We start from the raw sequence: 72,089 nt of genomic DNA, 5'->3' as shown, positions 1-72,089 counted from the left end.
TATAGGAGAGTTTTTATACTAGAGACTGAGCTATGGTTTTTACCTATGTTAACTCTAATATTTACATGGCAGTTAAACTATCATAGTATGTAAGTCGTGAGGATGAGGAGAAATTAAAAAAAAAACTTATACAAGAGGTAACATGTGTTTATACCATTAACTATGGCATTGGTATTGTTAAAATGAATTTCTAGGCTCAGGATGGAGCTCCTCCTGTCCAAGGTGTCACGTCAGCAACCTGGAACTTACATAACTTTAGTGTGTCTGTAAATAATGCTCTGCACTGAGCCTCCCACATATATGACAGCTATTCAATGAGGCAATAGGCTTTCTTTCAGTTTCTCTCTCTCTCTTTTTTCTTTTCCTCTCTCTCTTTCTTTCCCCTGTGTCTCTCCCTATCCCTCTCTTTCCCCCTTTCCCTCTCACTGTGTACTTCTCTTTTTCTCTCTTTCTCCCTCTCCTTTCTCTCCCTCTCTCTCTTCTCTCTCTCTCTCCCTTCCTCTCTCTTATCTCTCTCTCTCTCTCTCTCTCTCTCTCTCTCTCTCTCTCTCTCTCTTCCCTTTCCCTTTCCCTCTCTTCCTCTCTTTCATTCTCTCAGTTTGGACCATTAGTCTCTTTACAGGAAGATAAGTTTTCCCTAATCACTCCAAATAAAGAAGCTGAGTCAGTTAGGAAAAACACAACAAAACAAAAACAATCAAAACTTTCCAAAGGATGAATTGTATTTCAGGTGGTATCAGTTAAACTGGATTTGAAAACTTCTGGCCATGTTTGACTCGGACTCTCCATTACCTACCATGATGCTTAGCATGTAGTGGTTTCCCCATAAATGGTGATTAAATTATTTGATTAATTTATTGACTATTTAATCATTTGTTAGTGTTATATTGCTGGTAACAAATTACCACAAACAGTGAATTAAACAACACTCATTTATCATCTTATGATTTCTTCAGATTAGGAGTTCAGCAGGTACAGGTTTACTGGTTACTCTGCTCAAGGGTATCATCACGCTGAAATCAGGATGTTGGTCAGGGATTTAATTCTCATTTGAAACTCAGGATCCTTTTCCAAGCTCACAGATTATTGACAAAATTCACTGTTTTGTAGCTATATTACTGAGATCCCATTTTCTTGCTAGCTGTCAACCAGGGATAACCCTCATTTCCGAGAAAATGATCTCAATTCCTTGTCTCATGGCTCCAAAGGCAGTTTACAACAAGGCTATTTGCTTTCTTCCAGGCAATAGGATTACATATCTCTGGCTTCTTAATTCTTCTTTAGTCTGCTGTGAAGTGGTCTAATATAATGTAACATAATGGAATGACTATCTTATCACCATTTGCCATGTAGCACATAATTTCATCAAGGGAGTCCATCGTACTCATGGGCTCTGTTTCAGGAGAGAAAAGGACTATACAAAATGTTGGGAAACTTGGGACATCTAAGAATTCTACCTACCACAAGTGGGGGTATTCATCATCTCCATAATGAGGAACTTCATACATGAATTTCATGCGTCTTGTTTAAGATATTGTTGCATCAACCATCATGGTTAGTCTATTTCCCATATTTTTAAAAATCTATTTTTGTTATTAGTATGAAAAGTAAAAATTATCACTTCACCTGAAGGCATAGGAGTTGCAGGAAAACTTACCCAAATTTGCACAGGTAGTTTGGTTTCTCAAATAGTCCCATTCTTGGTCAGAAGGGAGGCCCCTTTACTCAAAGGGTTCTCCTAATATTACCTACTGAATTTTGGTGATCCCTTGATAGAGAAAGAAATTGTTCACATTATATACTTGCACACACACACACAAAATTGGATTTTCCATCTATGGTTATCCAGTGTGACCACAAACCTTTTTCACTATTCACTGGACAATGACTGGTAACCAGAACCAAGATGAGCCAAGGTTCATTTGGAAATCAAACATAATGACTATACTTTGTAGAAAGGTCACTATGTGCTCAGGCATGTACCAGCCACCATGAAAAACACACACTTAGATGAAAATAGCCCTTTCTGCAGATACAGGTGTAAAATACCTCCTTTCCTAGGGAGAGATACACAGGTCTTCATCAGTAGTAAGATGTAATTGCCATTCTCAGGGCCTTTTTAAGCATAGATTTTGATCATAATAAGGAATTATTGTTCTATTACAGAAAGTAAGGGCCTCTGGAAAAATACAAAAAAAAAAAAAAAAAGGAATAACATCTTCTGCCACAGTATCATACCACCTAGCCCAGACCCCCAAAGATGTGATTTCCTGGAGCTGCCAAGTCTAGGCCATGCTCTTCATCTGGTTTGTTCACTTGGACCTGAGAATCACTTGGAAACCTTCAAGATCATCCCTTTAATTTTCTCCATAGTGGCAATATTGTCTAACATTTCCAGGGTAACGATGAGTGACTGTTTCCTCATGTAGTAAGGTCAGATTAATTCAGGTCCTACCTACCATGTCCTATTGTTCTGCTCAGATCTGGTTGTCCAAGGGCAATGATTTTCCTCCTGGGATGTAAGCTTGACCATAACATTTTGGCAAAGTGTGAGGTGTTACAACATCTATTTTCATAGCCTCCAACTTACTAAGACTCAAGGATACCAGAGTGCTTCAGCTTCCCCACAATGAGTTGATAAACAAATCAACTGTAGGATGCTGAGTACCTATTGCAAAGGGCACAAAATAAGTCAAAGCCATTATGTATTCCATTAAGAGTTTTTACATTTATGCAAAGTTTTACATTTATGCAAAGTTTACATTTATGCAAAGTTAATTATGGTACCTTAAAAAGTAGAAATTGCAGTGTTTATCAAGTGAAAAAATAAATTAAAACACCCACAGCTCTACTGCAACTATAATTGGGTCACAGTCTGAGTAGACAAGGGATGGATACCTGGATACAGCTGGGTCAGTAAGAGTCTCTTTCCCACAATATTTGAATTATGGGAGTTTTTACTGGACACTTATTTATAATATTTACCCCCCAAAACACATAAAAGATGAAAAAAAAGATAAGGAAGAGAGGGAGGGAAAGAGGGAGAGAAAGAAAAGAAGAGGTAGCTTTAAAGCTTTGGTTCTTGAAGGCTTTCTGCTGTTGGTTCCAGTCCCTCATAAGATCCACATTCATGATGTCTCTTGGGTTGTAAAAGATACACTTGTGTTGTTCTAAGTCTTCTACCTGCTTACGCTAGTTTCACTAACATCTATTACTTTTAACTAAAGGTATCTCACAAAGAGAGGCAGTAATCTCAATCTTCCAATGACACTTGCAATAGGAACTCAGAGAAAGGAGAGGTTTAGATAGACTGGAAATGTCAACATGGGATTTAAGTTAGTCCTGAAAGAATAAGGGTTAATTGAGAAGCCCAAAGGGATAAATGGTATTACAGGTAGTGTGAATAGTATGACCAAAGGCAAAGAGATAGTAATTGACATTTTGTGTATGGATACCATGAACCAATCTGGTCTCCACAGAGGGTTCACAGCATATACCTATGACACATTTAGGCTGGAATATCAGAAATGCTAATTTTGTGGGAGATCAAAATGTTTGCCTGTTTTATTTAAGTTCAAACTGTTAGGTTTGCAACAATGAATCCTCATTTCTAATCAATGGTCAGTTACCCTTTTGCAAAATATTGTCACAAAAATCAGGAAGTCTTATGTGATTAAAAATCTCATGTTCTTTGGAAGGCAGTTAGACCAGGGCTCTACACCAAGCTCCATCACTTAGTAGCTGTATGATGCTGAGCAAGTTACTTAGTCTTTCTGAGTTTCAATTTTCTCATTTATGCAATAGGGGTAATAACACCTAGTATATAGAATGTAATAAAACAATGCATATATAATGATATTAGGGTCACTAAGATATATGATGTGACTTCCTTCTTGACTCATTCATTGTATACCTGCACTGTTGCTAACTCAGCACTAATCCAAAATGACGATGATAGTTATTGTCATGACAAAATGTGACCCAAGAATTTTGCTAAATGCCTATGTGTCTTATGAATTTAATTCTCACAACAATCTCAAAAAAGATAAAGAGATCCAGCACAGAGTTATTGTTACAAAAATTTTTTGTTGTGCTTACCTCTGGAATTTCTTCCAGCTTATTATCGATTCAGGGTAAGTGAGGATCTCCGGACTCTGAAATGGAGTTTGATTCTGCCACAAAAACAAATTCCCCTCCAACTTGGGCCATTTGGGTGGGCTTAATGAAAGTAAAATGTCACCTTCAGAACAACATGTATTTATTCTTAGGGCAAGTGTTGTATGTATGTTGGCACGGGGTATTCAGAAAGCATGAATAAGGATGCTTGTACTTGATAATTTGAGAAGAAAGAAAGAGATAAGGAAAGGAAGGAAGGAAGGAGTTGGCCTCCAGGTAGAGCTTTACTACAATTAGATTCATCTGTGACTCTTGGGCAAGTCACTTCACTTTCCTGAATTAGCCTTTCTTATTTGTAATAGGTAATTACTTTCATAATGCACAATGTAATGAAGTTCATTGGTTTGAAACCATGATTTTAATGTCCAGGCCCCCACCTCAGATCAATTAAATTGATTTTCCAGAAAGTAAAACCCATAAATAGATATTTTAACAGTATGCAAGTGATTTAAATGTGCAACCAGACTTGAGATCACTGAATAGATACTTTTTAATGTATAGTTTGTGTCTAAAATTCTAGGTACCATATAGTCATTACATTCTAGAAACAATGAGTAGGGGCAGTATTGTTGGAATTGAAAGGGGATAATGAAAATGATGTCTTTCAAATAGAAGTTATAATAGCCTAATTAGTTTGGGGAACTATTGTTTCAAGACTGAGTAAAACCTAGTGAAAATAATTTTGAGATACAAGCTGGTAATGATAATCAATTTGGAGATGATTCTTCACACAGATTAGTTTAATTCATTTATTCGGTAGAAGTTTTCGACCACCTATCTTGGGCAAACCCCTACTGGGCATCATAGTAGGAACAGAGATAAATTAGACATGAATCCTACCTACATAGAATTTAACATTTGGTGGAAATTCATTATTAGCTCACAAGACATGCTAACATTTCTTTCCATGGGCATTTGAAAATATTTCAGAGAGGGAGGAGGTGATATTTGAGTTGAGCCTGAGCCTGTAAGAACAGATAAAGACACACATATATGTGGTTTGGGAAATGGGTGAGTGGAAGACCATTCAAAACAGAATTGTGTAATTCATGCTTTTCACTTTTTTTTCTCAGCAGTACTGATTTTTGCATTTTGCCTCATGGGTCTTATAATTCCATATCATTAATCAAGCTATTTATTGATCTGTAAAGCCCTTTGCTTCTTTTTCAGCTGCCTCCTCCAGGAAACCTTCCTCTTACACCAGATTTGGTCCATCTACGCACATCCCTGTGCTTGTCTCCACCATTATATTCACAATGTAATATCTTACCTGGGTTGAGTTCTTCCAAGTAGGAACTTTGTTCCAAACTGTCACTTATAGGTTTCTTTTACGTGACCTGGCTCAAAATAGGCCATAAATAAGTTAGATTGAACTGTAAAAACTAAATAATTTTTTAATGTGATAAACTATAATGATTCAATCCCTAGCTGGTTTATCTAATATGATTTTTTTTTTTTATGGCTGTACTTAACACACCACCAAATTTTAATTTCTTTACAGGTAGGATCCTTTTCCTTGCCTTAACCTACAAAGACCCATGTGATATGCCTTCTGAATATTGGCCTACTATTGTTTAATACCCTTGTCCTTGTTTTTCACCCTGTGCTCTCCACACTGTTCTCTTTTATCCTTCTGTAGCTTCATCTCTTAGCTTTTATCCTTCTTAGCTTCATCTCTTCTTAGCATCATGGCAGTTATTTCTATTTCCTAAGACACTCTCCCTTGTCACATGGCTTACTCTTTCCCATTATTCTATTTTTTTCAATATTTTATTTGTACATGTTTTCCAGCTTTACTGAGGTATGATTGACAAATAAAATTATATATATTTCAGTCATACACTGTGACTTTTTTTAAGATGCACAATATGATGATAATGTACCAATACATCCTGGGTTGATTACCACTATCAAGTTGGTTAACACCTCCATCACCTCACATAGTCACCATTTTTTGTGTGTGTGGTGAGAATACCTGAGGTCTACTCACAGAGAAAATCTCAAGTATACAATACCACTATGCAGAGCATCAGATCCCCAGAACTTACTCATCTCATAATTGCAAGTTTGTAGCCTTTGGCCAACATCTCCCGATTTCCCCCACTCTCCATCCATTTTTATAAATAACAGGTAATACATAATACAATAAATAAATTAGTAAATAAATGACATGTACAATAATAAATAAAATAAATACAAATATTATTGTTTGCTTTTTTGAACTCTTCTTTCTAAAAATGAAATAGATTTTTGAGAATCTGTGTTTGGCATCTCTGTTTTTTTTGATAAATACCTGTGTCTGAGACATTTAGGGGATGAATAGCATCTGGGTAAGGATAAAAATGGGAGGAGGAGGAGGGAGTAGATATGGCTGATAACCTTTAGAATTGCCTCCTGCCATTGAAAGCGCTATGGAATGTTTCCAGTCAGGGTTCATACTACATTGTTTTAGAATCTTTTAAAATTACCATTGTGTCCCGAATTTCTAAAACATTTTAAACTCTTCAGTGTTATTCAAATATTAATATTTTTCAGTCTACACACATTCTGTAGGAATGTAGGGCAGTCACTTTAAGTAGAAGGCAATGAGGTTCAGAGAAGGTAACAACTTGCCAAAGGTCATATTACAAGTAAATGGATAGAAGCAGGAATTCATATTTCACTCAGACATTAATACCCTTAGATAATTTTGTAGTACTGCATCCCGTCTATATTAAAAATCACCCACACCAGTAGTTCATTACATGGTCCTATGAAATGCGTAATGCATTCTACACAACACAACAAAAGTATGGCAGAGTTAAGACTTCAAAAAAAGGATTACACTGAAAGGCAGAAAATCTTCATTCATTATGCTGAATTGCCGTTGCAAAATTACTCCAAATCATTACAAAAGGTTTTAAAAATTACACTCACAGCTGATGCCGCCTTGAAAATCTGGCATTTGTCCATGAACAGACTTGCTATTAGCTGAGCTCTGGCTCATTAAGCATCCTGAATTTGAGGCAAATTGTTTAAGATGCAACATGTGTGAAACCAGTATATTGATTAAGCATGACTTATGGCATAGTCAAAATGCAACTTTATTTTATCTCTCATTATTCCTTTACAATATTGAGGAGCAGATCTTTTTCTGGCCCTGAGTAAAAATCCTCCAGGTTCATGACTTTTATGTTCATTTTTTGGGAAGAGAAAATCTCACTTTAAGTCACAAAGCAAATTTCAATCAAAAATTAGAATATCCAATCCAAGTTGAGTCAAAAGTTTGAATTTAATTTACCATTGAAATCTCTCCTCTCCTCCAGTTGAAGACTACGTCAACTCAAAATCTACTGTGAGAAAGGGACTTTACTTCTCTGCCACTGCAAAGGCCACTACTCAATTTATACAAATATATTCTGTTGGAACAGTAGGCCCCTAAATCTAGTGAATTGGCTTCAATTAACCTCATTCATCTTTGGATAAGCTCTTTGAAACTAGATGAAAAGAACGAATGTCTTCTCCTGACATGGCCTGTCACTATTCCTTAGGGAAACATTTGGAAAAATGTCCACCTCTCTTGCTGCCCTTCTTCTAGCTAATGATCCCAAAGAAATTATAATGAACAATTTGGGCTCTCCAATTAGTTCTTTCCATTTATGCTTTACAGAGTTGGCTTTGTGAATTTGATACATCATGTTTTTTTGTTTTGTTTTGTTTTGTTTTGTTTTGTTTTGTTTTGTTTAATTTGGGTTAGTATGTTAGAGAACTACAGGGTTTGCTTGGGGATGGTTCATTTCAAGACTAATGTATGAAATGGAACAACAAAAATAAAATATGCTAGGCGATTTCAAGATTATTTTGATTTAATAGTGTGTTTTAAGCCATGCCATAATAAATATTTTGGAAAATCTAATAAGGTTATGTTTCTTGGATATGTAGATTGAAATTTTCAAACAAATTTGGAAAGCTTTCTATCATTATTTCTTTAAATATTTTATCTGCTCCTTTCTATGACTCCTCTCCTTCTGGTACTCTCATTGTAACATGCTGGGGAGCTTAATAGTGTCCCACATTTATCAGAAACTTTGTTTATTTTTCTTTATTCCTCTTTTTCTCTGTGTTCTTTGGATTGTGTAATCTCTGTCCATCTATCTAATGTCATCAAATGCTTTCTTCTGCCAGAAGAAATCTACCGGTGAGCACTCCAATGAATTTATTTTTGATTGTATGTAATTTTCAACTCCAGAATTTACATCTGGTTCTTTTTTATAATTTCTGTCTCTGTTTTTGATATTACTTATTTGACATATCATCATCATACTTTTTTAACTGTAATCAGTGTTTCTTTTAGTGTTTTTGAGCATATTTATAATGACTTTTTTGAGAGAGAGAGAGAGAAAGAGAGAGAGAGAGAGCGCTCATGCACATGAGCAGAGGAAGGTCTGAGGGAGAGGGAGAGAGAGATTCTTAAGCAGACTCCATGCCCACTGCAGAGGCTGACAGGGGGCTGCATCCAACACGACCATGAGATCATGACCTGAGCTGAAATCAAGAGTTAGATGCTTAACCAACTGAGCCACCCAGGCCTCCCTAATGAGTACTTTTAGTGAGTAATAAGTACTCTAATGAGTCCTTTTTTAAGTCTGTTAAATTTGACATTCGATAAATCAGACAGAGAAAGACAAATGATTTCACTTACATGTGGAATTGAAAAACAAAACAAATAAACAAAAACAGACTCGTTAATACAGAGATCAAATTGATATTTTCCAGAGGGGAGAAATGGGGGGGGCAGATAGTTGATATAGATAAAGGGGATTAAGAGGTACAAACTTCCAGTTATAAATAAGTCATGGAGATGAAAAGTGCAGCATAGGGAATATAATCAATAATACTATAATAGCATTGTTTGGTGATAGATAGTGATTATATTTATTGTGATGATTATATTTATTTTGTATAGAATTATTGAATCACTATGTTATACATGGGAAACTAATACCATATTGTATGTTAATTAGACTTCAATTAAAAAGAAATATGGCACACTTGAATGTTCTCACGGGCGCTTTCCATAATCTGGTTTTTTTTCTCCCTAGTATATGGGTTATTCTTTTCCACATTTTTGCTGGGCTCCAGTATTTGTGTGTGTGTGTGTGTGTGTGTGTGTGTGTGTGTGTGTGTGTGTGACATTTTGAATAATACATTGGAACAATTCTAGCACTTTCTTTCTCTTCCCAGGCCTTAATATTACTATCTTGCTTGCTTGTCTCTTTGTTAACTGTCCGAATTATTTTCCTAAATCTATCTTCCCCGCAACCCCAGGGCCCCACCACACACCCAATGTGAAGCCTCGGATTTGCTCTTCAGGGTACACCGACTTGTCCACAGTTACCCTAGGGTGATGGTGCTTATGGTGGAGCACTCTCTTTTCCTAATCACACACAGTTGTTAGCTCCACTAAATTGCTAACTAGTTGCTCTGTTGTTTTCAATAGTTCCTTGAGAGGTAACTTCCTTTACAGACTAATCCAATCAAATTTAGACTCCTTTCAAGGGATAGTTCCTGAGGTCTGTGACTGATATTTGACTCAAGAGAGTTCTTCCCAGCTGGCACTGTCCTCATTTGTCTCCACCAAAATGAGGACAACTCCCTGGTAGCCTTTGTCACCAATGAATCTATAGGTCTCCTCCCAATTGCCTTTCACCGTGACTTTTACTGCTTTTCAGAGCGCTCTTAGGCTTGAACTTCTCTGTACTTCATTGAAATTGCAATCAATTTCTTGGGGATCAGAGATGAGATTAGAGCTCTGTTCTCTGGGCTGCCTCGCCCTGTGGGCAAAATATCTGACCCACTGGTCTGGTCTTGGAGGTAGGGACAATGACCGGCTTCTTTATGAGTGAAACTCCACATTGAGTTACTGCGTGTTCACTTGATACAAGGTGGGCAACGGTCCCAGGTTGCCTCTTCCTGCCACTCTCACCGAGGAATGCCCACCTTAAGATCCCACTCTTTGAATATCCTTGTAATTCTTCGGTAAATCCACAACAGCTCTGCAAAATACAGTTAAAATTTTTAAATAGACATCAAAAAATGCCCATCTTCAGTAAATTTCCATAAATGAATTTTTGGACCACATCTGTAAGTGAATTGTCCTAGAAAGTGTATTTGGGAGGTTGGGGAAAGTAACATTTATATGGAGGAAAACCCAAACCAAAACAAAACAAAGCATGTGTATCTTTACCAATTTTCTCTGGGAACTATTTCAGTCTGGATATGCATTTTTGCTTTTATGCTAGGCAGATAATCAATAATCTCTGACTAGAATATTAAAAACATTGTTTCAGAATCAACATTAGTTCTTATCTTTCCAATGTATTTATTCTCTCTCTTTTTTCATTTGCTTTATGGGTAAAACAAAGTTCCATATTTGTATAGGGACCTACTTGCAATCTTGTTTCCCAGCTGTGAAATAATTTTCACACATTTATCATGCCTAGAGAGGAGGTAGGAAGGCTTTTAGAAAGGACACTAAACAAACGCATCTGCGAATTTCTAAAACCATTGTGAGAAAAGAGAGAAACAGGTTTTCTGGGTTTTCACAAATAGTAGTTGTGGCTCAGGGAGGGAGAAGGACCACAGGCATGTTGCTTTATTAGCAGGGCACAGGTCTGTTTTCCAAGGATAAGCTCTTATTCATGAGTAGTATGGGTATTTTTGGGAAGAATATTCCAGGCTCCTTTAATGATTGAACTAATCTACCATTTATGACACTTTCTTGTTCATAGAAACACTGAAATTTAATGGCTGAGATGGCTGTTTTGCTTACATTTGCTCATATTAGATTAATCTAAAGAGTAAATCTGAAGATTCTTCCAGGGACACCTGGGTGGCTTACTGGATTAAGCATCTGACTTCGGTTCAGGTCATGATGTCCTCCTGGTTTATGGGTTCCACCTCCAGCTGGGGCTCTGTGCTGACAGCTCAGAACCTGGAGCTTGCTTTGGATTCAGGGTCTTGCTCTCTCTCTGCCCCTCCCCCACGTATGCTCTTTCTCTCTCAAAAATAAATAAACATTAAAAAAAAAGATTCTTCCAAAAACACATCTTACAGAAGTCAAAAAAAGGTTTGATTATTAAGTAATGGTTCCCCTGTTTTCTTTAAAGTGGTCCCATCGTATTTTTCAATGAAGTTACCGCAAAGGAAACAAAGTACATATTTAAAAGATGTTTTTACTATTTTATTTTTGTGGCTATTGCCTTTCTGACACTTATTTTTTGAATATTAGGTGCTTACATGTGCATACAGGAGTGTTATTACTTTTGTGAAGGCTGTGCAGGAATCTGAAGGCATTTCACCCTTCTAAAAATAAACTGTCAATTTGAAAAGTTTTAGAATTTAAAAAATACTTTGCAATTTCCGAAGTCATTTTTCCTCCCTAAAATCTCCATTTGAACTTTATAACAGCAGCAGCATGAGAACTGGTTTGGAAGATATTATATTATACTCCCACAGTCGAAGAATTCTGGTCTCCAAAAGGTTTTAAAGGTCATTTAATCTAATCATTTCGTCATATTTTTTAAGGCCATTTTTTCCACTTTCATTTGAAAATAGTACCAGACTACAAGAAGTGGCAAAAGTAAAATTATTGTATACTTTTTATTCAGCTTCCACAAATAAAAAACATACAACCATAGTACAATTTCAATACTGGGAAATTAAATGTGATTTAATACTGTCAAGTGATTTGTAGACCTGATTCAAATTTTGCCAGTTGATTCACTAATGTCCTTTTCCTGGTCTAGGAACCAATCCAGGATCCTGCCATTTGTTTTCTTGTCTCCTAAATTTCCTTTAACTGGGGGCAGTTCTTCAATTTCTTTGTCCTTCCGGATGATGACATTTTTAATTCTACTGGTTCTTTACTTTGTGGAATGTTCTCCATTTGCAACCCTTTCATTTTCAAGTTTAAGCAACCAAGCTGATGATTCCTGAGATATCACAGCAAATTAGTGGCAGATTTATAAACAAATATAAGGCTGCAAATTGTATGAAAATTTATCCCAAGATTTCAGAAGGCTTGTCTCTTACTAGAAGGGTAAAGACTGATACAAGGAACCGGTGAACCTACTCAACTATTATAACAGGTGCAATCAATACATGTCTCTAGTATATTCCTGATTTCCTATTAAATCTTGGATTTTGTGCTAAGCCACGGGACTGTAATAGTTTGCAAAAGCCAAAATGTTCCCACGCCCACAGTCTGAGCTCCTTTTTTTGTTTCACCCAGGACTTTGTCTTGTCCTAAAGAAGGTGGAAGGGTATGTTCACAAAACATTTAGAACATGGCTAGTAGCAAAGTGCTCTTTCAAATGAGTTATGCAAAAAGACTGGGTTTAGAATGAATGTTATAGAAGATCACGAAAAGGGAGCAAAGCATGGCGAGTGATGGAGAAACCTCTAGATACACATACCATCATTGGAGAGATAGATGATGGAATATCTATCTATCTATCGTCACACATACAACCGCACACCATTCCCTCTACTGTCCCTCTGGCGACCGTCCCAGGCCAAGATACATTGCCTGTGCTCTGGGTTAGATCAAGGTTCCAAATGACAGAGACTAAAGGGAAAGACAAGGAATCCCTCAATCCCTCTCCAGCCAAAGACGCTGGCAAGAGTCCTGGCTGCAGAGGAAATCTGGACTCCAGGAGGAGAGGACACAAGGGGAACAAAGGGAAGGGCGGAGAGCAGGAGGGGAGGGTCCTAGGCGCTCCCAGCCGGCTCCCAGCCGTGGGGAGAGCAGGGCGCGGACTTGGAGTCCCCGCCACTCAGAGACCGCGCCTGCCGGGGTCGCCAGACTCAGGCTCCCGCCCATGTGGCGCGTGGGATTCAACGCGCGACGCCGCCTCCGCCCCGCCTGCCCCCTCCTCGGCCCAACTCGGACGCAGTCGGGGTCCTGAGCGCCCGACCCGCCCCCCGGCCGGCCAGCGGAGAGCCCCGCCCCGCGCCGCCTCCGCCCGCTCTCTCCGCGGCCCAACTCGGACCCAGTTGGGGTCCTGAGCGCCCGCCCCCCACGGCCGGCCGGCGGAGGGCCCCGCGCCGCCGCCTCCGCTCCGGCCCCCTCTCCGCTGCTCTCCGCTCCCGCGACGGGAAAAGTGGGCGCCGGCGGCGGCTGCCCCGCCCGGGGAGCGCGCTCCTCGCCGGCGCGGGGCTGTGGGTCCTCGGGGCCCAGGGCTCCTGCGGCGGCGGCGCCGGAGGTGTCCCGCGGTCCCAGGGCCCCGCCCGGGAGACGCCCTCGCCCGAAGCCGCGAGGCCGGGCTGCGGCCACTCCCTCCCCTCCCGGAGAGTGGCGGGCTTTGCGCGGGGAGCCGGAGTCGAGCTGCCGAGAAAGCCCCGGAGGACTTTGCTCAGCGGGACCCTGGAACTCTTCTGCTAGAGTAACCGAGAGCTATGGGCTGCGGGGCTGGAGGAGCTGAGCTGACGATCCGCACGTTGGCGGTGACCGGGTCTCCGCACACAAAGGCCACTCCACCTGGGTGACCACCACCGCGTCTTGAGTCCCGAAGTGGCGGCGAGGCGCGATCGGAGAGGTAAGGGGTGAGGGGGGGAAGCGGTAAAGTGTGTTGGTGCGTCGGGTGGGGAGGGGCCTATTAGGGTTCTGACTTGGGAACTGTGCAGAAAGAAGCCACTGCCGGTCTCCTGCCAGGAGCTGTATCACCTCCAAAATGCTTCCATTTCCCCGGGCCCTCCATCTTCTCCAAGCCCCAACCCTGCAAGAAACTTCTGAGTTAGCAGGTAAATCCTACACTCTGTCACCATGGTCTGAAGCCCAGACAAAGAGTGGATTTGTCATTAAGTACCTGGGATGTGGGGGTGAGAGGGTTAAGTTTTAGGGCAGTCTGACATTCTCAGGAAGGATTTCCCTTGTACTTGCTGCAAACTTACTCATGGCTCCAGTTAAGTCCAAGATGAATTATTAGTAAGGGAATTGAAAGTGGAGAACTGCAATGACAGACATTGTCCTTTGGTGCAGTCCCTCCCTCTGGGCATTCAGGAGATAGATGTAAGTTACAGAGAGAGTCTGCACGACCTTCTAAGAGCGTGTGTGTGTGTGTGTGTGTGTGTGTGTGTGTGTGTGTTTAGAGCTGGGTCTTTTGCAGCTGGAGAATGGTTGATTGTTTTCCAGTGTGATCCAGTCCTAGAAACATCAGTACACCAGTGACAGCAGCCCCCTGTCCTCCCCCACTGTGTGCCCTCCTTTGGTGAAGAGCATACATAAAGGATTGACTCTTCTTTATGAGGTGAAGGGATCCATAGATCACAGGAGGCTGACACTGGGGACAGTATGTGTGGTGGGCTTGGGATGAAAGCCAGTGACTTTTGGCCATGTCAGAGGACGTTTTAGAATTTGGGGAATAAATCTGCCGCTCCTCAGTGTCAGAGCTGTCGATTTAAAGTGAACCTGGAAACTCGTGGGCAGAGAAAACAACAGCTTGGTGTTTACAATTAGAGACCATTTACAAAGTGTGTAAAAGTTTTCTAGGCTACCATCAAGCAGACGTTGAGAACATTAGGAACAAGGGCACACCAAAAATAAACATAAGTGAGTGGTGGATTTAATCAGGAAACAGAGAGATTGCTCTTTGAAATATGCATAGATTATCCTGGTTAGCACCTACTACTGTGTTTTCATTTGTAAAATAATTGCCAGAAGCCTTCCCAGAGACGCGGTACTTTAGTTAGGCACATTGTGGGCTTCTGAAATGGAAGTTTCGAGTATTGTAAGATAAAATCTGTTCATTAGGAATTCTGTGGGACATGGGTTTAGAATGTACTGATGCAGGGGCCTCTGGGTGGCTCAGTTGGTTAAGCGTCCCACTCTTGATTTCCGCTCAGATTATGATCTCATGGCTCGTGAGTTCAAGCCCCACATTGGGTTCTGTGCTGGCAGCATGGAGCCTGCTTGGGATTCTCTCTCTCTCTCTGCCCCTCTCTGGCTCACACCCTCTTCTCTTTCAAAAAATAAACGTTAAACATTTTTTAAAAATGTATTGATGCAGATCACAGTAACAACATTTAGTATTTCATAGTTCTGTCGTGAGAGCATCCAGAATACCCTAGTGTGTAGCCTTGAGGACACAGGTTCCGGTTCATATGTTGTTCATATACACATTTACTTCAACAGTTGCAGCAGAGATAATTTCCATGGAGCTCCTGGAGACCTTTGCTCTCCCTGCCTTCTTTAACAATCACACATCCTTAGTATCATTACCACTAAAATTATTCATTCTGCTTAAATTTGAAATTGTTAAAACTTTCTTCCTTCTTCAAGTAGTTAACTCAGAATTTCTGGCTGTAAACGGAAGTTTCAAACACATCCAGTACGAAGTAAAGAACTTTGGTCTAGAAATACATATTGTTATCCAAGCTGCAAATTATCCCTTACCTCGTCCTGAAAGATTTCAAACAGAATGAGAGAGGGGGAAAAAGCATCTTTGGCAAACCAGATACTTGTGTATTTAAGGACTTACTGAGATGTATTGCCTGTGTGTGTGTGTGTGTGTGTGTGTGTGTGTGTGTGTGTGTGTGTTGCAAGCATGGTCAGATGCTGATGATTACAAGTCATATAGGGACAATGTTTTTCAAATCTTGGGTGGGTTATGTGCAGGAAGGAAGTCTACTAAGGTTACTTATTGTAGTAAGTAATAGGTATGGTGGCTGTCAGTGTTTGAGCACTCAAAGTCTGCTAACTCGTGAGCTTTCTCTTGATTGAAGTCTGTCATTTCTTAAGCTTAACCCCCCCACACCCCATACCTTCGCGCGCTCTCTCTCTCTCTCTCTCTCTCTCTCTCTCTGTGTCCTCAGGAGCAGAGGTAATAATCAGTTTCATCTAGCCAGATATATCTGTTTCAGCATCTTGGGGGAGATAAACATTATTTTTGTGAATTGGAGTGTGTAGAATCGGAAGTAACCTCTCAAATGGAGGCAACTTGGTGAAATGAAAAACAGGGGAGATTTGAATTCTAACCCTATTTATTTGTCACGTACCTTGGGCAAATTGACACAATCTGACTTTCGATTTCTCATCTGTAAAGCAAGGTCAGTGCCAATCAGGATTAATCGACAGAATGACACATCTTGACACACGTGAAAGGACGTTGTTGTTAAGTCCTAAACACGTGTGTCGCTGCTACTTCCAACACTTTTCTTTCTCTCAGATCATTAAAGGGAACAACGGTTCATCAACCCCAAATATGAAAACAAAATCAGAAGGTCATGATTTGCCACTTTGATTTCCTCCCCCCAGAAAGAAGTGGGTCATAGGTGTCACACATCCTCTGGATCTGTCTCTTCGATCTTTAGCTAAAAGCCGTAGAAAGACTAATGGTTATACTAACACCTGAATCAAAGGTATGGTGATTATAGACTGCCCACATAACTTTCCAAAAATTCTGAATGGTTTTCTTAACTCCTTTTCCTCTTCTTCCTGTCTACTTTCTGTGCATTTTGCTGATGCTCTTGGGACAGCCATTTGAGGATGTACCTTTTGCCTTGCACGTGATCAGTCCTTTCTTTATTATGTATATGTGTGTGTCTGTGTGTGTGCGCACATATGAGACAGAGAGAGGGGGACTGAGAGAGTGAGTTCAGAGGAATTTTCAAGATTTTGAGCCATTATTTAAATTCAGGTATTGACATTTGCAGCCTTGGCATACAGGCAAGACTTTTTTGATGAGAACCATGGCAAGATTTGGACCAAATGAGGGAATACTGTAGCATGCAAGATGCCGAACAGATCATTTGTCAGGAGCAGGAACGTGTTGCTTCTACACAACTTATTTTATACATAATCTAACTTTATATGATTCTGTTCACTGCCTGGTGGGGTGTGTTGTGTGTATTATTCTTTGTTCCACTGAGTTTCAAAATGCTAACTAGCACTAGTTTATTAATCCCGATGAAATTCTTGGTAAGTATGTGGTAAGCATTACTATCTTTTCCTCACATTTTTATGCTGAATATAATTGTATGTTTCAGTCTCTTACCCCCATCTCTTTCTCACTGGCAACATTGCTCAGACAGTCCTCTGCATACATAACTTATGCCATTATGATGATATTAATGTTGCATTTATCAAATTGCATGACCATCTGGTTTTTTGACATGTATGTCTTCTCCTTCAGCTGTTTTTAGACCTGACATGTATCAACACAGCCTTGGCAATTAAACCAGGACAGTATTTTTTTTGAAAATGCATTATATTCATCATTTAAAAAAATTCGCAAATTTTGTGAGGCTTAAATGATCACTTATGTTACACCAACTAGGAAACCATGGTTCAGAAAGAATAAGTCACATGTTCAGGCTCTTACGTGAGTGTCAGGGACAGAGCACAATTTGGAAACTTTTTTGATCTGACTCCCAAATTAATGCCTGCCTTGTGGATTTTAATGTAGGCCATAGAAATCCGAGGCTGTTAAGATCTGTTTGTAAAATTATGCGTCATGAGTTAACTTCAGAGGAGTTCAGGAAGAGGCACATCCTGGTTATGGATCCATCTTGAGAAAAAGGAATGCTTTTAATACATACCTGGCAAATTTCATTCCTTAGTTCCAATAGTGATTACATTGTTCTCATACTGTCCTCTTCATCTTTAAAGTTTATTTTTTTGATTTATTTTGAGAGACAAACCAAGCAAGGAGGGGTGAGGCAGAGATAAAGGGAAATAAGAGAATCCCAAACAGGCTGACATGGGGCTCAAACCAACAAACCCTGAGATCGTGACCTGAGCCGAAACCAAGAGGCGAACACTAAACAGACTAAACCACCCAGGCGCCCTTTCTCTTCATCTTCAGAGAGCCTTAAAACTCAACACTTGAGTGATTCACTGAGCACAAGTTCATAGGAAAATTTTGAGTTCTAGTCTTAGTTCATTCATTTCTGAATCAACAAGAAATCTGATTTTAGCTGGACATTGGCTGTGAAAACCAGGTTTGGTGATCATTTGTATAAGATTTTTTTTTCAGTTGACATTTTAAATTTTAGTAGAATTGACTTTCTTTAACAAAGTTGTAGTTTTTCTTTTCTGATCAGGGCTCTGGCCCTAATTATGAAGGCTAGTGCATTGTGACATGGAAAGCAAGACGCTGTAGAGGAAGAAAGTATAAGATGTGGAGGCAGATGGACCAGTTTGAATCTCCTCTCTAGGAATCTAGACTATGTGCTTTCTGCTTTCTGATGACACATAGTCAGCTTTTTCTCTGGAGCTCCACCCAGGTCAGAGGCAATGTTTTAGTGTCTTCCACTTGAGGGTATTGAGCTCTTTGTACTTGTGAGTAAAGTTTTGGGGAAACAAGGATGATAGATTGATCTGTGTCCTTGACAGTGAGCAAACCTTCTATTTCACATGATAGGAAATACCTATCTCCCTTTTATTCACGTACACATATGTGTACAGAAATTCCTGAAATTTGAAACCCACTATTTAAATCAGGTACTGGTTTTCCTAGTAAGACATAAAGACATACTAGTTTGTTTTATATCGCTTTTGTGTTGGCAAGCATGCAATCTTTAGCTACAAGATGCGTAATCTGAGAATAGGAATTAAGCTTCTTTTTGGAATTTGCTTGTACCTTCTATATCATTAAATATTGACTATAGGGGAGGTGGGTTGGAGGATGTGTTAAATGGGTGATGGGGATTAAGGATGAGCACCACGTGTTGTATGGAAGTGATGAATCACTATATTGTATACCTGAAACTAACATTACATTGTTAACTAACTGGAATTTAAATAAAAGCTTTTTTAAAAATTGACCCTGGGGATGATTCACATCTTTATCTTAAAAAATTTATATGAATAGAATAGAATAGAATTGGACACAAAACCGTAGAATTAGGCACAAAAGTATTTAGAATGTTTTCTTATTTGTATGAGTAATGGCTAACATGTAAGGAATACTATGGGCCAGGGACAACACTAACAACATTATGCAAATAGTCTTACTAACTTTTCATTCTACAGGTATTTGCTGAGCACCTGGTATGTTCAGGATACCGATAAAGAAGTGTGTGTGAGATGGTGTAGAAAGTCATGAACCTTTATACGAGACTGTAGAAGTAGCAGGTCATCTGATGGCAGGACTGCTAGGGAAGTAAAGGTGAGACGGGGGCCTTCTGGCTGGGGTGGTTATGATGGCTTGTGACAAGGGTGATACTTAAATTGGATCATGAGTAGTAGTGAGAACTTTAAAACGGGAGTTGTGAGAGAGCCATAGCTCGGGATAGGCAAAAGAACTGAAGAGCAAATATGGAGAGGACAGATTAAAATTCCTTAATCTACAATACCAGTTTTGAATGAATATGGGTATGTCGCATGCCTAATGAGAAATTGAAAATCGGTCTCCCCCAAAACAAAAATAAAAACAGAAACAAACCCGTGCCATCCCTTAGAGATACAGTTGCCCTTATTTGCACATTTACATCTCATCTTGAATATCCTTGCTTTTTTTTTATCCCGACTTTTTCCTCAAAGACAGTTTTCAAAACAGAGACTGTCATATTTAGTAAACTCTGTCAGAGACATCCTGAGCCAGGCTACCCAACTGCCACTTTGCTTTATGTCTTTAAATGTATATGCAAATTCCATGACTTTCCTCTCTGTGTATGTTGACTATTGTCCCATACCTCTCAAAAGTATGAAGAATGCACGTGTGTCTCCAAAGGCAAACTGGCCACATGTCATCCCTGCGATGGCCAGAGGTGATGGCCTGGAAGAGCTGTGGCCAGTGAGGAGGGACCAGACTCCTTGGAAGATGATGGCCACTGCAGAGTGCACACTCTACTCAGATCAGGTGCGTGTGTAGGAGAGGAAGAAGTTTCCTTCTTTCCTCCAACGTGCTTCCAATTGGTTTAGGAATTAAATTGACATGAGGCAGATTAACAGGATAAAAAAAATAACACAGTGCACACAGAGGCACAGTAATGATATTGAGACTTCAAGAAATGACCAGGGCAGTTTTTATACTTTCTCAGCAAAGTGACAATAAATCTGTGAGGAAGTGCCAGGAAAAGAAAATGTAACTATGGGAGCTGCAGTTAGTAAAGAATTCTAAACACAATTTGGGCTGGGATGGTAAAATAGTAAAAAAGTAACAAGGGTTGTGTTTCAAACCTCCTTGGCTCAAATTTCCTATCTCTGGTGATAGAGATTCTCTTTACCTCCCATTCACATTGGAGATTTCTTGCTTTCTGGAGACTAATGCAGGTGTTGGGGCGGGGGTGGTGGCAATCAGAGTGCTCTTTTAACCCTGGTTGTCTCTCAGATAACTTTTATTTAAAATAATCAATATGTCAATGTAGCACATTTGGGAGCAGCTGGCTGTCGGCCCCTACAGATGCAATAGTTGAAGCTTGGCAAGAAACAAAGGTGAAATCTTACTACGTGAGGTTATACTGAAAGAATAGGGCTTACTCTAAAATCCGGGTAGGAATAAAAGGACCTGAATACTCTTGTAGGAAATCCTACCTGTACTTTTACATGTACATCAAAGCTGTCATTGTCTCTGTTTCTGCTGAGATCTACTGAGTATGTTTATACTACCTTATATCAGTAATGTGCCTTTTGCTGTTCAAAATGCTTCGCTCTGGAAGAATTTTGTCATATACTTCAGTTTATTATCATCATAGTCCTCAGAGATGAGAAGGACAGGTATTATTGTCTACACGTTGTGGGAAATGAAGCTGAGGGATGGCTGGTTGAGCAGAGAGATTTACATGCCAGGTGTTGGAAGAAGGGGGGCTAGAATGTAGGACACAGAATTCCGTGGCTACCTGGGCTTGCTCAGGCTTTTTTGCCATAGGTTAAGGAGTGAGTTATGTTTTGCCTGAAGCCTGCATTCCTGCCCATTGGGGACCACCAGTGGGCATAGGGTTCCTGGAGTCCAGGAGAACCGATAAAAGTGATAGGTGCTGGGCTTTAGAGCAAATTAGGTGGTTGAGGGTGATTGAGGGGTCATCATTAGCCTTTAGAAAGTGACCATACAAGGTGCCAATAAGATTTACGTCAAGTCAGGTGCAATTGCCTAATGATACAAGTGTTATTTTTTATGCTGACAATTGTACATCAGACATCAATGGCTTCTTTTGCTCTTCTTGTATCTGATTGAGGCTGGCTGTTGGAGACAAGGCCGAGGGGAGGTTGTTGAACATGAGAGCAACTCTGTTCCACCCAGATACGCTGTTTACATGACATAACAGAAGCTGACTTTTAACAATGGTAGTAAAAGTCACCATGTCTTTTGAGCACATTGCAGAACATCACTGTTATTTAATTTAATCCTTACAACAACCCTGTGAAATAGGTATTATCCCTGTTCTACCATCGTGGAAAGTGAGGCTCAGAGTGTTACTAACTGGGCTCCTTGGGAGTTACTACAGAACTACTGAACTCCTTGTAGTGTAGTACAGAACAAATGGGAGTTCCAGACAAGGCTTTTATTGGGAACTGTGCTCAAGCACAAGGGTGACAGAGCAAAGGAGAGGATCCTTCAGGCTGGCTCTCAGAGCAGAGGCTAAGGAAAGTTGCTAGAGGCTGGTGGGAAAGAAGTGACATCCAAGCATGTAGAGTGGGGAGAGATACAGGAGGTCGGCATACAGGTGCAGTGGGCAGGACATGCTTCATCATGCACTGCATGTCTTATTAAATCTTGTTAAATCTCCACCTTTGGGTGTGATTTTTTAGTGTTATAATGAGGGAGAAAGTTGGTGAAAGGTCAAGTCAGCACTGGGGTCCACCTTGGAACAGACTGGTTTGGTTCAGTCTTCACCAGTCTTCCTGGTTGAGTTCCTTCTTTGGTAAGCATCCTTCTTCCATATTTCTACAAAATATACTTCTCAGGAGGCATAGGGTTTCAGCTACCAACAAATGCTGAATTTCAAGGTCAGAGTTGAGAGGACCCAAGTCCAGTCCCTGCTGGGTCTTCAAGAGAAAGCTGCCACAAATTACCTAGCTGAAAGGTGGTAAACCAGGGATTCGAGTTTTGTTCTGACTTTGACTCCAGAGTTCTTTCCTCTGTCACACTGCCCTTTTGTATGGGCTCATTTTGAAGTTTCTTAGAAAGGGAATTCATGAGTCAGTTCAAGTGATGGTAGGGAGGACCCTTGGCATGAAGAGAAAAATCTAATTGTGTTCCTTTCCACATTACTCTGTTCTCAGGTTGTTGACCTCTTTTTCTTCTTTTCATGATGTCCACCCATTCCTATGCATGCCACATGTAGCGTCACCAACATACCATCTCCGGCTTGCTCTCCAGGAAGAATGAATACGTGGAAGATGACGTTTGATTCTTCCTGCTGGCCGCTGACCCTAGAGAGACATCATGGACAACATGGACACTCACTTCAACATGAGGCTACTGAGACGTGTTATCAGGTAATTGGCTAGTCATGCTGTGCCCAATAGCTGAAGGCTTCCCAATAGCTGAAGGCTTGATGGTTCTAGGCATCTTCCCTAATTAGGATGAGAGAGGACACGGGAACCCAAACTCATGGGTCATCTGACCCAGGGCTTGCCTGTTTGAAAGGTCAAAGGTCTTCTGTTTAACTCTTCACTTCCCACACTCTCTAGATTAGAATCAAGGCACTTTTGTCACTCTGGTTTGGAAACGCTGCTCTACTCTGTACTCGTCCTGCCCTTCATGTTGCTGGGTAGGTGGAGGGATATTGAACTGGGCAGCCTTGGGTTCTCCAACTGGCAACCAAAACTACATTCAGGGATGGTCCTCAGGCCCCACATTTAAATAATCTGGGGTGTTTTAAGTAAATTTTGCCTGTAGAATTAGTGTTCATTCTGTTGATGGGTATAGGGGAGTGAGCAAGGATATTTATGTCTTAATAACCTCCAAATGATTCTTATTAACACTAACGTTTGACAAACATTTCCCTAGAGGATTCTTCTGTAGGCTTCCATGAACTTTCTGAGCTTGCCTACACATTGTGTGTACTTTTTTTTTTTTTCTGGAAAGAATTGAGGTCCACAGCTTTCAATAACTTCTCAAAGGAATCTGAGTACAGTGGGGTAAGACCCTCTGAAACAGGCTGGTGGACAGATGATAATGTACACAAAAGGTGTCAGAAAGAGGAAAGACTATTTTTCCCTGGGAAGCAGTTTTTCTACTGTTGAAACAAATACTTCATTTTGTAGTTTTGTAATTTTGTAATTACATTCCCATTTTGTAGTGGGACCGTCTTGGTACCATCTTTCTTGGTTATCCACATAAACAAGATTTGTGTTCTAAGGATAAAATACGGTGCACTCTTTTAACTATAACATATTGATCAGTAGCAAAGACTTTGGAAAAGGCTTCTTGGGTTTGAAATACTGCTTTATCATTTATTAGCTCTGTGACTTCATGAAAATAACTTACTCTATGCCTCTATTTCCTCATATGTAAAAATATTCTTCTTAAAGGGTTCTTCTTAACCCCTCTTAAAGGGTTGTTACAGTTGTAAATGGGTTGGTGAACATATAGCCCTTAACACAGTACCTGGCCCATAGTAATAAACATGAGATCTATTATTATTATTATTATTATTATTTATTGTTGTTACTGTCATTCAATTAATAACACTCATCATAGTATATCTAATGTCCACAATGTCCACTTAGCAGATATGTAATATATATTATCTCTCATCTGTAATTATGCTGTCTCCTTTGTCCATTTTCAGGTCTTAGAGCACTGAGGTCATCTCTCTTTTTTTTTTTTTTTAAGAAAGAGTGCCCACATGCATGCCAGCAAGGGAGAGACAGAGGGAGGGAGGGAGGGAGAGAGAGAGAGAGAGAGAGAGAGAGAGAGAGAGGATCTTAAGCAGGCTCCATACCTAGTGTGGAGCTTGACATGGGGCTCGAGCTCACAACCATGAGATCATAACCTAACCCCAAATTAAGTGTCATCCACTTAGTTGACTGAGCCACCCATGTGTCTCCCCTTTCTTATCTTTAAAAAGGGTTTTTGTTCTTTTTTCTATATATCCCTCACAGCATTTATACCTATTCACTGAGAGCAAATACTTGCTAAATTCTTGCTGGGTGATTTTGGATTTTGTTTTTTTGTTTTTGTTTTTTTTTTTGGACTTTTCTTGGTCCTCAAAAGCAAGAATACCCATGACCTTGTGCATGAATGTAATAAAATATTATACAGCCATTAAATGTATTGTAGACCTGTATTTAATGTCTTAGCAAATTTACACAGCAAAGCAAAAGTTAAAAACATAAAATTTTAAAACAGTAGGATTTTAAGTTCCATGAAGGTAGAAATCTTTGTTGTGTATATAGCTTAAATATCTAACAGGGCATCTGGTACATAATAGGGGCTCAGCATACTTTGTTGAATACAATTCTATTTTTGTAAAAGAAATAAAATGTAGACAAATTTGGAAAAATAGGACTAAAATATTATCATTGATTACGGCTTTTTAACTATCATTTAAATTGTGGGGTTTTTGGTGTTTCTTCTATGAATATATGCTATTTCTGTTACTTAAAATATTTTATTTTTTTTAATTAATTTTTAAGTTTATTTATTTATTTTGAGACAGAGAGAGAAAGCATGAGTGGGGTAGGGGCAGAGAGAGCGGGAGAGAGAATTCTTAGAAGGCTCTGTGCTATCAGTGTGGAGCCTAACAGGTGACTCAGACTCACAAACTGAGATCATGACCCAGGCCAAAATCAGGAGTCAGACGTTTAACCAACTGAGTCACCCAAGCACCCCCCAAAATATTGTAAACTTAACAAAAAAGATTATGAACCTTATAAGCTTCATTATGCTTCATTCAAGGAACCTAAATGTGACCCTAGAAAAATCTCTCTCCAATAACTAGTGTTCGTAGATAGTTTTGATGAAAGAGGTCGCAGGATCACTTTGTGTTTTTTCTTCTTGATTGTGTGATAGCAGACATTCTGGGCCTTTCCTCATCAGTTTCTTTAATTAGAAAAGAGACAGAATTACTTGCACCAAGACTGTATACAATACACTAGACATTCTGGTGACCTGTAATCCCAACAAAGAAAAAATGTATCTCAATTTAAATCTCAGACATTCCCTTGATCTTGATATTCATCTATGTGTTTACCTACACGTACATATTCGTATACATACACACACTTACACTGCACACCGTTAACCGTATGTATACATTGTGAGTCAGGCATTCATATTCTACCTGAAACTCCTTACCCATGAACGTGAGTCATTAGAAGGTGTCACGTGGCTGTGGAAAAGAACGTGGCTGATTGAATTGTTTAAATCAAAGGCAACCTCAGACAAAGGGAGAGAGAAAGAGAAGGTAGAGAGGGGTGAGGTAGAGAAAGAGAAAGAGAAAGACCAAAAGACTATGATAGAACCAAAGTGAGAGAGAGGGAGAAGCAGGAGGGAGGGAGAGGGAGCGGGGCAAAGAGGCTATGTCAGAAGCATGGAGAACCAAAGAGAGAATCAGAGGCAGAGTGAGAAACTGAGCAAATCCAATGACAAGGTAGAACTTGTAATTCATCAGTGTTTTGACAAGTTTCAGAGTAGAACTTGATCTTACACTGACTAGAAATTTTCCTACTCATGAGTTTGTTTTTTTTTTAAGTGTTGGTATAAGTTCTAGTTTTCTTTTCATAGGTACCATGTCTTACTACTGAAAGTCCCGACACATATGCCAGATTGTGGGGCTCAGGGTAACCAGTAGCCACCACAGTCCCCTTTTGAAGGTGTGTGCATGTGACTTCTGACTTTACAAAGAGAAAGGTATTTCGATTTTTTTTCCTTTGTCTTGGAATGGATTTTACTTTTGAAACAGTATTCACCCTAGTGGTTAGATTCTGGCAGCCCACGAAAGCCTAGACTGTGTTCGAGCTTATGTTGTAATTTAGATGTCCAGAGGGTTAATTTTATAGGCACATCTGGGCATACAACTAGAATTAGTAATTTCATTCCTGGTGAAAACTGTACATTTGAGGAGATGTGGGGGCACCAAAGACTTGTATGTATTTGTTTTCTTTTTTGACTCTGTAGATGCTCAACAAAGGTAGTTGGTAGCTTACCTAACCACATACACTTGTTCTTCTTTATGGCGAAAAACAAAGTGACTTAGGATTTTTTTTTCCTCTTTGAAGAAACTAGCACAGGTCAATCACTGTGTATTTTTGCTGTCTTTAAAAGGTGCATTTTGTTTAGCAGGGCTGCATAAAGGGTATACTCAACTAACAATACATTTTATAAGAAACTTTTAACAGTTGTTAATTTGGGACATGAGACCATTGCGCACTACAGGGGCGGGCAGCCTATGTCCCCTGGAACAAATTTGGTTTGCTGCCTGTTTTCCAAAGTAAAGTTTGATTGGAACACAACCACATTCATTCGTTTTTGCATATCATCTTTAGCTGTTTTTTGATGCACCGGCAGATTTGAGTAGCTAGGACAGTGACTGTATGTCATTGCAACACCTAAAATACTTCCGATCTGGCCCTTTGCAAGAAAAGTTTTCTGACTATGGGCCTAGATCATGGGGAGGAATTGTTTATCCATTCCTTTTATATTTGTCTGTGCTGTTTTGATTTTTTCCCCCATGTGTATGTATTCCTTTTGTAATAAAATTATTAAAGCATCTTAAATGATTGTGCTATTGTTAAGATGTAGCCTTTGCCCCCGAGGTTACATAATTACATAGTAGAGGAAGTAGACAGCTATGCAGACACCAAAAATGCAATTTGTAGAGTGATAAGTGCATAATAAGTATAATGAAGATTGTGCAAAGTCCTGGGAGAACAAAAATGGGTGAGAAGTCAACTATCGTCTGTGGGAGAGGGAAGGAGTGATGGTATAAGGAATTGATATTTGAGTTAGCCTTTAAACAAGATTAGGGATTTGCCAAGCTGGGGACTGTTGGGAGAGGAAAGGGTATCTAGAGCCATTTTTCCCTCCCTTTTATGAGACCTAAGTCCACCTTGTGGTTCTTAGTGCATTTAACAGGATGTGATGAGTCATTCTTCCTTTTTAGTCTCCTCCATGTCCATGCCATTTGGGACTCAGTCTTTAAATGCCATGTTTGATTTCCTTTTTCCTTTAGAGTATCACGTCTCTGACTAGACCAAAGAATCTGACTTCCCAAACAGACTTGCCTTAAATCTTAAACATTTGCTCTCTCATCAATTCACGGTAGAATTTCACTAGCATGTTGTGAGGGAGTTGTGATATTTGTTATGTTGCTCCTTTTATACAAGATGGGAATGGATGATTTGTCATTTTCTTGGCATGTGTCCTGAACAATGCACTGTTGGGATCCATTATGACAAGTCCGTTATCATTTTCTCTTAGTGCACTATTGTTACCCTGGGAAATATGATGGTATTCGAAACAGGGAATGACATCATTATTATCTACAGCCAACCTGTTAAATACATATAAATGTAAGAGTACCTAAGTTAGGTACTCTTATCTCTTGATTTTTAACCTTACCAGCTTTACCAGAGCTGCTCCCAAAGAAGAAAGTTAACTCTTACCAGACTTTGTAAAAATTATTTTTTTCTCCAATGACTCCTATCCATCTCTTCTTTCCACCAAAGAATTTTTTTAAGTGTACATTGAAAAGTGTCCATATTGTTACTGTGCTGCTTGTAGGATTTTCATAAATGAACACACCTGTGTAGCCAGCATTCTAGTCAAGAAAAGAACATTAGCAGCTCCCCATAGGCTTGACTCGTAGCCGCCCCACCATAGTCAGTAGTCAGTTCCTTCCCTTAGGATAACCTGTTTTGACTTTAAATAGCATACGTTAATTTTACTTGCTTTAAACCTCATATAAAGTTTGTATAAATGGAATCTAATTCTACGTCCTTTTTTTATACCCATCTTTTTTCAGTATTATGTTTTTGAGTTTCTTTCATATTGTATTTGTGAATTATTTGAAGTTATATAATTTGAGATTAGTATGAGTTATCCTTCCATAAGTCTTCTCTTCTTTGTCAGTTGGTCAACATGAGGACCCATCTCCAATGCTGAGGGCAATTGTGCCCAGCTTTAGTAGATACTACTAAATATTTTTACAAAGTAATTCTACCAATTTATACTCTCTTCAGCAGTAAATAAGAGTTTTGGTTACTACACATATACCAACACTTGATATTTTCCATTTTTTCATTTTATCTATCTTGATTATGGAATATGATTACATACTGATTTTAGTGTTTCCATGATTACTACTAAAGTTTGTTGTTCATTTGGATGTCCGTATCTCTTTTTTGCAAATTATTTATTCAAATCTTTTGTATTTTATTCTGTTTCCTGTCTTTTTCTTACTGATTTTTGGAAGTTTTTGTTTTTTGTTATATTTGTTGTTGTATATCAAATCTGGCTGAGTCATTTGTCATATATACATATATTTTCCTATATGTGATTTGACTTTTCACGATCCTAGGGATGCCTTTTAATGTATAGAGTCTCTTGACTGTAATTTATTCCTGTATAGTTACTGCTGCTCAGAACTCTTGAGGGACTGGTTTAAGAAAACCAGACTACATCAAAGTCACCAAAAATGTTTTCCTATATTTTCTTATAAATTTTTTAATACTTTATCTTCCGCATTTCGATGTATAATGCATCTTGAATAGATTTTTGTGTGTGATATAACATAAAAGTAAAGATACATATACCCATGACTTTTCTCTGTGGCCATGCAGTTGACACAGGATTACTCATTGGTAAGATCAGTTTCCCTTTTTCTTTATTGAGTGACCTTTGCCATAAATGTGTTGACTTATATTTATCAGTGTCTTTCTGGTGTCTCCATTCTGATCCATTAGTTGGTTTTTCCTTATGTTAATGTCATATTATTTTAATTATATGGCTTCATCATAGGTCTTTGTATTGGCCATCTTCACATGTTTAGCAATCTTCTATTATATGCTAAACAACATAGAAAATAATTCAGAGAATACAAATGATTGTTTCCAAAAGAGAAGTTTCCCTTTTCTTCTGTTAGGATCATAGGATGGGGAGCAGACCACGTTAGTCTTGTCAGGGACTGATCTGGGTTTTGTCTGGGTTTTAGCGTTGGTAAGATTCAGTCTCTTTTGGCTAGCCCCTGCTGCCATGGTGTGATTCTCCATGGCTTTCTACTGAAATCCTGGTGTCTCTGGTTTCTTCACCCCCAGAAAACAGTTAAAAATTAAATTTTATTTTTTTTTCGCAGATGTTCATCTTAGCTTTGATCTTTTTAAAAAATTTTTTTTACATTTATTTATTTTTGAGAGACAGAGTGTGAGTGGGGGAGGGGCAGAGAGAGAGGAAGACACAGAATCTGAAGCAGGCTCCAGGTTCTGAGCTGTCAGCACAGAGCCCAGTGCAGGGCTCAAACCCACAAACTATGAGATCATGACCTGAGCCGAAGTCAGACGCCCAACGCATTAAGCCATCCAGGCGCCCCATAACTTTGATCTTCTACTCTAAGTGATACACTTCTCTTCTTTCCTTTCCTTCCTTCCTTCCTCCCTTCCTTCCTTCCTTCCTTCCTTCCTTCCTTCCTTCCTTCCTTCCTCCCCTCTTTCCTTCCTTCCTTCCCTCCTTCCTTCCCTCCTTCCCTCCCTCCTTTTCTTCCTTTTTTTCTTTCCTTTTTTGGTAGAAAATGGTTATGGTTTGGTGTCCACCAAACCCCCAACCTTGTCACTCCAGCAGTGTAAAAAAGCAGAAATGGCTGCTAGTCTATCTGCCAACTATGGAATTGTAGCTTTCTGCCAACGGTCCAGACTGGTCCTCAGACTCTAGCTTTTACCAATATTGGAATGTGCTCCCAGGTGAAATATGATTTAGATTCTCAGTATCAATTCACCATGCCTCCTAAGGCCTTCATGAGTTCCCTGCTCTGGGCCTCTGCCTCCTCCTCCTGGTGGGTTGCTTTTTTCCTTTCTTTCCTTTCCTTTTCTTTTTTTTTTTTTTTCTATTTTAGTGTTGTTTTATTTTTGAGAGAGAGAGAGAGAAAGAGCATGAGCAGGAAAGGAACAGAGAGAGAGGGAGCCACAGAATCCAGGCTCTGAGCTATCAGCACAGAGCCCAACATGGGGCTCTAACTCACTGACCACGAGATCATGACATGAGTCTAAGTCAGAAGCTTAACCGACTGAGCCATCCAGGCACCTGTGGTGGATCGTTTTCTAACTACAGCAAGACTGCAGGTTTGTCTCTTTGTGTTCCTATGCATCCTCAGAATTCAGCAAAAGTCTTGTGGAGCAAACTAGACATACAAATCTCTTAGAATAGAGGCAAGGCGAATAGTCAGAAGGCTAATTTAGGTAGGAAGTTATGGTGGCCAGAAGTAGCAGGTTACTTATAAAGATGGATGGATGTAGGATAAAGTGGAAAAATTTGATACAGATTTTAGGATTTATAACCAGTAACCACGGGGGATCTAGGAAGGAAGGTGGGAAAAGGAAGAGTCAAGGCAGGTAATGCACATATTTCCATGTATGGCAATTGTGTGGCCAATGGCAATATGTGTTGTGATAGGGGACGAATTAGGGGTGCTGGATTTGGGGTTGCCTGTAAGGCGGTAGAAAGGCTGCTCTAGCCTGCTGTACTCTGCCTGTATTTGTACCTTGCAAGGCAGGTGAAGCCCCAATACCACTGAGGGCAACTGTGTGTGTGTGTGTGTGTGTGTGTGTGTGTGTGTGTGTTTACATATGTTCATGTGCATTCATGACTTCAGCTTGTTTAACTTGATCACAAGAGTGCAGTCTCCTCTGGCTTCTGTCCTCACTGCAATATTTTGAATCAGTGGTGACCATACAGAGGCTTTTGATATGGGGGATTTTCTGTTGCTTGATTGAGTCTTGTGTGCTGAATAAACATGTGGTTTACCTATAAAGTCCATTTTGGACATCAAATACAAATCACAAGTGTTTTCCTACAAGTGCTTTCTGGACAAAATTAAGGTGTAGGTCAGAGACTCAACCAGTATTGTCATGAGCAAAGCAATCCCCAAATTTAGTGACCCCACAGTGGTTCATTTTAAACTCATCAACTCTTCATGGTGGCACAGAGATGAGCTGCCACTCTTGATTCCTTGTATCATCTGACCATCTCTCTGAAGCTTCCTGAATGAGGTATACATGATTAGTTCAAATTATCAAGGAAAATATGTGAATCATGCTGCGGTAATCCTTAAATAAGTTCTGTCAAGAGAATTGGCGAATAACCTGAGCTCTAGCTACAACTGCTCAGCCAGTTATATACTGAGGCTACTACTAATGGAATCATTTGTGCTTTTCCACCCTTTCTTGAAATATCTTAATGTCTCAATTCTCATAAAAGTCTGTAAGATGCACATGCTAATTCTATAGCCAAGATAACTTTTTATGTTAGAAAGTTAATAAAGAAACCCTTCAAAATCTTTTGCCCCACCCCATAGACTATTAGTCCCTTAAATTAACAAGTGTCCTGGAATCTTACAAGTGAGAGGTTCATTTATTCAATCTGCAGTGAATTAGTAAGTGAATGAGAAATGAAAGCTGCCCCTTCATTGCTGATTTTCTTCTCTCACATCTTGCTTTCTCAAAGTTCTCCTTTATTTAAGCATCTCAGGAGAGAACTGAAGATGAGGATTGGGTCTCGATGTGGGAGACTGAGAGGGTGCAAAGTGGTGTATAAGGAACATAGAGAATGTGTGCCTGATCATCAGTGATTTGGCTGGTGCCTCACCGTAATGACCTTTAATGCTCCATTCCCTCTGGAGGTTATGAATGTGACTGGTGGAAAAACCTAAGAAATAAGCTAAACTGTCTTTGTAAAAGCATGCCTTTTGATTGAATTGAGGAGCTTCCGTTAATAGTAATAGTCAACAAAAAGTATCAGGGCTATTTAGGTAAAGCAGGGACTTTCTCTCACTGATGAACTTTTAACAGAATCCCACAAGGTCTTATTTTCTATCTCAGGCTGTATGGTGAGGTCACCCCAAGGCTCGGCATCTCTGAATATCCAGGTGTCTGCCATTGAATCTCTTGCCATTCTAGCATGAGTAGGTGGCTTCCGGTCAAGTCCAATTCTTCTGAAAACAGACTGCTGTTTTACACTGTCTTGACATCACAGAATTGCTTGTGCTGCTGACTGACTTCAGAACTTTACTGAAACTATCCCTGTGACATTGGTAGTTCCTTAAGTGCCAAGGACTGGCCGAGTTCATTCCTACCATAGCAACAGCTACTTGTGTGATCCATATCTTTCTTTCTTTTTTCCTTCCTTCCTTCCTTCCTTCCTTCCTTCCTTCCTTCCTTCCTTCCTTCCTTCCTTCCTATTATCTATCTAATCTATCTATCTATCTCCAGAGGCTCATTTTGATTAAAAAAATGAATCTTTCTATTCCTTTTGAAAAGGCTTGCCTCCGCCAATTTTACTTAGTCTCTGGATTTTGGGTTCCTCAGTGTCTATGAGAAGGTAACATGGAAACCATACCTTAGAGAAACCAACTTGCTTCCTTGAGAAGAAGGACATTGTTTTCATGAAAAGTGATGGCAAGCATCAGTAAAATTATATGAGGGAGAGTAAAGCATCTCATTATTGTAGAGTCAGGCTTATCCCATTTATGAGCTCCATTTAATTAATTTTTAAAGGCTAGGACATTTCAAAAAATTTTATCAGCCTCTGTTAAGGTCAAAGTGTTAAGACTCACGTTTAAATGCTTTAGAAATTGTGTTGTTTCAAGAACTCTCTTTTCCATTGCAAGAGGTAAATTGAAATGTGAAGTGGAGGGACCTGGGCTGATTCAGGAGAGCTGATTCATCTTTCTCTACTGTTAACTAGCTCTGTGACCTCAAATATGGTGCTTCCTTTCCATGAGTAAGGACATAAACATACCGTTTCCCAAGTTGATTGAGAGTGATCCATAATTTAGGACAATGGCTGATGCAGTGAGGGCCTGACTCACTGTAGATGTCCAGTAAATGTTTGGCTCATCATCTACATCAATTTTTCCTAAGACATTTTGTTCAAGAAGCTTCACGAAATGCTAATGGTTGTGATTTGTGAGCACTGGTCCAGGATATTCTTTTTAGGCCAGGGGACAATTGTCCAACCTCATCCTAGAATACAAGAGTTTTAAGCTCAATTTCATTCATGTGTAACTTTGGGCAAGTTACATAACCTTTCTTGAGCATTTAATTCCCTTATCTGGGCTATTAGCACAATACTGCAGTCCAGTGTAACTTGGGCTCTGAGTGAGACCACTCGAGTTTGAATCTCCGCTCTACTATTTAATCAATAGTAAATTTAGTCTAAAACCTGGGACTGGCTGAGGAACCTTCTTTGTGTCTGTTTCCTCATCTGTAAAATAAGCATAATGATAATAAAAACCATCTCATATGATCTTCAAGAGGCTGATGTGAACCAACATGTGGAAAATGTTCTAGAGAGTACCTGTCACATGCTACATGCTCAATAAATGTTAATCAAATGATTTTTATTTCTTCTTAGACTTCACTTGAATGAAATCACCAATCATGGAAAATCAGAATTCTCAGTACACTATTTTTTTTAATGTTTGTTTATTTCTTTTGAGGGAGAGATACAGAGAGAGTGAGCAGGGCAGGGGCAGAAAGACAAGGAGAGAGAGAATCCCAAGCAGGCTCAGTGCAGAGTCTGATAAGGGGCTTGATCTCCGCAACCGTGGCATCGTGACCTGAGCTGAAACCAAGAGTCAGACTCTTAACAGACTGAACCACCCAGGCTGAGCCCACAGCTAATACAGTGTTAAAGCCATGGAAGTTCTCTGAAGAAAAAGAAATCTATCTGGTGCTCCCGGATTTATTTTATCTGATTTTGTTTTCCTCTCTCTCCACCACCTTTGCCCTGATTCCTCTTGTTGGCAGAGCAGCAGCAAAAAAAAAAAACAATAACAACAACTACAGTCTGGGGCCAAACTGCCAGAAACCCAAGAATGAAGGTGACCACCCCTCCTCTCTAGTCTTCTCCTCTGCTCCTGGGCTTGTTTTTTTTTTTTTTTTTTTTTTTTTTTTTTTTTGTTGTTGTTGTTGTTGTTGTTTTTGGTCAGGAATGCTTCATAAATTTTCTAAGGAGCCTCATAGCTGTGAGCAGCCTTTTTTTCTGGAAGCAGAGGCAGTAGGTTCCTACTTCCCTTATGGCAGGCTCATGTTCTCACTCGGGGCATCAAGCTTTTCTTCATCCAACTGGAAACACATGGTCTGCCCCTTCTTGTTTCAGCAGCTCCCACCCCCAACCTCAGACCAAGTGAAGACAAGTAGGGCTGCCTCCTGGAGGAGTCTCCCTGAGCCCTCTGGGGGAGTTCAGAGTGCCTCTCAGAAAACAGAACTTCGGATTGGACTGTGGCTTCAGCTGCGACTCTTTTTTCCTGGCAAACTGTGTGTCAGATGACACAAGAGAAAGCTCCCTGCGGAGTGTAATCCAGTCACAGATGCCAAAGGTTGAGGGGAAGTCGCCATTTTTCCTTCCTGTTTACCCCTCAAGGGTCTGTCTCCCTGGATCTTTGAGTTATTGGCATCCTGGCTGTGTACATTGGCCTTGGTATTTGAGTGCACGGAGCCGGTGCTCCCAGCACTGACGGTGTGTGGTTCTGCCACTCCAGCTGTGTGACTTTGGGCCTTCAGTAAATGTCTCTGAGCTTCAGATTGCTCATCCGGATGATGGGAGTAGTCATGCCTGTCCTGTTTGCTTGATCAAATAAAATCTCAACTTTGTGAATCTGAAAGCACAGGGTCCCAGAGCTTACATGCTACCCAACGCCGCATTTGTCTGCTGCAGGCAGCCACCAGCTTACTGGCATCCTGGGCAAATGATCCTGCAGCATCAGCCTGAGCTCTGGCTGGGGAGCTGCCCTCCTCAGAAGCTTTGATAGAAAATTCTTCCGTAGACTGGGCCAGGCCCAAATATGAACCCTGCAGTAACTTTTACCTGCTGGTCTCTGTCTCCGTCTCTTCTCTGGACTCAACAATACATTTTATCCCAAAGGTATTCTCTATATTGAAAACTACTGTAAAAAATGCCACCACAATTTTTTTTAACTGGTTATTAAGTCATCTTTTTAGCTTCTTTGCCTGTCCTGCCTTTGGGGTTCTGATCTGGATCGACCGCATGGTGCGGGGTGTTCCTGAACTTTCTTAGGGGTCCTTGTGTCATTGGTTATAAAACTTTTCTTGAAGTTCCTTGGGAGCAGTGTTATTAATAGTTACTAATGACTTCACTCATATGAGGAATTTAAGATACAAAACATGAACATAAAGGAAGGGGAGCAAAAATAATATAAAAACAGGGAGAGAACAAAAACATAAGAGACTCTTAAATATAGAGAACAAACAGGGTTACTGGAGGGGTTGTGGGAGGGGGGATAGGCTAAATGGGTAAGAGGCATTAAGGAACCTATTGAAATCATTGTTGCACTATATGCTAACTTGGATGTAAATTTAAAAATAATTAATTTTTAAAATGCCATAGATATGTTTAAAAAAATAAGTGAAAGGAGCTGAAGCAAATATATACATCTTTATGTATACATACATATGTAAGAAATGTATACATGTATGTGTTCTTATATATATATATGAAATAATGTATATATTAGGAAAACTGGTTACTTACATAGCATCATCAACTTAGGAGTTCTTGTTACCTAATATAGGCTGTAATTCTGAATATCATAAATGCTGACTCCTAAAAGTTACATTTATGACTGGGATTATAAAGTATAATCAGACATTCTATTCAGTATTATAGCTGTGCAAAGGTACTATGTTTTCCTTTAGAAATAAAAATTTATAGGGAAAAAAAGAGCCCAAGAGAAGAAAAGATCTAAGGAATAAAATAGAAGTCATTTGTAACCCATCTCTTTGTAAAAAAGTAAAATTATATTTTTATACCTATACCTTTATCATGTGTCTGCATATATGATTATGTGTTTATGTGTAACTGTTGAAATTATGCAACATGTGGTTCTGTAGTCCTATATTTTGCTCTCTTACCGAATATTATATTGTCTTTTCCTGTGCCATTACCGATTATTTATAAGTATTATCATTATAAGGATTGCATCATAATATTGAATGAATACACTAAAATTTATTTAATGAATTACCCCTTATTGTAATCCTTAATTTGCAGCCAGTTTTTAGGAGTTTCTCTTTGAGAAATGGAAATTGGGAAAAGGCAACACTTGTAGATTCCTGCTGGAGGATTTTCTTTCCCAGGTGTTGGGGTAATCTCTTCACCCCATTCTTCATTTCCTAATTGGGCAGAGTTAACAAGACATAGATCAAGTCCTGTTAGAGCTGGAAAGCTGAAAAACATGGGTTGATTTGTGTGTGTGTGCAGTTCACATATTCAAATTTAAAATGCTATGCTGGTGATGTATCTGATTAACAAGAGGTTTGGGTTTCTTTCATTTACTTATACACATTGGATCCAGCAAGGGCTTGAGTGACCCCTTTCCTCAATAGGAAGACTTTCCCTTGATCTAGGAAATCAAGGAAATTCAAGTATCAAGAAATTGCTGTCCTTCAGTGTCAGAAAGAAAACTTTCAATGCACTTGAATCCCCAGGTGGAAATCAAGGAATCCCAGATATGTTTTCCAGTGACAAAATCTGAGGCTCCCTTGCTTGTTAGAGCATAGCCCTGGCAGCACAAAGGATTCACTCCCATATAATCAGATCGGTCTTCTGGGGAAATCGAAAAGGGGGCAATACCCCACTTCTCTGCAGACTTAGACCAATCACCAAGGTAGGGGACTTCAAATCTGTTTTTTAAAAGTCTCCAGTGAATTTTGTCAGGTAAATTTAAGAAATGGATCTTGTACAATAAAATCACAAAATTACACAAAAAAATCATACACAATAAAAGATTTCTAGGCCATCAACTTAGCCTGAAAGACAATCGCTTTACCTTGCTCCACACCTATATTTCCAAGGAGTATTAGTGTCTTAGATACTGGGCTTTGCTTAAAGAATTGTTTCATCTTTGGTAACTATCAAAATCACATGACTGGAAAGGCGTAGCTTCATAAACTTGTAGCAAGACTGATGGAAGGGGTTTTCTCCAATATAGAAGTGATCATTTTTGAAAGAAGTCACCCACATCTCCCCAAAGGCACTGCCACTCATAGAGAACCAGCTGCTGCCTCCATCATGGGCCAATACTACCCTTGTGGAATGGATAAAAACTATGTGTTATCACCTATGGGGCCTGGCTGATTTGAGGCAATAGCATATGGTGAACTGTTAAATCAAAATAAAACCAAGCAGAAACTTGTAGTTGCTTAGTCTCAGTAGAATTCTCAAAAGCCACTACGAATGGCTAAGCCCAGACACAGCCTTACTCCATATGTGTTTTATCTCCAGCCCAGAGGAACAACCTTATTGGGCCTGGTGTGCTGGGATGCTTCCAACCATTGTCCAGACTTTTCTGAGGACACAGATTTCTGTTTGTGCAGATGAGAAACTGCTCATGGTGTATCTCTTGTGCCTATTAGGAAAGATGAAAAGTCACCTCCCACAACGACCTGGTCCCAGTAGTGAGGATGCCTGTATCTGGGGACAGGTGTCCTCATAGTGGTAGGCTGTGGTAGAGAGGAATAAAAGTTCTAGGTTCTTACCTTTTCCTATGGTATGATTTCAACAACCAGAGAGGCCAGATCCTTTAACCCTCTAACTTTGGTCCTAATGCAGACAAAAATAATAGATAAGAATTATCTTATAAAAACAAGGAAGAGAGAAAGCTTGAGAAGGAGGAGTGGGAGAGAGATAGGGAAAGCCGCCTCTCTTCTCCACATTTAAAGACATTCAGAAGTGTGGGCTGCTTGAAAATAAGAATAGCTTCTCTTTTCTTTGTTGTGCTGCCTGCAAGAGGAATGGATGTTTTCTGTCCCCTCAGTATTGTGGGGTTGTTAGATTTTGTGGGTGGCAGGTAGAGGTACTTGGCCTCCAGCAGAAGAGGAGACACAGCAAAGTGGGGCCCCCCTCCTTTGAAGTGTTGTCCCTTGCAAGAAATGCAGGTGGGCCTCGGGGCTCTTTGCTCACTGCCCGTGTTTCCTGGAACATTCGGGAAATAAGAGGCAGGTTTCATGAGCATGTGCCCAGTTCTCCCAAGGGAGAGGGACACAGCCAGTGTAGGTAGAGTTGACACCCAGCAGAAAAACTGGGCCCCAAACAGGAGAACAGGAACCAGAGGGACAAAAATTCCAGGGGTCTCCCACCCTGCCCCAACTTGAAGAGAAAACTCAGGTGTTGCCTTAAACACCTGTATTTGATTGTAATCCTTGTTTGCTTTTCTTATCATTCCACTTTTTTTCTGACTACAAAAGCAACACATACTTGATAATAGTATCTAGCAATATAAATCATAATATCTAATGTGACAATCACCCATTATTAAGTTACCACTTATAGATACCCACCATTAACTAGTTTTTTTTCTTTTGATGTTTTCAGGAGCTTACAAAATGATTGTGTATGTATTTATAAAAATATTTCAACAGAGACACCCAGCCAGAAAAATCAGTTCATACATTGAATAGTAAGCAACTTGCTTACTTTTACCCTGACAATAGATTTCTTTTTTTTTGTTTGTTTAGACCTATGTTGCAAATCTACCTCATTCTTTTTTTTTCTTAAGTAATAGATTTTATTTTTAGAGCGGTTTTAGAGTCACAAAAAAAATTGAGCAGAATGAGAGTACCCACATAACCTCTCCTCGTCACAATGCAGGCTCCTTCACATTCGATATCCCACAACATGGTGTGCATTTGCTACAGTCCATGAACCAATGTTAGCACATGATTATCAATCATAGTTCACATTAGGAATTATTCAAAACGTTGTACACTTTATGGCTTTTGATAAATGGATAGTGACATGTGCTTACTATTACAGCATTATACAGAGTAGTTTCTCTCCTAAAGATTCTCCATGCTCCACCTATACATTCCTTCTCCCCCTGAACTCTTGGCAACCACTGATCATTTTATTGTCTGCACAGTTAGGTCCTTTCCAGAATGTCATAGAGTTGAAATCATATAGGATTAGGCTTTCCAGATTGACATCTTTCATGTGGCCATATACATTTAAGGATGCTCCTTGCCTTAATATAGCTTGGTAGCTCATTTCCATTTCGAGCCAATATTCTATTGTGTAAATGCACCACAGCTTATTCACCTTTTGAAGGACATCTCTGTTGATGCAAGTTTTGATAATTCTGAATAGGTGGCTATAAACATTTGTGTACCGGTTTTTGAGTAGACCTAAGTTTTCAACTCACTTGGGTTGATACCAAGGAATGTTATAGCTGAATTGTATGATAATAATATGTTTAGTTTTGTGAAAAGCACCCCGTCTTACAGTCTTTCAAAGTGGATTGTGCCTTTCATGGATCATTCCTTTGCTGCTATATTTAAAAGGTCATTGCAAAATGTAATCATTAAGATTTTCTTTTGTTAATCTCTGGGGAGTTTATAGTTTTGTATTTTAAATCTGTGTGTCTGATCTATTTTGAGTTAATGTTTGTTAATTAATTAATTTGCATGTGGTTGTCCAGTTGTCCCAGTGTCACTTTTGAGAAGACAACCCTTCCTCCACAGAATTGCCTTTTGCTTCTTTGTCAAAGGTCATTTGACTATATTTCTGTGGGTCTATTTCTGGGCTCTGTGTTCTTTGCCAGTATGGTACTGGAACAAAAACAGACACATAGACCAGAGGAATAGAATAGAGAACCTAGAATTGGACCCACAAATATATGGCCAACTAATCTTTGACAAAGCAGGAGAAAGTATCCAATGGAAAAGAGACAGTCTCTTTAGCAAATGGTGCTGGGAGAACTAGACACCCACGTGTAGAAGAATGAAACTGGACCACTTTCTTACACCATACACAAAAATAAACTCAAAATGGGTGAAAGACCTAAATGTGAGACACGAAACTATTAAAACCATAGAGAAGAAAATAGGCAACAACCTCGACCTCAGCTGCAGCAGTATCTTGCTTGACATGTCTCCAAAGGCAAGGGAAATAAAAGCAAAAATGAACTATTGGGACCTCATCAAGATAAAAAGCTTCTTCACAGCAAAGGAAACAATGAACAAAACTAAAAAGCAACCAACAGAATGGGAGAAGATATTTGTAAATTACATATTGGATAAAGGGTTAGTATCCAAAATCTATAAACAACTTACCAAACTCAACACCTGAAAAACAAATAATCCAATGAAGAAATGGGCAGAAGGCATGAATAGACACTTTTCCAAAGAAGACATTTAGATAGCCAACAGACACATGAAAAGATGCTCAACATTGCTCATCATCAGAAAAATACAAATTGAAACGACATTGAGATACCACCTCACACTGGTCAGAGTGGCTAAAATTAACAACTCAGGAAACAACAGATGTTGGTGAGGATGTGGAGAAATGGAAACCCTCTTGCACTGTTGGTGGGAATGCAAACTGGTGCAGCCACTCTGGAAAACAGTGTGGAGGTTCCTAAAAAAATTAAGAGTAGAATTACTTTATAACCCAGCAATAGCACTGCTAGGAATTTACCCAAGGGATACAGGAATGCTGATGCATGGGGGCAATTATACCCCAATGTTTATAGCAGCACTTTTAACAATAGCCAAATTATGGAAAGAGCCTAAATGTCCATCAACTGACAAATGGATAAGGAAGATGTGGTTTATATATACAATGGAATACTATTTGGCAACGAGAAAGAATGAAATCCTGCCATTTTCAGCAACATGGATGGAACTGGAGGGTATTATGCTAAGTGAAATAAGTCGTTCAAAGAAAGATATTATATGTTCTTACTCATATGTGGAATTTGAGAAACTTAGCAGAAGACCATTGGGGGAAGGAAGGAAAAAAATAGTTACAAACTGAGAGGGAGTCAAACCATAAGAAACTCTTAAATACAGAGAACAAACAGGGTTAATGGGAGAGGGCGTGGGGTGGGGAAATAAGTGATGGGCTTTGAGGAGGGCACTTGTTGGGATGAGCACTGAATGTTGTATGTAAGTGATGAATCACGGGAATCTATTCCCGAAGCCAAGAGCCACTATATACTCAGTATGTTAGCTAACTTGACAATAAATTATATTTAAAAAGGTAGTTAAAAAATATAACATTGGTCTGCATTGCCAAAAATTAAAATGTGTGTGTGTGTGTGCATGTGTGTGCATGTGTGTGTATGTATGTAATCTGAAAACTCCTTTTTTAGGATTTAGTTGTCTCTACTGTATCCTGAAGTCTCTTCTATCTCACCTGCTCAAGAAATGTAAGCCCTGAATTGTAGCTGATTTGAAGTTTAAACAGACTATACCTCAAGTGTAATGGCAACTCCAGTGTTCGTTTACCAGGCCATTAAGCCTGTCATTTCCCAGGGTAGCCTACAGAGCAAAGTTTTATTTAATTGTTCGAGCATAAGAAATAAAATATAATAGGTGCCCTCCTGGTCTGAAGCATTTTTCCCGGACCTTGCCGTCAGTTAACATTTAAGTTATAGAGAAATAAATTTGGTGAGATGGCCCCATGAAGACTGAAGACCACAATCAAATGGTAATACACATATCTCAAAAGGATGATTTCAGGATAAACATGTGGCATGAAAGAATTATTTTTCCTCACGTTTAACTACATATTTTTTAAATATTTGGAGAAAATGGTCATTAAGCTAAAATTACAAAATAAATCCAGATGAACAGGCCCTATTTCTTTGACTCACCTTTTTAGCTATCAAAGTTTCATCTGTAAGACCAGTAATCAGTATAAGTCTAGCACTATCATTACTAGTTTCCAACAATTATCAGTCATTCTCATCAATTGATACAGAGAAAGAAATTTTGTCAGTCAGGTGTATAAGGAATTGCAACTGTGATCACCGATCTTGAGCAAGATTTTGACCTTGGTCTCCTTCAATAATTGGTGATTTTCTAGTTCCTTACAAGAGATGTAATGGAATCCCCACAAGGGTCCTGTATGAGGGACTAACACTTTGGCTTTGTGGAGGACAGATAAGTTTAAAAGGAAGATGTGTTTCTCTATTTTCAAGTACTGTAGTTTTTAATTGCAATGTTAGTTAAAGGGATAGATGTTAAAAATTAAATAATGTGCAAAGTCTATAAAGACACAGATACCAAGTAGATAAGTCTTAGGAGTTAGGTTGGCAGATCTGGAGGTGGTGGACTGAACAGTGATCACCAACCCTAAGGGGGCAGCAGATGACCATCTCCAGCTAAGTGTTACAGTATTCCAAAGAGAACTCAGAAGAGATGAAAATCATCAAGTTTGTTTCTGCACTTAAGCAAACAAATGGCTTGCTTTGGCCAATAAAACGTGAGAAGGTATTATTCATGCAGAAGCTTGAAAAACTGCTTGCATGGGTCCATCTCCTCATTTGCAATCCTGCTACCATGAGTACAAGCCTAGGCTAATCTGCCTGAAAGTGAAAGACCCAAAGAGTAAGGAAATGTATCCCAGATTACCAGCCTGGAGCCAGCTAACTCTCAAATATGAGGGAGTTCAACCAAAATTAGTAGAAACACTTAAGGAGCTGTAGCTGACCAGAGACAACACACACACAGTGAGTCTAGCTGGGCCTGGCATAGACCAGTAGAATTGTTCAATCACCCCACAGACTCATGAGAAATAAATGTTAACTATTGTTTAACAATGAGGTTTTATGGTTGTTGGTTAGACAGCATTAATGTGGCACTAGATAACTATCAGTCCATGGAAACTGGTCAGTAAATATTAGATATATATGCTCGTATTTCATTGGTTTACAATGGTACCATCTTGATATTTCCAGAAGCTGTCTATAGAAGGTTTTTGCCCACTATAGTGCCAAGGTTTTGGCACTGTAACTGCCAACTGGATGATATTGACTATTATATTCCACTAATTCTAAGATGCATCCAGAACTTTGAAGATGTTAAAATGCAAAAAATCCTGCTTATTGTAGAAAATTTCACTAAGACTCCTCAGAGTAGTGTTGATTTGTGAGTATAGCTGGAGCCCAGCTCCTCAGATCCAGAGCATGCTGTGGAAATAGAGGTTGTCAGCATGATACGATGTGGAATCAGAACTTCAGGTTAATGGGAACGGGGGACCTGGAGAGTGTGTGGCAAATATTCCCTCCATTCAAGCATGTCAGTGCTATCATCCTCTATGACCTCCTAGGAGACCAGAGGAGGAGTATTTTCGGTGACTCATGAGTATCCTCTAGACTGCTTAAACATCACCAGAACAAAAGCTCAGATGCAAAGCCTTTTTTTTGCTCTTATAGTTTGAAGGTATAAAATATGCCCCCCTAGGGTCTCCTTATGCTGAATTAGGATAGTGTCTAATTAAACTGCCCATAACTGGTCCTGGGAAAGCCAGGGAGAGTTTAAATACTATAATTAAAGGCTCTCATTGTATGTTTTGCCTTTTATGTTTCCTAACGGTTTGTAAGCTACCCAGAGACAAATTAATATTTTATTCCATTACCTCCACCTTTTACTATCTTTAATGCAGTGGAGCAAACAGGGTTAACATTGGGCATTTAATGGATGTTTAACAAGCATCACAAGAAAACCAATACTGTCATTTCATTGTTATACATCATTTTGGACCAAAAACATTCCCTGGGCTGAGTCCCACCCCTGACTCCAAATAATCTTCCCCTGCTGAAAAAAAATGCTCTTAAAATAAAAATCTTCTCTGAGGATCACTGCAAAAATAGATGTCCCTAGACTGTTTGGGGAAAAAAATGATGGCACTACAGGGATCCTGACTGCCCTTTCCATAGCAAAATGCTTTAAAGGGCAGTTATCAGTCAAGAGGAGTCAAGCTGAGTGCTAATCTGATTCTGAATACTCTTTCTGGCAAAGGATTCCCAGTACTTCCTTGTGTCCATGTCTAAGAAAGTGCCCTTGACATTATTGATTATCAGGCTGGGAATTGAGCTACTGAATATCCTCCTTGTCTAAGATACAGCTTTGGTTTCCTGCTCAAACCCCTTGTGGTTCCCTGGGAGGGCGAAGGTACTATCTAGGTGGGGTGAAGAGGAGTCTAACTCTGGCTCCACCATATACTGGCTGTGTGACCTTACCTAAGTGCTCTGTTTCTGAACTTCAGTTTCTTCTTTTCTTACAAGGTATGGTGATGATTAATAATACTGCCTTGTAAGGTATGGTGACACCTAGAAACAATAAGATACAACAGGTACCTGTGCATAGATTGGTGTGTTTCCATTTTCCCTTTTTTTTTGTTGTTAGTTTTTTGTTTGTTTGTTTGTTTGTTTGTATGTTTTGTTTTCAATCCTGAGCCTCTCTCTCTCTGGGCTACAAGTGCTATATCATGATGCCAACCATCTGCCTGAAGGTCCAGATTTGCTCACTCTCAAATGACACAAGTCCATGTTCCTCCCATTAGGTGGGCACTCTCCTTTTTGATAGATTTCTCTGCAGTGACAACCAATCTAAATTACCAGCATTCATTTTACTCTTGAACAGTTTCTCTGTTTCTGAGTGTTTGTGTTGCTGACCATCCCAGTGGGCATGCTGTGATCTCTTTCCCTTCCCAGGGAAATCTTGAGACACAAGGTCTACCCCTTTGCAGCGCTGGACTCAGCAGCAACCAGCCAAGGGAGAGCAAGAATGAATCTGTGCAGCCCATCACTATCCCTGTGAACCTTGTTAAAAGACAATTCAATATGGAACTTGGGTTACCTGTGTCACTTTCATATAACAACAACAACTACAAAGGTGGCACTGCTTATGGGATCACCATAAGCATTGACATCCAAGTTTCCAGAAATTTCATGTGTCAAAGCAGGAAAAGAGTGAACATTTATCATGCATTTTCTGTGTGTGCCAGGCTCTCTTCCAATGGCTACACATTTATCATTTTGTTTAATACAGCAGACCTATGATGTGAAAGGTATAATAGCTATATTTTATATGAGTGGAAACAGATTTAGAGAAACCAGGTGTCTCACAGAAGGCTATGTAGCTACTGAGGGGCAGTGTGACTCCGCAGTTCTCTCTGCTACCCTTCAACTAAAGCCATCCTCTGTGGTGCATTTGTCATTTTCAGATTCAAACAGGTTACTAAGGGAACTGGATGTGTTGGGGAAGTTCTTGAGACCTGAAAGGAAAGAGACACCTATGGTTGTGTTATGGATGGAACTGTATCTTCAGTCACAAGTGATCACATTCAGGACCCTATAAAAGCTTTCTCAGGGGTCAAGGAACAGCAAGAGTTTCAGGTACACTGTGTCAAGTGTCCAATGGCATGGAAGGGATTAAATTCCCAAGGTCAAGTCTTTGGGCATCAGTGCATGGAATGTCTTCAGGGTATAAAGAGAAAGATCCACATGCCCTTCCCTCTCTTGGACTCCACTGTCTACTCTGTGTCATATGTAATTAGAGGGCATGTGTATATGAGCCCGATCTGATGCAAATTAGAAGAGATGTTCTCTAGGGGTGCCTGGCTGGCTCAGTGGGTAGAGTATGGGACTGTTCATCTGAGGTTCGTGAGTTCAAGCTCCATATTGGGCGTGGAGCCTGCAGAGAAAAGAGAAGAGAAGAGACGAGAAGAGAAAAAAGAAAAGACAAAAAGAAAGAAAAGAAAAGAAAAAAGGAATCTTCCTTCAATGCTAAGTCAAGGAATTAACTTGACATGTAATTCTCTCACTAACTGTAAAAATCAAAATAAAGGCATCAGGAACAATACATCCTGAAGCAGAAACGGCATATTTATTTCTGTTCTTACACTTTAATATTGAAACTCAATTATTTGAAACTATACCCTCTCTAGGAGATTTTAAATTGCCTCTATTTGCCTCTCCTCAAGAAACGTCATACTTAAGCTTTGAATCTTTGAGCGGTGAGGTCACTTAAAGGTTCTTCCTGCCTGTTGGCAATGTCAGGAAGTGAAAACTAATTGTTTTGTTGAACATCCACTTTATTTCATTGATAAAATGAGGACATGTAAAAAAATATGTTCATTGCCTTTGAAAAATCAAAATGTATTAATTAGGGTACATGTTAGGTCACAAGCTCATGCCTCAGAAACTGTTTTGTTTGAAAACCACAGAAGTAAATTTTACTTATCCTTATCAAAAACATATATATATATATATATATATATATATATATATATATATATATATATATAAATTTTTTTTTTTAGAGAGGGATTTACTGGAAAACTATCTATCATTAGCCCTGGGGGCAGGGCAGCAGGAACCACAGCTAATATTCTACCAAAGGGACAGTAAGGTTCATGCACCACTGAGTTTCAGATATTCCCTTATTCTAAGTATAATTTGATCAAGATTAAAAGTTCTAAAGAAGAAAATCTAGTTGACTAAGACTAGGTCACCAACCTACATCTAGGCTTTTCCAGGAGGTAGGAAGGGAAGAATATGGCCTCGTTGGCTGTGGGGGAAGTGGCAGAGGAAGGACTTACCTTGAAGAATTCACCCAAAAGGAGGTGACTATGTTACAGAAACAGAGGTAGGAAAGTGTTGAATGCTAACAAGGAAGAAACAAATTATTATTTTTTCTTCTAGAAACAAATGTACATATCATGTTATGTGTGTGTGTCTTTTATAACATACGTTTCTAAACACTGTGTTTAAAATGTCTTTCATCTCAGTTGTAAAAGAGTAACCATCTAGTTGCAATAATTTGGGTGCTATATCTTTTCACAACTGGTAATGCAAACGGAGCTACAAATTGATTTTGTTTAAAACTAGAGTTATCCCGTAATGGCTTTCTTTAAGGGACAGAAGCTGAATATGTAATTGAACTCCCTTAGGGAAGGGAGTTCTGAATTCTGCCTTCAGGAAGCTTCTGTTTTGAATAGATCTCAATGGAGGATTCCATCACAGAGGCCATTACTTCAACCAGACAATTATCCCTTAAGAACCAAGTGTACTGGGATCCCTTTCTCTTTTCTTTCTCTTCATGTGTGTGAGCGTGTATGTGATGCTTGTTTGCAATCACATATGCTATTCCAACTCTGACTGGTATGCTTGGTTTTATCCTCTTTTCTAGGGAATTAAGTAACTCATATTTGTTAGTTGAATACATGCTAGGAGCCACTAGCATCTGTTTTAGAATCTACTTCTGGTGATGAGGCTTTCCTTAAGGATCACCAGCCCGGCACACATTTTCCTTGTCCAGAAATTCACTGGGGCATAGAAATCTCATGCTTGTTATCTTTGTCCTCTTCTTTCTTGCGTATGGGTCATTTATCCCCTACTACTCCAGACTTTCTGGCAATTTTTAAGCACTTCTGATAAAACTCAATCTGACCTATTGTTACTTAGGGAAATTGACACTCTTGTTTGTTATTTATAACTGTGGATGACAAGCATGAAAAAAAACACACTTTTCCCACTTTTTATTCTTGTCAAAATACATCAATAATTGGTATCTGTGGCTTTTGTGGGCACCTCTGGGAATCTGCCCACAGGAGTTGGCAATCAAGGAAAGCAAAACCAAAGCCCAGAGATTCTAGTTGGGTTATAAATCGCAGAGCCAGGGAATATACGGACTCCTTGCCCTGTGGAACCCAAGCTTGGGGATTTCAAGACCTGATCAAAATTTTGAGTGTAATTTGGGGCTGACTTTGATAAGGTATCAGTTTAAGATTAAAATAAAATAACAAAAACAGCAAAATAAATAAAACGTCAAAACCAAACTTCCAGCAGTCAACAAAAGATTTCCAAAAAGAACATTTTTATCACCAAAAGGATGGAAGCACATCATCTCAAATTAAATGACAGTCATTTATTTTGAATAAATTTAGCTTTATGAAAAACAGACTTTATTTTCTTACTTTTTTCTTATATTTAAAACATGCCTCACTAAACTCTTCAACATGACACTCTACAATAAAGATAAATCTCATAAACCTAATGGTGAGTGAAAGAAGCCAGACACAAAATAGCTCATACTGTATAGTTCCATTTTTAGAAGTGATATAAACAGGTGGAGCTAATCTCTGCTGATAAGAGTCTGGGCAGTGGGTTATCAAGAGATAGATGGGGAGGGTCTAGGGAGAGACTGGAAGGGAATGAGGTAGGGCCCATTTCTAGGGTGCCAGTAGTATTTGTGTGCTGATTCAGGTGACATTATACTAATCTACTCATTTTGTGAAAATTCAGCAAGCTGTCCATCTTTTACATGTACTTGGTAATATACTGTGATTCAATTAAATAAAAAATAAAGGATTTGTCATCATATTCCTGTATAAACCTATAAGCATTTTTGAATCACTGATTCTGGTTTGGTTTCCCTCTTGACAGAAAGGAAGACTGTCTAGTTCAAAGTCGTGAAGCTAACCAGTGATCTGACTGGGAGCAGAGCTTTCTCGGCTTTGTCGGGGGGCTTTGCCACGCTGCCAGGTCCTTCATCCCGAGATAACCATTGAATTTGAAAAGTCTCTGCAAGGAAGGGCCCAATTTATACTAGTGTGTTTATTCAGGTGCCAGGCACTCAGTAGACACCCCATCTTTACTTACTAAGTGAGGTCTAGAGTGCATTTGGCTGTTACTTGTCTTTAACCAGGGAGCTAGGCAATTCTTGCTACATAGCTGTCTCGTTCAGACTTATATATCTTTTGGCCATCATATTATCTCTTTAAGAAAATTAATTTCTGGGGCGTCTGGTGGCCCAGTCGGTTGAGCATCCTACTCTTGATTTCAGACCTGGTCATGATCTCATGGTTCATGAGACTGAGTCCCCTGTTGGGCTCTGTGCTGACAGCATGGAGCCTGCTTGGAATTCTCTCTCTCTGCCCCTCTGCTACTTGCACGTGCATGTTTGTGCATGCTCTTTCTCTCACTAAAGGACTCCTTCTGGGTCCTTCCCTTCTGCTCACAGATATGCTCAATATTCTTCTTAGAGAACAAATGATAAAAAAGATAGCAAAGCAAAATAAACAAAAACAGCCCCTTTCTTTGTCTCTGATAGTGCGCCCTCAGATATATATTGGGTGTCCATCCTGTGCCCACATGCCAGCCCAGGCAACAGTCAGTTCCCAATCTCCCTCTTTGGCTGCTTCTTTACATCTTCATACTTTTTGAAGAAGACATGTAATTGTCAATTCTTCCTCTTCCTCATCTTCAATTTTCTCCTCAGTCCAGGACTGTCTGCCTTCTATTCTCACAGGTCTGCAAACACTGTTCTTTTAAAGAATGCCCATGTCCTCTTGGTAGGGCCTCCCTACATCCTAACTTTCCTGGTATAGTTACAGTATATATGCCTGTGGTCCTGCAGCTCATATTAATGAATCTCTATTTTTATTTTTTTTACATTTTACAGTTTATTTATTTTGAAAGAGAGAGAGAGCATGGGAGGGGCAGAGAGAGAGGGAGAAAGAGAATCTTAAGCAGACTCCATGCCCAGCACAGAATGTGATGTGGGGCTTGACCTCATGAACCATGATATCATGACCCAAACCAAAATCAAGAGATGGACGCTTAATTGACTGAGCAACCCAGGTGCCCCAATGAATCTGTTTTTAAATTCACAAAAATATCACAGATTGAAGAATTAATTGTGATCAGTACTACATCTTAGTCACTATATAAATGGCCATTACTGAGTCCACTTTCTTATTGGCAGCTGTCAACCTTGGGCATACGTGCATTAAGGCTGTAAGCATAGGCTTTGGCACAGTACCCTGGGTTCAATTCCTAGCAGCCTTGTGTAGGACCTGTGTGAGTTTAGGCAAGTTACTAAAGTACTCGGATCCTCAGCTTCTTCATTTGTAAAAAGGGAATAGTAATAATAGTGCCTACTTCATAATGCATTTACATACATTCAATAGGAAAAGTATCTAAAATGTGTTGTGTGTTACCTGGGACAATTAAATTCAATTTGTGGGACCAGTTATTACTGCATCTTCCTGGTTGAATCTATCCCATGTTCTTCAGTGTTTCCATGTTTTGTTTTGTTTTGTTTTGAGAGAGTTTGTATGACAGCATGCATGTGCAGTTGGGGGGGCAGAGGCAGAAGGAGAGAGAATCCCAAGTAGGTTCCACGCTCAGCACAGAGCCCTATGCTGGGCTCAGTCTCATGTCTACAAGATCATGAACTGAGCTGAAATCAAGTGTCAGATGCTTAGCTGACTGAGCCACCCAGGTGACCCCACCATAGTGTTTTGTTTTTGTTTTTTGTTTTTGTTTTTTGTCTTCCATGATGTTTCTTGGAATCCTTCTGTCCAATCACCCCTTACTCACTTGGTGTCCATGCTTATCATTTCTGTGTTTGACACTACATTTGTGTCTTATGGTTAAGCGTGTGGACTGAGCAGCCTGACTTCATGGGTTCATAACTTCAGATCTGTCACTTAGAGCTGAGTGTACTTGGACTCGTTATTTACCTTTTGTTGCCTTGATTGCCATAATTATAAAATGAGATTTTTAGCAGTATCTAACTTCATAGCTGCTACCTATTTCACAGCCATTATTATAAAGATTCAGTGAGCTAAGGCATGTATCAAGTGCTTAACATGACACATGGAACAGGGTATACAACCACAAAATGTTAGCTATTGTCATTTTCAGTCATCAGATTTGGTATTTTGGCCTTGCATTCATTCCCTCCTCTCCCCTGCCCCCATATAGCCATCTATGTTTAGTCCTGTGCATTTGTTCTCTGCGGAGCCCTCACAAACACCACCTCCCGCCCCACCTTTCCCTACCTTCCACTCTTACTTTGGTTCAGACCATTGTTCCTTCTTTCTGATTTACTAGAATAACCTCCTAATTTGTTTCCCTGCCTACACTCTGTTCCCATTCAACCTATTGTCCATAGTAAAGGAGTTGAATTTTTCCAAACCATATCATGTGCTCTTTCACACTAAGAACTCCTGTGGTCTTCCTTTGTCTATCGATTAGATTGCAAACTCTAAGTTCTGCTGTTCAAGCTCTCCTGTGTCTAGACCTTATTCACCTTTCAAACATTATTTCTCTTTTGCTCAATTGCTGCATCCAGTGCCTAACCAAATGGGCCCGTTTTCTCTTCCTCATGTTTGACTGCAGTTACCCCATTGAAGACTTTGTTTCCATTGTTCTGTAATTTTCAATACCCTCCCCTCTCTAAATGCCCAGTTACTACCATCTTTTAAAATTCAATTCAGATGTCACCTTCCCTTTGACTTCCCTGATATGTCCTCTGCCCCTGAAATGGAAGGTTTCTCTCTAACCAGTGCAAACCTCTGAGATATTGTCTAACTCTTAGCAATAGGTGCAATATTTTCTACCATGTGTTGAAGACAACTTTTTCCCACAAGAACAGCACCTGCAAATGCTTATTCTCCTTGGCTCTCTGTCATCTGTCCTTCATCATGCAGTTTACATCAGTGTGTCCAGGGAAGGGAGGGGAGTTGCTTGATTCCATTAACCTCGTTGTGTGCAAGAATTGAACCAGGCTCTGTGAAGGCCACTACAAAAACCATAAGGGCCTCTATTTCTGCCTTGCAGGTACATAATGCTGAATTGAGAAGAGGGCACACACATGAAAATGACTTAGGGACATAAACAGGTGCAGATTAATGAAGTACCCCAGGAATTGGTAAGTGCTGAAAACATGCAGAGTCGGGACAGCCCATCGGCTCTGTGGAATAATGGGTGAAGGGTTGGCAGAGAAGGGGGCTTTTGCAGAAGGAATAGAAAGAGGAACAATATAGTATTGCTGGCAAAGAGAAGGAAAGTTACCCTGGTGTGTAGGAGCAAATGGGCAAGGTGCAGCACTGTCTTATCTCCTCAACTACCTGAGGGACAAGGCTGGCTCTGTCCTGGAGAAGTTTAGGCCCAAGTCAAGATATTCTCCACCCCCAGCTCAAACAGTGAGGAAATCAATCTTATGTTTAATGGTAAGAACATGCATTTTAGAGTCAGACATGCTGGGTTACTTCTTTTACTTATCAGGTGTGTGATCCTGGGCCCATCAGTTTACCTCACTAAGCCTCAGTTTGCCCTTCATCACAGGTCAGGGTTTAAAACATGGGTTTTGTGGTAGATTAAATTCTACCATTCCTAAGTTCTGCATCCGTAACTTTGGAAAAGTCTCCTAACCTCTCTGATCTTCTTCATCTTAATAGCATGGCCATAAGAGTGACTGAAATAGTGTATGTAAGGGTCTTCTATATCATAAAAAAAAATCAATGCACTTTATTTTTTCAAAGTTTTTATTTAAATTCCAGTTCATTTCAGATGTACAATATAGTAACTGGACACTTCCATACAACACCCAGTGCTCATCACAACAAGTGCTCTCCCTCATCCCATCACCTATTTAACCCATCCCTCCACCAGTCTTCCCTCTGGTAACCCTCAGTTTATTCTCTATAGTTAAGAGTCTGTTTCTTGATTTGTCTCTCACTTTTTCCCCCTTTGTTCATTTGTTGTGTTTCTTAAATTCTACATATGAGTGAAATTATATGGCAGGTGTCTTTCCCTGACTGACTTATTTCACTTAGCATAATACTCTCTAGCTCTATCCATGTCATTGCAAATGGCAAGATTTCATTATTTTTTTATGGCTGAGTAATATTCCATTTTGTGTGTGTGTGTGTGTGTGTGTGTGTGTGTGTGTGTGTGCGCGCGCGCTTGTGTTTAAACTCTTATACCGTAATCTCCTTTATCCATTCATCAGTCAATGGAAACTTAGGCTGTTTCCATAATTTGGTTATTATAATTTTTTAATGTTTTTATTTATTTTTGAAGGAGAGAGAGAGACAGAGCACAAGCAGAGAGAGAGGGAGACACAGAATCCAAAGCAGGCTTCAGGCTCTGAGCTGTCAGCACAGAGCCTGACGTGGGGCTTGAACCCACGAACCATGAGATCATGACCTTAGCCGAAGTCGGACGCTCAACCGACTGAGCCACCCAGGTGCCCCTGGGTATTATAGATATGCTGCTATAAACATTGGGGTGCACGTATCCCTTACATTACTATTTTTGTTTTCTTTGGGTAAATGCCTAGTGGTGTAATTGCTGGGCTGTAGGGTAGTTCTATTTTAAAGTTTTTATGAGCCTCCATAATGTTTTCCAGAGTGGCTGCACAAGTTTGCATTCCCACCAGCAGTGCTAGAGAGTTACCCTTTCTCCACATCCTCACCAAAACAATGCATTTTAGAGGATATTATCAGCATTATTCCTTATATCCTTAGAGTCAATAGCATCTTATATGAAATGGAAAGCTAATCATTATTTACAGAGAATGTTGTGTGAGTTTAGTGAGCCATCATCCAAAATTCTGGGCATTGAGTGGGCACCCGATAAATGAAGGGTTGGTACTACTCCAAGACAATATATACCTGAGATCTTCCACTGGATGTCTGTAACTAAACGTAGTTTCTAATACAATGTCAGTGTAAACTACTGTCCAGACAAAAAGAGGGACTAGGGAAATAAAATTTTAGTGGGAATTATGGGTCATGCACAGCTGATAGATGGTAGATCTCTATGGACTAATGAATTGTGCAAATTATTTCTGCCTTGTTGGAGGCCATTTTCATTAAATATGGAGAGTATTAATAAGGCTGTAGATTCTAACTTTCTCCAGATGATATTCTTCTGTTTTATTTACACCTTATTTGCAACAAATTCATGTTCTTGCACCCATATTCTCTAACTCTATCCTTTGATTCTTATTTTATTATGGATTTTATCACTTACTATATAAAACTGAAATATTTGTAGGCAGAGTCACCTTGCTTTTAAGAAAGTGCTTTCTATTAGAGTCTAAGGCATGGTGTGTTTCCTGGCAGTTATAATTATTGACTTTTTAAAATGTTTATTTATTTTTGAGAGGGAGAGAGAGACAGAGTGTGAGCTGGGGAGGGGCAGAGAGAGAGGGAGACACAGAATCTAAAGCAGGCTCCAGGCTCTGAGCTGCCAGCACAAGCCAGACATGGGGCTCGAACTTACCAACCATGAGATCATGACCTGAACCAAAGTCGGATGCTCAACTGACTGAACCACCCAGGTGCCCCTGGAAAACTTTAATTAGATCCTGGAAGGGAGGAATAATTCCTTGGGTTAAGCTACACAGAAAAAAAGAGACAAAAATGAAAAAAAAAAAGTTCTCTAAAGAATGAAGAAGGGAAGGAAAAGAAGCTTAGTCATGGCAATTTAATCAACTTAGCTAAACTTTATCAACTTGCAATCTCGGAAGTGGCTAGCAACTTCATTTGCAAATGTTTATTAAGTACCTCCTAAATGCAGGCAAGTGAAGTGCTACACTAGGTAGGGTGGGAATTAGAAGGATAGGGCATAGCCTCTGCTCTCAAGGAACTTCTATCTTAGTTGTAGAGGGAACTAGAAATTAATAAAACTTGAGTAAGCCTCTTGACCACTTTGATTTTAGTCTGTAGAAAACAGGCCATGATGTTGAAGGAATTTGGAAACTGGTCATCTGAGAAATGATGAAAAGATGTCAGAGTCATTGCTTTGGAGAGATTAAGTGGGAACGTAGTTTCAGAAACGAAATGGCTACTATTAGGAAAAGTTTCAGATTCATTTCATGTGGCTCCAAGAGGCAGAATTAAGACTGATTAATTTACTATTTCAACCATTTATTTAGTCATTAAATAAATACTTGCAAAATATCAACTAAATGTCAGATAGTGTTGTAAGTGTCACAGAGGGAAAAAAAGCAAAAAAAAAAAAAAAAAAAAAATCTATGCCCTAATGATGGGAAATCCCTAAAGGATACAAAGGATGTTTGATTCAGGAGTTGGACTTCTTCAGAATCCGAGCTTTTCAGCAATGAGCTTCTTATGGAGGTAGGACCAAAAATTTCTCAGAGCTTTCAAATTGTTCATACACAAAAAGCATTCAACATATTGATTGATTGATTGATTGATTGATTTAGCAAATATTACTATTTACTATAACCCACAAACCATACCAAGTGATGGGAATACAGAGATAAATAAAACACAAGTGCTATCTTCACAGACCTTACATCCTAGATGGAAGGAGAGACACAACAAACATTTGTACAAATAAACATGATAGTTTCAGGGATGAGTCATGTAAAAATTACAAAGCATCCTTTATAATTGTGATAAGGAGAATCTGAATGGGATGCTTTAAATTGGATGATCAGCTTGCAGACGAGTTCCCCATGCCAGTGATTGCCCTCAGCTGAAGAGGGCAGTCACCCAAGACCATGTTCCCTTCCAGGGAGGGAAGTTTATGGGGAGAGTTCATATGCAATGACTCACCAAGTAAGTATATAAAGACCTAGATACCTCATTCTAATAAGGTACAACTATGCAGAGTCTTCTTCTAAAACTCACCACAGTGTTGCCTGAGACTTTCATTGAGATGGCATCACATTTCTACTTCTTCTGACCAATTCTGTTTTCTTCACTTCCCTGCAGAGTTTCATCCTGAGAACACTCCCCAGTAAATTTCCCACATGAAAATTTCTGTTGTAGAGTTGGCTTCCCACAGTCTGCTTTTACATGGCCTATGACAGATGCAATTGATAAGGAGTTAACTGTGCAAAAAATACATTGGTCTACTCAACCATTTAAATCAAACAATGAAATTGATGACAATATGGTACTATTATTAATACAAGTCCAAGAAGATAAGATCTTTTTTTTCTGATTTCCAAACAAATATGATCTTAGCCAGCTGTCCCCTCATGGATGTTCTCTGTGACCAAGACTGCCTTAGCATTCCCTCAGCGTGACTCAACTTCAGACAAGTTTCCCTTTGACAAGAGGCCCCTGACTTCCATTTTCTTCAAGCATTTGCTTTAGAACACTTGGAATTATAAATGTTTTCTCTGCCCTTGAAGATGTAAAGCCTTCCTTGCCAGTTTTATAACCCAAGAATGTCTTTGTCAAGGACAGGAACTCTCCTTTTGAAATATGATCATCAGGGAAGATAGGCATATTACCTCACAGTCTCTGTGAGTGGGCGGGAGCCTAACTTCAATTAAGCACCAATTAGCAGAAAGTGATGGTGTAACCACATTGACCAAACTCTATCCTAATGCCCTCCAGTAGTTTTCCATAGCTCACCAGCTGCTTAAAAAACAAACAAACAAAACACACACACACACACACACACACACACACACACACACACACACACACACACACGACTTCCTTGTCTGTTGAACTGCTTCTGGTGAATTTATTTCTTTGACACCTCCTTTCTCTGACAATCATTTTAGCAAGCAGGGAGGCTGGCAAGGGAAAAGTAGCTAGAATTAGCAAAGCTTGATTCTTCCAGCAGTAAACTCTCAGGTTTTTATATTATTCATTTGAATTCCTCCTGGTCAGGATGCCAGGAGACTATAAGAGTCCCTGTAGTTAAACTTCATAAGGGCAGCCATAATAAATCTGCTGATATCTCAGACACCCAACTGGATTATGAGGTGGAAAAGAGCTGGCCTTGGAGAGCCAAGCATGGGAATGAAGCTTGGGCTCTGGTGTGGTGAACGGGCAGTTGAGATTTCAGGCCTCAGGATCTATATTACCAAGCTCCAAAACTGATACTGAGCATCCAAAAGTATGATTAACTTGGCTATTTCTAAGAGCTCTTCCTATTCTGATGATTCTGTATCAACTTCTTTAAGCATCAACATGGACTTCCAAGAGTTCATTTGTTGTGGTTACACAGTGGTCTATTGAGCTGATACACTGAAATTTACCTTACAACCCCCCACTAGAATTTGAGTTACCTGTTCTTTGCTATTTGTTGTTTGTTTGCTTGCTTGCTTCAAGGTTATTTTTCATTAGGCTACACTATCAGTGTTGGGATTACCAGGTCAAAATGCCTATCTTTTTTATGTTTTTTGTTACCTCTTCAGATTGCCCTTTTAAAAGATGAAAAAAAGTTCATTTGCTGCCAGCACTGTATATACCGCTACTCTACAGTATTCTCCAATTCCCTTTATGTAATTTAAGTTTGCTGTTTTCGTCATTTGTTTGAATGGACCTGGTAATTATTTTAAAATAATTTTAATGCATTTAATTACTGTTTAGTCTATTTGTTCCCTGCAGGTAACATGACAGCAAAGACTCTTGACATACGTTTCAGATAATTGTCCTTGGGCACAGCCCTCTGGTTTCATCTTGTCCTTGGCTAAGTGTAAAGGATTCTTTCTGTGATTATTTAATTACTGTGGTATGAACAATGGTAAAGGAGAGATCTCAGAGGAATGAGTGCCAAGCATGGAGAGGTATCTAAAGCAGGACTTATTTCTGAGCTGTGAGAGAGGGACCCTCTAAGTTTAGGGAGATACACATTGAGCCTGATTCCTGTACTCTTTTCTCCCCCAATCAACTATGCGACATTGTGTTAAAATCAAGTGAGAGCAGCTCAAAAAACGTAAGAAGCCCTCTAGAGGTCGCTTCAGTGTGAGGCAGCCAGATAGGAATGGGAAAGAGTATTGGGATTGGTAGGTTACAGGCTAACTGTATGTATATGAGAATTAGTTTATTTATATTAAACAAGCAAACAAAACTGTATAGAGATAAACATTTTGCAAAAATATTACACATAGTTTGAAACAATTGAAACAATATGCAAGAGTATACATTTTTAAATAATGATCATTTTCCCGTTTTATTTCTGGGAGGCATCTTGTGTTAAGTTCTGTGTACTTATATAGAATTTTAAACATTATTTCAAATATTATTATGAAATATATTCATACAAGAAACAATAAGGATTGATGGAATGAATATTTCTTTACCTGTTTTTACTTTACCAAATTTATCAAACTCCTGTATTTCAGATAGTTCCACATTTGTTTTCTTTTATGCCCATACACATTATGTAGTAGGTTGAGAAATTTTTCATTCCATCTTTCTTTCTAAATATACTCATAGTCTGTATACAATTCCCCTTCTGGCATTTTTCCAAGTCAGTACATCTAGGATAGTCATTTTCAAACTGACCACACATTATAATCACATGGGAGCTTAAAATAAATCTTCATATTTATGTTAAGATGTTTAAAAATGTAATTGAGAGCTTCTCAGTCTTTGCTGGATATCTACATAATTTCAAATTGTGTGCCCCAAATTACTTAACTGTTACAAAGAGGACAAGGGTGACCTCACAGTAAAAAGGTCTGGATACCACCTTAATTATGTTATCAAAGATAACATTACCAATATTAGGACAAGATAACATCAGTGTGCTTCCTGACATGATGCACTGAAAGCACATAACATCACTTTTCTAATGTTCCTATCAAAAATTCATAAACTGGATCTAATCTTGAGGATAGCCAAGACAAACAGGACAGTCTACATAATAACTGTTTTAATACTCACGGCCAGCACTTGTGTTTGAAGTAAAATGAAAGAACTATAAACTAGTCCTCCCATTTAGTGACTGTTCAAAAGATGTTACTTTATAAACACACGTAAACAAATGTGAAAGAGGGAGACTAGGGAACCTAATAGGCACCTTCTCACTCTTCAGACATAATTTCTTTTTGCTTTCAAGCATATATTCTTATATTCTTGATCAGATAATCTCATCACCAAATATACACTTAGCAACGTACTATCATAATTTGTGTATCAATATATCTTCTTTTGTATGTGATTTTTGAATGTTTCATTGTATGATTACATCATAATTATCTAGAGTTACTCCTACAGGGTTTATTATAGAATAGAAAATCCTCCAGGAAATGCTATTCTATATTCCAATGCATCTGCTTAATTTTTGTCTTAGGCTAAATTGTAGGATTGGAATTACTGATCAAAACCTTTTTTTTTCTCGACTGTTTTCCAATGGCTATGGCATTTCATGTCAGTTTTATATTACCTATAAGTGAGATAAAGAAGCATTTTATGTATTTATCTAAGTCAGTAAAAAATTTGTGTTAGATCTAAGTAAAAAGATTTTTGGCAGAATTCTAGATATGAACATCTAGATTGACCCAGCGAACAATTCAGAGTCCCCATCAAGTGTATATACATTGAATAGTGTCCTTATCTGTCAGTGATGTTCTTCCAAAGAGACTTATATTTTCTAAAAGAGTCACCATTACACTGAACAGCCATAATTTTTAGAATGGAATTTTAGTACTATTTTATAAAATCATAACTACAGCAATGAATTATTTATGAAATGCTAAAATAAAGATACATGGTTCATTTCTCTCTCTGGAACTTCTTCCTTTCCTATTGGGTGCATTTCAAAATCATGTGTCTGTACAATATTGGGTGACAAAGACAAACGTGACTTTTCACTTTGAGAGTACAATTCCTGTTGACGCCTAACAATTCCTGTTGACTCCTAACGATCATGTCTAATTTTTCTCTGTTTATCCTTTCTTTCCTCTTTCCTTTCATCCCTTTCCTCACTCCTTTCCTCCTTGTCCCTCTTCCTTCTTTCCTCCCTTCTTCCCTCCCTTCCTCCTTGCTCTCTTCTTTCTTTCCCTCCCTCCTTACATGCAGTTGAAAACCATCTGCTTAATAATTAGCTGTGGAGTTTGGACAAGTATTTTTGGAATATTCTAGGTAGAATAAGTCCACATTTTACTATTGAAGGAGAGCTGGAGTTACCTGATGATGATGTGCATTCATTTATACTCGTTCTTATTAGATTTGTATTTGTTTATTATTTTTTTGGTTAATGTTTAGTAAAACATTGGATATCCATACTCTTTCATAAGACTAGAACCAAAGTCATAGACTATCCAGTGAAGAAAGCGTTCGTATTTAGTGTTGGAATTTTTATTCAATATGGAGCCTAAGGATGGATTGTGGTTTGAGTAAGTTTATGGTCAGGCAGTGGTAGAGCCTGGACCAGATTCCAGTTCATTGTGATTCCTAGATTAATGCTCTTTTTCTACTCTCTGTTCCCTGACTTTTTATTTCTTTTCAGTTACTATTGGGTATATCCAAGAATTATGCATCCTTTATTGCATTTTATCAAGAGTCTTTCTTTTTCCTTTCATTGTCTTAATTTTCCTTTTCTCTTTCTTTCACTGCAAAGAACGTAAATCTAAAGGCTACCAGTTCGTTTTCGTAACAAAACCTGCTCTCAATTCTGTTTTCTCCAGGCTGTATACAAGCACTGTGTGTAATACGGTGATAACTGTTTGAAACCCAGGGCATGGAATATGGAACCTGGCCTCCACTCTCCACCCTTGAATAAAAATTCCCTTGTCCTATTTGCAGAATATTCCTGGCAAATTTGGATCCTAGGAATGTACATGGTCTGTAAAGGATTTCCTCAGTTTTTGCTGCACATCAAGCTCCTGTGCTAAGTTATTTTTGTGTGAATTGTATCTCTTAACACAGTTTGTACAACAATCCCTTTAAGAGATGGTATTATACCTAATTTATAAATGTGGAAAACTGAATATCGGAGAGGAAATGATAATAATTTATGTTTTAGATAATGCATGATGGACCTAGAATCTGAGGAGCAGTCTGTCAGACTCAGCCAGCTGAAGCTTGATTCCTTCTGTCTTCAGTTTCAAGTGTGTGCGTGTGTGTGCGCATGCGCACATGTATGCCTGAGTATGTGTGTGACTGCATATGTCTGAGTCCATCCACATATAGGTGGTATTTGTATCTGAAATGTGTGCAGGTGAATCCATACATATACGTGAACAGGTGTATCCGAACAAGGGAGAGATGATATTATAATTTCAAGGGATGTGGCTTCTCGTACAAAAAGGAAGCCACATCAAAGGAAGACTAACCTTTGAATAGTCTAAGCATCTCTCAATACAAGTAGAGCAATGCCTATTCTCAGTCTTTTCCAGGGGAGGAATAGGCTCTCATTTCATTTTTTTATAGGAACATCTATCCCTAGCCGGCAGTTTATGAGCAGCTTTCTGTCGTGGGCAGGAGCGCTGGCTCACTATAATTAATTCCTTTCTCACCCCCACACTTGAGAGTGAGAAATGAAAGGGCACTAAAGGGAATGCAGTTACAACCCACAAAGGAGCTACATAAAATGTTACCTTTTGGCTCAACACACCACTCCCTTCAGGAGTCTTATTCCTAAGTCCCCATCTCAGCACTGAACACCAAGTTTATTGCTGGCTGAGACCCAATGACAGATTCGTTGGCAGTCACTCTCCAAGATTTGGTAGGGATATTCATTAAAACTTTGCTGAAAGTAAAGATTTTGTGCCAAAGGTTTTCCCTTATACCATATGTGTTATGTATAAGATAAATAAAGGCAAAGAAAAGAGATGAATTATTGGTGGAATTTAAACCTTGGAGTCAGAGAGTTGGGTGTAGTCCCCACATTGTCATGTAACAGTCTAGATAGAGTAGGGTTCAGTCACCTAGACTTTCTGGACTTCAGTTTCTCTATTTGTAGCACAAGCATTGCAATACATGTAAGATTTGGGGGAAGGTTAAGTGAGTAAAGTGTATATACTGCCTAACACTGTGCCTTGTACATAGTTCTCAGTCCTCACAATGATATAAATTAAAAGCAATTCAAACACTTCTCCCATTTATCTTCCCATGTACAGTTTACAAGGCACATTCACATCATGTCGTTTTATCCTCAGAGCAATCTGTTAAGACAGGCATGCATTCTTTTTTCATTTGAACATGTTTCATAAGTGATGGATGGCTGGGTTGGCTGATGCTCTTTCCAGTGCAGTAGATGCCACTAGAAGAGAACAGTGGCTCTTCTAGCTCTGGATCATGCTGGATGACTCTGTGAGGAAAACCTTCAAAACACAAACTCAGCTCCTTTCCCGTAGTAGGACACATGGTCTTAAGGAACAAGGGCCTTACCTTTCAGTCTGTGGTAAGCACCTTGTGCAAAACCTCAATCTTGTTTCAATTAATACATTTCATAATGTTAGTTCTATTGACTTCTGTGTTTCTTTTTTTTTTCTTTTTTTAAAATAAGGCAGTGTTTTCTGTGTGTAATGTATTTGAGGTTCTATCTTCCTCTGTGAATCAGGAAAATAAATTATGGAAAGAGTTGGTACAAATCCAAGGCTTCAGTTTGAGTTTTCCTCCCAGGGGAAATGCCCTGGGGTTATCTCAAGTGGCCACAGAAGAGTACATGTAGAAGGCTTACTCATGTCAGTACATGTAGAAGGGAGGATTCTATGGTAAAATGCAGATATCCTTCCCTGGTTCTCCTACCAGTCTTTGGTAATTTGGAGAAAAAAGGAAAGAGAAACAGGATGAGGGATCCATTCCCTTATAAAAGGTGAGAGAAACAGAGACAGAACTGGGTGGCAAGGAGAATATGAAAAACTTTCTTAGCTTTATACTTTTGAGCCTTCTACCCTTGCCAATTTGGAAAACAAAGCACGTACATAGTGTCATTATTATTGTTTTAATCAGCATAATGCATCCATCTACCCATATTTTTTAAAAACAATTTTATGTTGGGGTGCCTGGGTGGCTCAGTCTGTTGAGTGTCCGACTTCAGCGCAGGTCATGATCTCGCGGTCCGTGAGTTCAAGCCCCGCGAAAGGCTCTGTGCTGACCGCTCAGAGCCTGGAGCCTGTTTCAGATTCTGTGTCTCCCTCTCTCTCTGACCCTCCCCCGTTTATGCTCTGTCTCTCTCTGTCTCAAAAATAAATAAACGTTAAAAAAAATTAAAAAAAAACAATTTTATGTTTATTTACTTATTTATTTTTTTGAGAGAGAAGAAGACAGTGCGAGCAGGGTAGAGGCAGAAAGATGGAGACACAGAATCCAAAGCAGGCTCCAGGCTCCAGGCTCCAAACTGTCAGCACAGAGACTGATGCAAGGCTTGAACGCATGAACTGTGAGATCATGACCTAAGTTGAAGTCGGACACTTAATTGACTGAGCTCCCCAGGCACCCCCATCTACCCATCTTTAGTTTATTAAAACCCAAAATTGTTATCAATGCACTTAGGTGAACGGTACCATTCTTTAGTTCTGGGAACTGACCTCTTTCAAAGCATGGAATGTGTCCATGTGCTCTCATGGATCCAGGGTGGAAGACACTAATTGGAAGTCTGTGCCTCTGACACTCATCCATTTATTTTTATTTGTTTATTTTTAAATTTATCTGCAAGCACTTACCTGCTGGGCATTTACTTTGTGAATGGAGGAGCTATCCTAAATTCATTATTAATGGGTTCCAAGATAGTCAGGTGAAGTCTGTGTTTCTGGAGAAATGGAGACAATCAGCACAAGTAGTGTAGATGGATCATCCCCAACCACTGAAAAGAAACTAGAATGTTCCCTGGGACTAGGTGGTATGTATGGACACCCAACACTCACCACCTGCTGTACCAGAAGATGGTTCTACCTTGACATGGTCTGGCTGGAATGTGACTTTTGAATGTTGAAGAATATTCAAAAGTATACATCATGATCAGATGGTGGTGAGGGAGACAGGTGCCATTGAAATCTTGGGTGAAAAGAAGCCATGCCCTCTGAACCTCAAAGGAACTGGGCAATCTGATCCCACATTTTGGAGATGAAGAATCTGAGATTCAGAGAGAAAAGGTAACTTCACCTCAGCTTCCCATTGGGCAGCAGGGGCATTAGAACTCACAGCTTCTCATCCCATGTTTGATGTTTTTGGTTTGGTTTCGTTTTCCATAAATCATACTGCCATGAAGCATTAATACAAATAGTCACAAAGTCTTAATTATATCATTATATGTCACCTATGGGTTTTTTGGGGGGGAAACAAAAATTAGTTCCAAGAAAAAGGACCATTTAAGTTGAGATGTGATGGGTAAGTAGAAGGTTGGCCAGGTGACAAATGCCAGGGTAGCACTGAATCACTTTGAAGGTGTTGGTTCTCTAGGCAGAAGGATTTTAGTTTAATTCTACAACAAATTTGCGCATTGCATCCCATCAAAAGTAAAAGGCAAGAAAAATCTTAACAAAACCAATCACTGGGATTTTTTTCACAGATGTCTGTGATGGGCTGCCGATGAGGACCTGATGTCCTTAGTCGAACAGCCTGTGAGGAACTCAATCCTGACAACAACCATGTGATGAGCTTGGAAGGGGCCCTTCTCCAGGTGAATCTTGAGATGACTGTAGCCCAGTCCACAACTGGATCACAACCTTATGAGAGAGGGTCCTTGAGCTGGAGGGTCCCAGATAAGCCATACCCAGATTATGGTTCCAAAGAAACTTTGAGAAAATTACTGTTGTTTTAAGTTGCTCGGTTTTGGGGTAATCTATGACTTAGCAGTAGATAATTAATAATTATTCCTTGCTGGGATCAAGACATGTTCAGTCTCATTTTCATATGTCTTCTCCTTGAAGTCTTTGTCTAGACCCTTGAAAAAGAGGGTCATAAAATTTCTTCTCATAATTTTTCTCAGTGAAGATAGACATCAAACAAACCATTAACCACACAGCTAGAGAACTTTGTCTTTTTCATAGTCATAAAAGTCTGAATCTGAGGTTAATTGACATGGAAACATCCAGTTATTCAGAAACTATGCCTTAATAGTGATACTATTAAGGGCCTCATGTTAAAAAAAGGCCCGTGGGGCTTCTCAGGCCTATGGTACACTGCACCTTAGGCTATCATAAGGTCAGAAACTAATTTCTGGAAGGGAGTGGGGGCTGGGGTCATATTAATCTTCTCAACACAGTCTTTTGTAGCTATAGACAGCCTGCTTTGATGGCATGCGTTGTTCCCAGTGAGTTGGTTTCCCTGGCTTCTTTTAGGCCAAGGATCTCCAAAGAAAAGGAGAGGTAATTTGTGATCTCCTGTAAGCCTATGGAAATTTTTACGCTAATAACTAGGGAGACCGTCCCCTGAGGGATTTGGGAGCAATCCCTTGCCCTCTGCCTCCCACTTCTCTAAGGGGAAATATTACTGCCAAATTTATTCTGAGAACAGCTTAAAAAACACATACCGAACAGCATGTCCTGGCAAAAATAAAAGCAAGAATGAGGATAGGCTATTTCTAGATAAAAATTTAAAAAAATATATATGCAGAGAAGAAAAATTAAGCTCATGCAAATTTGTGACTTCTCCCACAGTTGTAGGGACCTACATACCAAGAATTTGGTTTTCTTTCTGTTTGCTTGCATATTTTAATTGTGCAATGTTTCAAACTTATCCAGAAAAGAAGAGAATAATATGACGAGATCCTGAGTGCCTTAATTCATCCTCAATAATGATCAGCTCAATTATATGTAATCTAGATTCTACTTGACTCCCACCCCCAATGTACACACTGGGTGTGGACTGTGGATTATTCCTTATGCATTTCCAAGACAGTGTACCACTTGTTTCTGTGTGTGTGTGTGTGTGTGTGTGTGTGTGTCCCTTTCTTCCAATGCTATTCCAGTGCTATTTCTTCTCTTCTAGTACCATGGTCTGGGATGAATGCATAGGTACTGAGGTAATGTGATTTTGCCTAGATTTCTGTTTGCTAAAGATTGTTTATTGAATCCTCTAATAATGCTTTGAAGACAGTACTATTAATAATTCCATTTTACAGATGCAGAGAATGGTCTGGTGAGATGACATCACTTGTTCAAAGCCACGGAGATGGCCAGTCTATGACATGAAGGAAAATCTATCAGAAAATTGATCAATGCATTTTAACAAATAGTTATACTTTTTCCTAAAAGAGGTTTGTTTTCCTCTTTCCTAAAATAGGTTGGATTGTTTTCCATGCAAGAGGAAGCCCTTTTTTAAAAAAAAAAAAATGAGCCCTCATTTTTTATCCATTGCTGAAGTAGGACAGTGAGAGACTCAAAGGCCTGGCAGGGATTATGCTGACAGGGCGCTGTGACCACTAGCCACAGGTCAGCTCAGGACATCCATCTGGGGTGCTGGGGAATAAAAATAGGGGAGGAGAACAGTTTATTTCAGCTCCGATTAGAATCAGAGCAAAGGAATCAATGTTTACCAAATGAAACTTGTCTAGAATCACACTTATTTCCTAAGTCCCATAGGTATTACAAATTGAAACAGGAAATGAAAAGCTATTAAAATAAATGATCCAACAGTGTTCTTTAAACAACTATCAGCACTTTGATAAAAAGGAAACCCATACCACCCTCTTCTATATTTTCTAAGCTCAAACTCCTAGAACTTACTTGGTAGGTCAGCACTAAATTTGGGTGATGACTGCTAAGTCCTAGACACTAGTACTTAATAGAAGCAGAAGTTAAAAACAATTTCTGTACATGTGGGTGTTTTGCTTATAGGTAATCGGTTGCTAGAGGTAGAGGAAAGTTGAAAACATGGCTATGAGAAAAAAACATAAGAGGCAAGTATTACATTTTATTTAATTTAATGTGCTGGATAGAAATGACTGAGCCCATTTCCTCATGAGCTTTAAAGAAAGTGTTGTACCTCTGTTAATATTGTTTCTTTCCTCACATTCCATGGAAGTATCTGTGAAAAGTGCAAGGGGAGAACAATAGATGTAAAGTGAAAATAATAATGTCATCATAGCCATTATAATCATAATAATAGCCTCTTTTCCCAGTATTATTTCTCATTAGTACCTAGAGTTATGATCATTCTGTAGGTTTATAGGACTGAGGGCCTTTTTAAAAGTTTTTAAATGTTTATTTATTTTTGAGAGAGCGGCAGGGGAGGGGGGAGAGGGGCAGAGAGAGAGAGGGGGAGATACAGAATCCAAAGCAGGCTCCAGGCTCTGAGCTGTCAGCACAGAGCCCAATGTGGGGCTCGAACTCAGGAACTGTGAGATCATTACCTGAGCTGAAATCAGACACTAAACTGACTGAGCCACCCAGGCTCCCCAGGGCTGAGGGCTTTTCAAAACTACTTTAAGGAGGATAGAGTAAAGGTTACTATAGTAGGTGTTTTAAAAGTATATGAATACATCCTATAATATATACACACACGCAACTGAATATATACCACATTTTCTTTATACATTCACTTATCAATGGATGTTTAGGTTGTTCCTGTATCTTGAGTCCCATGAATAATGCTACAATGAACATTCAAATGCTAATCTCTCTTCAATACTCTGATTTCCGTTATTTTGGATAAATTCCTAGAGGTAAGATTGCTTTTTCAAATGGTAGTTCTATTTTTAGTTTTTGAGGAACCTCCATACTCTTTTCTCTAGTGGCTGCACCAGTTTGCATTATTACCTGCATGGTGCAAAGGTTTCAATTTCTCCACATCCTCACCAGCACTTGTCTTTTGGTCTTTTTGATAATAGCCCTCCTGATAGGCATGAGATTATGTCTCATTGTGGTTTTGATTTGCATTTTCTGGAAATGAGGCACTACTAATTAGCAGGCATGAAGGTTCACTTACACAAGACGAATAACTTCTAGAGATCATCTGTACAACAGTGTACCTATAGTCAACAATACTGAATTTTACACTTAAAACTCTGGAGGGTAGATCTCGTGTTAAATGTTCATACCACCAGTAAAAAGAAAAGTGTATGAAGAGATCTAAGTCATTTTGTAATTACTTCTATAGATCATGTGTCTTAAGTGGTTCCATGAAAGTGTTCTTGGCCTGAACCATGTGCATCACAGCTTTTATAAATGATGCATCCAGTCTATAGGAAGAGGTAAGCTCCATTTTTCCTCTACATTCTTTCTTCCTGTCTTGATGTTTGCTGGCAGTAGGAAGGGCTGATTGAAATGACTGGTTAGTACAGTGGACAATTCCTCAATATACTAAAGTTAAAATTGTGGTAAATTAAATGAATAAGAAAGTTGAAGAGTTTTTGAAGGACTCTGGCTTTAGTTTTTAAAGTTATACATGTATCTTCTGCAATTAAGTTCCCAAATTAAAGTTCCCTTCATACTTTCAAATTTGTATCTTCCTAAGGGTACTTAGCCAAATATTCCTTCAAAGACCTTGTGTAGTTTATCCCCAGGGAGGCTCATTCACAGGGATTTACTCAAGAAGTAACTGTTATGTTTGCAGATGTTTGACATCCAAGCTTTTGTTCTTGGCTGAGCTGTTAGTAACCTTGGGAGAAGTCCAGCAGAAGTGGCTATGAGCAAGGAGGAGGGCAGGGATTGATTGCTTCTGTGCATTAAAACATTGAGTGGGAGCAAAAAAGCACTGCTTTCTCAGAGCCTTGCAATTATTAATACATATCAGTACACACATGTACTTTCATAACAGACTGAATACAATTCTCATCACGAATCCTGTGTTTCTGTATTGTCTTTGAACAATGTGGTAGACTTAAGAGTTAGCATGTTGACTGCTAAGTGCAAGTTGTTTACCCAAATGTGGTCACACTGTGGTGAAAAAATAGATACAACAAGAGTCAGGACTTTGGGAAGGCTATTAACAAAATTAAAACCAAACACTTCTCCCAAAACTTTTACCTAACTGGTCCAGAACCTCCCATTTGGAGACTTCATTCCAAATAATTATGGATCATTCTCTTATTCTCTATTATTTTGTGAAATCTATTTAGATCTAGATGAGCTAAATTAGTAGAATTCCTCCCACATACAAACAGGTTGATTTGAGAAAATATATCCAGGGTATATCTGGGTGGTAATAGCTGGTATTTCTGAAGCATTTAGTTTTTAAACAGTTATCCTTCAGGGATGCCTGGGTGGCTCACTTGGTTAAGTGACCGACTTCAGCTCAGGTCATGATCTTGCAGTTTGTGAGTTTGAGCCCCATGCCGGGCTCTGTACCCACAGCTCAGAGCCTGCAGACTGCTTTGAATTCTGTGTCTCCCTCTCTCTCTGCCCCTCCCCTGCTTGTGCTCACTCGCTCTCTCTCTCTCTCTCTCTCTCTCTCTCTCTCTTTCAAAAATAAATAAACATTAAGAACAATTTAACAATTATACTTCATATTTTGGGCCTCTTCTATTTGTAAAAGAGTTCCAGTTTACTACAACCCAATTTCTATAGATAGGTTTTTGAGAGTATAGTTAGGTTGTGAAACAGAGAAGGCACATGGCAATGCCCAAAGCAAAATCTTGGATGAAATAGTACACAGGTCATCTCTAACCCTTAAGCTGTCTCGGTGTAGTAGAAAAAAAAAAAAGGAAAGAAAGGAAGAAAGGTGCTTACCCTTTCCTCAATACAGTTTACTTTCCTTAACAGAATATGGTGATAAGAAATTAATTTGTTGAAAGGAAATTAGATATCTTACTGCTGGTCGTGTGAATGTTTTTCTTAATAACTACACAAAGATCTGATGTTGGCGATGTGCCGATCAGATGCCCTTTAGTGTGTTACCATTCTGCACTATGCAATCTGCACAAGCATATGCACCGGCTCCATGGTTTGATGGTTAGTGCTGAAAGCTAATGAGGAAGGCTTTCCATTTCCATTTCTTAGGTCCTGCCGACTGAGAGTTGGGTGATGCTGGCCATTGTGGTGGCAGGGGTGATGCTCTGATACCTTTACCTGGCAGGGGTGGAATGTTTAGAGGTTAAAGGGGCCCCTACAGAGTACCTTGAAATACCACTAAAATGTTAATATTTCAGTCTGTCAGGCTTCATCTTATATTAATTTAATATTAGCAAGTTGAATCAAGCTTTGAGGATTAAATAATTATGAAAGAAAGACTTTAGCTTGAGAAAAATTCAGCCCAATAATTGAGTGTCTTGATGACAATTGGGTCAAGTGCCCCTCTTAAAGCAGCAGAGCATCTATCTGAGTGAGGTTTCTACAGGAGTGGAGGTTGATATCTCCTCCTTCCTTTGAGGTAAGGTCAAATATTAGCATTTGAGTTAACCTGGAGCTCCATTTCCACCAAGGGAAGAAACCAGAAAGCTGAAAGCACCTCCAGATGTCACTAAGGCTATCCATATGTACTCCTTTTCTTCTCCTTCTATGCATATTGTAACACTGCGCTTGAAACCAGCTATGGCCATTACACTTGTTTTGTCCATTGAAATGTAAATGAATGTAACTCTACAGGTTTGGCCTCCCCTTGAGATTGACTTGGAGCAGAGCTCCCAGATAATGGGCCGGTACTATGAGAGAGAAATAAACCTTTTAAGCCTCTAGGAGTTGAGAGTTCTCAAATGTTAGTGCTCATCCGAATCGCCCAAAGGACTTTTTAAACAGATTGTTGGGCCCACCTCTAGAGTTTCTCATTTAGTAGGTTGGTAAGAGATGTGAGGAGCTCTAACAAGCTGCCAGATGATGCCAATTCTGCTCATCCAAAGTCCACGCTTTGAAAACTGTCTCAGGCTATCTTGACCAGGCAGAGAAGATGCCCTGATTTATTTAAGTTAATATAAAGGATGACCATGTATTGGTAATTTATTCTATGGTAGACATTGTATTTCTCCACTGTAACCCTAAAACTATGTTGCATTAATATCACCCATTTTATTGAAAACTCAAGACTTCTAGAGCTTACACTATTGCCCACAGTCTTTTACACAGTAACTGGCAGATATGATATCTCAGGCTGCCTGATATTAAATATGAAGCTTATATTAATCTGTTTTTGTATGATTCAGACTATGTTGGAGGTGTTTGATCACCTAAATAACGCTGTCTATCAAACTACTGGGTTTTTGGAACATTTTCTCATGTAGTAAGATTATACTGAGTTACTTCATTTCAATATAATTATATTTTAGGATAATTAGGTTTTTTTGGATGTGATGGAGGCCGCAAAGATGGATAAAGTCCAAAATGTTTTCAAAGAATTTTCAGTCTTTTAGAGTAAGTATCCCCACAGCAAGGCAGATTATAAATGCATTAGGACGAGAATAAACAGAAGACTCTGGCAGTCCACAGGAGGGAGGGATTCCACGGATGGGAACCTGTAACAGTGACAGGTCTTTAGAGCAATGTGAGAAAGAAACCGTACAATTGCAATACTGAGCTACAAATCACCACTGAGAAGATTGGTTTGATCCATAATTTCTTTAATTAAAAAATATCCTTGGGACACTTTAGTTCTTTAAAGGTTAATTAATAGATGTATTGAGTGCTATGGTGAGGATTAATTGAGGTGCTGGAGGAATACTGAGGAATTGAAAGCATTATGTGGATTTTCTGCTAGGTCATTTTCCTGTGAGACAGCTAAATATGATGGCAGCGACAAGACCAAATCCCAAATAATATTTCTAAGTAAATTGCTTAAATCCTCAATCTAGTTGTTTTTTTTTTAATCTAAAATGTAATAGCTAATAAGTTTAGGAAGTGCACACAGATGAAAATGATTTGTGGAGATAGTGATGTAAAATATGTTTGTCCCCAGATTAGGTCCAATAGAGTAGCTTAGTAGCTTAGTATAAGTGGGAAGGAATTGGAATTTCTTTTGGAAAGGATCGTCTAGCATCTTGTGCCTTCCATAAAATAACTGGCACTTTTTAAGAAGCTAACATTTGCCAGAAACAAATGGAGCTGTTTTTGTGATGCTTTTTTCACACAAACATGTCACAGTGAAGTCAATGTGTCAGCTGCCTCATAAATTTGATTGGGTTTTGAATTTCACTTTATAGCAATCGCTTGCTTGAGGCATGTCCAGAATGTTTTGAGACTGCCAATAAAGCCACTAGCTGACCATCTATAGAGACATCAGTGTAAAGTGCGATTGTTTTTTCCTCCAGATGTTCTCCACAATATTCCTCCCGTGAATCGCTAACATTTCTGTAATTCCAGGCTGACAAGTGGGGATTGTGGGAAAGTAGGTGGATTTCACTAAGCAGAGTCTAGCCACCAATTCTGGCATCCCTTCTGTGGGCAAGAGAAATGAGGTCAACAGGGATGTGGATTCTGCACTGAGACCATTTGGATTAAAATACACAACTTCACCTTTCACTAGGGAAGACTGAGCATTATTCCTGTTTGAGGAAATTAAGATCGTGATGGACTTTGGATTTAGACAGACTTTTGTCAAAATCTAAGCTTTACTACTTACTGGCGAGGCATCCTTGGATAAGTCCCTTAGCTTCCCTGAGGTGAGGGCTGTGAGTGCCAGGGAAGCTTTGTGCAA

The 72,089-nt window shown here is 39.3% G+C and overlaps 1 protein-coding gene and 1 long non-coding RNA gene across 2 annotated transcripts in view; both read left to right on the top strand.

Moving 5' to 3' along the window:
• Positions 1-12,606: 12,606 nt before the first annotated feature.
• LOC102900465 (basic proline-rich protein-like) lies at positions 12,607-34,093 on the top strand. Its single transcript, XM_045039984.1, has 6 exons — positions 12,607-12,756; positions 12,932-13,754; positions 19,190-19,325; positions 19,862-20,018; positions 22,382-22,597; positions 33,669-34,093. The coding sequence occupies exons 1-2, from the start codon at positions 12,607-12,609 to the stop codon at positions 13,598-13,600; spliced, it is 819 nt and encodes a 272-aa protein (XP_044895919.1). The 3' UTR covers positions 13,601-13,754; positions 19,190-19,325; positions 19,862-20,018; positions 22,382-22,597; positions 33,669-34,093.
• Positions 34,094-66,814: 32,721 nt separating this feature from the next.
• LOC111557117 overlaps positions 66,815-72,089 on the top strand; it is a 23,516-nt gene continuing 18,241 nt past the window's right edge. The window contains exon 1 of the long non-coding RNA XR_002736919.2: positions 66,815-67,719. This is a non-coding gene — a long non-coding RNA (uncharacterized LOC111557117). The remainder of the gene's footprint in view (positions 67,720-72,089) is intronic.

Source organism: Felis catus, chromosome D2 (assembly GCF_018350175.1).
Source record: "Felis catus isolate Fca126 chromosome D2, F.catus_Fca126_mat1.0, whole genome shotgun sequence".
In the NCBI taxonomy this organism is placed as follows: domain Eukaryota; kingdom Metazoa; phylum Chordata; class Mammalia; order Carnivora; family Felidae; genus Felis; species Felis catus.
The sequence above is the reverse complement of the archived record's forward strand: the minus strand, read 5'-3'. Positions and strand labels throughout refer to the sequence as shown.

What these genes read in the sequence shown, in the direction of transcription:
- LOC102900465 (XM_045039984.1), top strand. Translation starts at nt 12,607, where the DNA reads ATGGAGAAACCTCTAGATACACATACCATCATTGGAGAGATAGATGAT. An exon ending in ATACATTGCCTGTGCTCTGG is followed by an intron (nt 12,757 to 12,931) that starts GTTAGATCAAGG and finishes GGAGGGTCCTAG; the next exon opens with GCGCTCCCAGCCGGCTCCCA.